At 35.6% G+C, this 67399-nt stretch overlaps 4 protein-coding genes and 2 non-coding genes across 7 annotated transcripts; 3 read left to right on the top strand and 3 right to left on the bottom strand.

Moving 5' to 3' along the window:
* Positions 1-25155: 25155 nt before the first annotated feature.
* On the top strand, positions 25156-28447 carry LOC132029312 (uncharacterized). The gene is made up of 2 exons (XM_059418617.1): positions 25156-25409; positions 26315-28447. Exons 1-2 carry the CDS (start codon positions 25203-25205, stop codon positions 28250-28252), a joined length of 2145 nt encoding a protein of 714 aa, XP_059274600.1. The 5' UTR covers positions 25156-25202; the 3' UTR covers positions 28253-28447.
* A 559-nt stretch (positions 28448-29006) lies between these two features.
* On the bottom strand, positions 29007-33685 carry LOC132031145 (uncharacterized). Its single transcript, XM_059421011.1, has 4 exons — positions 33553-33685; positions 32763-32833; positions 31310-31396; positions 29007-29273 (listed from the first exon to the last, which is right to left on the bottom strand). Exons 1-4 carry the CDS (start codon positions 33647-33649, stop codon positions 29250-29252), a joined length of 279 nt encoding a protein of 92 aa, XP_059276994.1. The 5' UTR covers positions 33650-33685; the 3' UTR covers positions 29007-29249.
* Positions 33686-45015: 11330 nt separating this feature from the next.
* LOC132029311 (syntaxin-124-like) lies at positions 45016-47135 on the bottom strand. Its single transcript, XM_059418616.1, has 2 exons — positions 46247-47135; positions 45016-45599 (listed from the first exon to the last, which is right to left on the bottom strand). Exons 1-2 carry the CDS (start codon positions 46845-46847, stop codon positions 45268-45270), a joined length of 933 nt encoding a protein of 310 aa, XP_059274599.1. The 5' UTR covers positions 46848-47135; the 3' UTR covers positions 45016-45267.
* Positions 47136-49156: 2021 nt separating this feature from the next.
* On the top strand, positions 49157-49243 carry TRNAY-GUA (transfer RNA tyrosine (anticodon GUA)). Its single transcript is given in 2 exon segments — positions 49157-49193; positions 49208-49243. It is a non-coding gene; the product is annotated as a tRNA-Tyr (tRNA).
* Positions 49244-53040: 3797 nt separating this feature from the next.
* Positions 53041-53128, top strand: TRNAY-GUA (transfer RNA tyrosine (anticodon GUA)). Its single transcript is given in 2 exon segments — positions 53041-53077; positions 53093-53128. It is a non-coding gene; the product is annotated as a tRNA-Tyr (tRNA).
* Positions 53129-54287: 1159 nt separating this feature from the next.
* LOC132031144 (protein LAZ1-like) lies at positions 54288-61676 on the bottom strand. 2 transcript variants are annotated; one of them, XM_059421009.1, is made up of 8 exons: positions 61266-61665; positions 60357-60413; positions 59283-59391; positions 58271-58455; positions 58088-58176; positions 57203-57464; positions 56315-56566; positions 54288-55035 (listed from the first exon to the last, which is right to left on the bottom strand). In XM_059421009.1, the coding sequence occupies exons 1-8, from the start codon at positions 61440-61442 to the stop codon at positions 54694-54696; spliced, it is 1473 nt and encodes a 490-aa protein (XP_059276992.1). In that variant the 5' UTR covers positions 61443-61665; the 3' UTR covers positions 54288-54693. The 2 variants fall into 2 exon arrangements, with proteins under 2 accessions (XP_059276992.1, XP_059276993.1); XM_059421010.1 differs by lacking the exon at positions 54288-55035 and having other exon boundaries at positions 56375-56571; positions 61266-61676.
* Positions 61677-67399: the final 5723 nt, after the last annotated feature.

The raw sequence follows: 67399 nt of genomic DNA, 5'->3' as shown, positions 1-67399 counted from the left end.
CTTATTAATTTGATGTAAACAACGGGTGTGGGTAAGTTGTTACCAAGAAAATGGAAAACTCCTGACAAGTTATTATGATTTCCTAATTTTCTCCGACTTGAATGCAATTGAAAGCTTCTTATTTCACTTAAAACGTGTTTTTAGAACAGCAACACCCCAAAAGAACCTCTTTGGGTTGGGTAAAAGTCACAATTTACATCTATTGGATTTGAGGTAATAATTTTATAGTACTTATAAATTACTATGACTCAATTCCCATGTACTAATCATAAAATTGACAAAGGAAGTTCAATTAAGTAGAACAATTGTCGTACACATTGCATTTGACTCTATAATCTTTTTGTATAATTTTTAATTAAGACAATTAATTCCCTTAAAAGTCCAAAATCTCATCCGTCAGTAGGTGTTGATGATATACAGAAAAACTTAAAGATGTATAATTTCAATAAAATGGAATATGAACTTCACATTTTAGTACCAAAAAGTAAGTTGATTACATATAGATAGCCATGGCATATAAACAATTTGTGTCTGAAACATGTATAAAGCTCAACAAAATGGAGGCATATTCAGGATTTTGAGTTTATAAGTTCTGGATTCTAGAAAAAGTTGCTTACTAGGTTTTGAATAAATTATTTGTACATAGTAAATCAATTTTTAACATAAATACAGGATTTGAGTCAAAGTTAATGAATTCTGCTAAACCTGTCCGCCTCTGTCAACAACACCTTTTAATAAACTAATGTTAGAATGTCTGTCTTGCGAATGTGTAAAGGACAAGAAGAAAACTGTAATACAATCAATATATAATGTTACTATGTAGCAAGGTCTACATCTGAATCACGCGACAAACAATCTCTCGAATCCATTGAATGTGCTGCCAAAATCAGAGGTGAGTACTTTTGGTCTGTGTCAGATAATTTTCAATTTTTTATTATTAAATTTAACTGGAGTGAAAATAGAACATATTTAATAGGAACTCCCATTTGAAAACAACTAAAGTTAGTATTTCATATTATTGTAAGATATACGGCTTACAATTGTTTTCAAAGCTGAGGGGTACAGTTTAATTTTTAAAGCAAAATTGGATAATGTAAATGATTTTTACCGAAAGAATAACTATATGTAGTTTCTTAAAATGGGGAATTTAAAATCTTCAAAATAAACTGCATTAATCGTAAAGATGACTGGTCTAAAAATTGTTTACAGACAATACTTCCTGCGTAGATTAACGTTAGACAGTCCTAGCGTGTTGGGAAAAGCAAACGTGGAGAGTAAGCCACAAAAAAAAAAAAAAAAAAAAATCCAAAAATAAACCCCAAACCCAGTCCCAATCAAACACGGAAGTAATTCTTTTTCTATCCTATAAATAAGTTGGATTAACGTAGTGAAGTATCATTGAACTCCCAATTTTTCTGAACTTCATTCTGTATTAATTACTTTCTCAAAACCTACTAACCCCTCCAGAGAATATCTTTTTTCTTCAAGAAAATAACACACTGTCTCAAGACCAAGAATGTCCAACGATAATATTACCGCATCAAACAAGTGAAAGAATTAATAATGAAGTGCCTCCTAGACGAGTAACTGCTCGAATGAGTATGCGTTATAGCCCTCCTCGTTACGATACTTCCCAGAGGATTCGTGATGCAAATTTAAATAATACTACTTATGGCTACTATGGAGTTGACGAAGAAGAAGAAATAGACGACGAAGAATATAATGATATGTATGGTGAAGAAATAAACGAAGAAGATAATAGCAATGAGTTTGTGGACTATGACGTATCGGAGTATTTGGAAACAATAACATATCATGCTTCAGCGACTATGGATATAGATAATGGTGATGAAGATGATGCTGTTGATGAACAAGAAGCATGTGCTATACGCTTTTTTGAATATAAAGATGAAGATGGCATAGGCAATCTTCAATGTGGCCATGAGTTTCATGTAGACTGCGTCAACAAGTGGCCGTTGAGGAAGAAAACGTGTCCTTTTTGTAGAGCTTCGGTTTTGCCTTTTTTTTTTTTTTTTTTTAATAAAGTTCCCAGCTTGAACTGGGTAGCGTTGTATTAGCAAAAAGTTACAGAGGGGGGCTGTGCCTGACCTCAGTTACAACACTCCTTGGTGATATAATCACCTTCAAAAAACCAGAAGAGGCCAAAACAGCCAAGCCAACTTCTGGTAACCTATGCCTTTAACTAACAAAAAAATTAGCTTTGTCAAATTTGGATCTAATACTAGGCATTTGCCACTTATCAAGTTGAAAGGGGCCTTTCGAATTCTTGTGAAGTTCAGCAAAGGAGTATAGAACCTGGCTCTGGTCCTTTGGCCGATGCAAGTTTGGCCAAACTGTCCGCAACCTGGTTGCCTTCTCTGAAGCAATGCTTTACTTGAAAGTTGGTTTGTCTCTGGAGTCGTAGCAGGTTGTTTACGGTCTGTTTGAGCTTCGCGTTACTTGAGTCTTGCTTGTTGATCATGTTGGCTATCACCATGGAGTCAAGTTCCAGGGTGAAATTAGTGTATCCCTGGTGGTAGCACCATTTCACACCAAACTCGGCTGCCAATGCTTCAGCACTATTGTTGCTGCTGCTTTGAACCGACTTGGAGAAGGCCATTGTCATGCCCTATTTTTAACGGATTAAAACTAGTTCACAACTTATGACTATGTTTCCTCTGGTGTTGTAAATTTCAGAGTCGCCACCTAATTTTAGGGAATATTAGGAAACCATTTGTGAAAATGTAAACTCCATTTTTTAGTCTTCGAAACCTGTGAGATTCTAGGTAAGGGTTTTATTTACCCCGAGGGGAAGGTATTAGGCATCCCTCAGAGCCTATCCGAGGATAGTCTTTAAACTTAGCTTAATTAGTACTAGAGCGGGATTATTATTATTTATTATTACCTATTTTTTTTTAAAAAAACCTTGTGAAAAGAAACTATTCCTCTAAATGACTTGTAAAAGAAAAGCGGATTTTAAGATGATTATGTTATGTGAATAAATGCACATTTGAAAAAGTAGATAATGATGATGCCTGCGTGAGAAAAATATATATAACGTTTAGAATAGTATGTTTAATGTAGAATAAGCAGGTGCATATTTTTTATAAAATACTAATGTATATATGTGATATGTTTATTGTAAAGGAAGTAGTTAATGCGAGTTGTAAAATTATGTGTGATAGGCATATATATTATTTAAAAAGTAAATGTGTATTTTTTTAAGAATAGGTATAGATATGGTAATTGTATATAAAGACAGTATATATAATGTAGAGTATGAAAATACATATTTTTTATGAGAAAATAATATATACATGGAGTATGTTTGTCATATGTAAAAATAGTATAGAGAGGCATCCTTTTAGGAATAGCCACGGAAAATATAACAATATGTATAAGTACTTTGATATAGAAAAGTATACACATAATGAAAAGATGATTTAAAAAATAAGATAGTATATGTGTATTAAAATAAATGGCGTACCTTGTAGTTCTTGTACAATAACTTGGCCACTATACATAAGCCTAGTATGACGTTTTTAATTAAACTCAAAGAATTTGACCTGCCCCATATGTTAGCATCAAATAAAGAATGATTGCCCATGAAATATACATCTTACCCTTTCGAAACCCCGATTTAGATCGCTCATTTTTGTTAAAATGGATATTAAAAAAAAAAAAAAAGGGAACGTTAATTAACTTTAAAGAAGAGAAGAAGAAAAGAAAAAAGAAAAAAAAGAAAAAAAAATGAAAAATTCCGCCTTATCTATTAGTAAAAAAAAAGTGTTTATAACCTGTGAAATACGCAAAGTTAAAGGGAAACCAAGATTTACATCTAAAGGAAAATGACCAACGACAAACTTCGGCCATTTACGAATTCACAAACAAGCAAGAAATAAAATCTTATCAATACAAACCCATAAAAAAAAAATGTTAGTCAAAGGGTGCAAATAACATATAGTAATACAAAAGATATAAAAAGGATTTAAGAGAGGAAGAAGGACGGAGACGCTTGACAAGAACGAAGGCTGCTAGACACGAGCACGCGAATGCAGCTACTGTTTCCCTAATGTGGGCAGAACCCAGAGTTGCCATAACTCCAAATGCTCCCAAGTATTTCATGAAAAAGAAAGAAAAAAAAAAAAGGGATTAGGGACAATTCTAGACAGTCAATAATGAAGGCTAAACATCATATGATATCTAAAGAAACATACAGTAGTAGTACTTGGAAACACAAAAAAAAAAAAAAAAAAAGACTTTTCAAAGGAAACCGGCAGATCAAGTTAATTTCGAAGAAACTCAACAAACTCGTGAGCTTCCTTTAACATTTGAGACCCGGAACTGCAACATTGCATTCATTACTCACATTGTGCACCAAACAAATTAAAATCTCCCATAGTACCTAAGTTAGAGTAAATCCTATTTCTTTATGTGATTTAATAAGATATGACAGAATAATCAACTTACATTAGTTCTAAAGGGAAAGGAATACAAATGCTAACAGGGAATTTAAAGATGTTCATTATATTCTGCAAAAATTCTTAACAGCCTTAGGAACCTTAACAAATCTCAATAAAGTTTTAACATACTTTATAGGCTCATGTTATTAGCAACTTCCAAACACACAAGAGAAATAAGAAATAGTCGTTGGATTTAAACACGCCTTCAGGTACTCGGAGTAAGAAAACAGTCTCATGTTTCACAAATTGTCATGTTCATTCGAAATCCTAAACCTTATGGCTATAATTCCAAATAGTAAGATTTAAAATTCATGGTGAGCTCACCCAAACCTGAAACTTTAAAACTTGTTATCGACACATAGAAAAGAAAACTTGGTGGTATATAGATTACTTAATGACAAGTGTAACAGCCCATTGTCCTATCATTCATTTCTATTTTTATGTCATAAAATCCCAAACTGGATTATTTGAACCTTAATGGAAGCAAGTTTTCTATTACGACCTAAAGCTCAAGGACATCATACAAGCAATCATGAGGTGTAAAATCCAAACTATGCCCTGACTACTCAATAGATACTAATCAGCTTCAAACCAAGTTAATGTACATTTGTTCTCTGATCGCTATGGCTAAACAATCCCTTCAGAGTGCTACTAAGAGTCTTTCATAGAAATATCCGGGTTAATCATGATGATTTTCGTCCAAAAGTTCATTGTAATAAAACAATCACCCTTTCAAATACTCATATACTTTGATGATGCACAGCGACCAATAAAACATGCATATAACAGGAGGCTAAACAAGCAAGAAGCCGTTCATATATTTAGATATTCGTTTGTGAAACAACGATGCGGAAAAGAAGGTTGACGACTTAGTTACATGCAAAATAAGAACAACTTGCGGAAACAGAAAAGTTAGCCAAGCGATGAAGTTATTCACATGATCGATAGATTTAATTTCACGGATCATTAACTTTTCCTTTAATCAAGATAAGTAGCTTTGTTGTCTAACCAAAACAGCAACTCTTTTTTTTAATCAAAAGAGTATCCTTTTTCTTTAACAAAATAGTAACCTTTTTCTCCAACCAAAAATAGTAATTTTTTTAAACCAGAAAACAGTAGCTTTTTTAATTTAAAAAGAGTAGCTTTCTTTTTATATCAAAACAATTAACTTTTTTCCTTAAAAATGATAACTTTTCCTCTCGAACAAAACATCACCCTTTTATTCGATCGAACTTAGTAGCCTTAGATAGACTAATCCAAAAACCAACTCCTACTACAAACAAGATCAACCCGGAACAAGTGTATCAAGTGTTCCCAGAAGTAGTCCCAGCCAAACAGGAATATCAACATAGCAGTTTAGACTTAAACAACCAACAAAATGAAACTGAAACCAACAAAGTGAAAACTGAAACAGATGGGTTAACAGCAGGCACTAACTCAACTAATTTTGGAGACGACGTTACTCAAAGAAATAACAATTCAAGATAAGAATGCAGTCCCCATAAACATGATTTCTACTGCAACAAGTCTCACTCTTCAACTAAACCTATTGGAAAACAGCTTATTCCATTTCATATTACCTTCATAGTATAACTTTTACCCGCTAGTGGAAATACAAAAAAAAAACCTACAAATAAGATCATAATATCCTACACTTTGAACCATGGTTAAACATGCGCTTATAAGAATAATTACAGAGTCTAACAGACTTTAGCATTCTTTGGCCATCATCTTTAATGCCTTTCTAGTTAAACAAAAAAGTACCCCTCTTTTTTTTTTTTTTTCACCTAAACTTCTGCAAATTAGCCTAGCGAATTGGCATGTTAAGCTCAAATCACCACATGTTTACACATAGACAAGTTCAGACCAATCCCCTCCCCCCTCAAGATAAATACTAATCATACAAAATGCAGGTCAAGGTCACTTGAAAGTATAAACATGCTTCTGTAAAGAAGTAGGTTAAATAGGATGGATGTCATATAATTTTCTACACACTGATATCACAAACAACTTCATTTTTTATGTCAAGCTTAGGTTATGGACTCTAAAAGACTCCTCCATACATGAGCTAACACTTATCACAGTTAAAACCAGCCCTCTTGAAGCTCAAACAATCACTTGAACCATATGAATCATGCATATGGGTTAACATACTAGTCGGACACAAACTTGGGCATGCTAGTTAAGATTCAACTTAGAAACAAACACTTAATTAGGAAACATCCAAATATATTTTAAAGAATATTTCAGAATTGTTGAAGCCTAAGAGAAACCTATATCACGTTGAAGTAAGTTTAACTTGCTTAACTTGTATTGTAACTTGAATATGGACACACATGGAAAAAGCTATCATAAAAATAATAAACCAACCCATGAGATCTCATTACTTCACTCTCAAACTGATTTCAAAATTGAAAATGCGCATAAAACTATGTCTAAATAAACATTTTTTGTTAAATATGGAGAGCAGCTAAAACAATGAACTTAATTGTCTCAGGATTAAACAAAGTTGAGAAGTTAAATTGTCAAGCAAAACACTTTGCTCAGGTGAATAAGTTACTGGATATTTGAGTTTAAACACAAAGGTTCAGGAAGGATACAACTTTAGGGATCTCTGTAAATAAGACAATGAGTTATAAGTATGGAGAAAACCCCTCAAAATTCAAGAGCCAAAAAGTTTATGGGAATGTATTACAAGCTAAGCAGGACCTCTGTTAAAATGAAACAACACTTTTACAAGAGAATCAAGACAAATGATAATTTCCAAATTTAAGAACATGTTCAAGATCATCCAAGTGTTTGTAAGATAAACCCCTAGAAAATGTTCTGAGCCAGTTTCAAGACTCAACTAATACCCTACTGGTTTTGAGGATATATAATCTCAAACAACCAAACAAACATAATTAACCATCTCCTTATTTTTGAGGTTCTCAGAATAGCAGTTTCAGCTCTTAATGCATCAATTGAATGTATCAGTAAGCAACATGAACTTAAGGTAGTTAATGAGTTTCACATTGAAGATTTTAACCTTATGATTCACTTAGTCTAGGCAGATTTAAGAGAACTTAAACACGTCTCAAAACAGCCCCTTTTATCTAACCTCAAAACAGTATTAGAACTAAACTTAATCTACATGAGAAAATTAAAACATACTAAGACAGAAAAGGAAATACTTACCTAATTTAAAATACATCAAAATTAAATCATCCTGCTCTAAACTGGAACAGAATTGAAAATATACAAGTTTAAAAGAGGATCTAAGCTAAGGATAGAGTACTACATTTTTTGCGAGCAGCGCGGGGTTAAACACATATTCGACGAAATTAGTCGTTTCACGTTAATTTACAACAAATGAGGAGAACACATATTCCAGCCAACCAAACGACGAGAAAACTTGAACGACTACATTTCTACTTCTTATAAAATTAAAGACGAAGATAGGGCGAATGTGATTACCTGCTTCGTGACAGCGAACTAAGGCTATTGTCGTCGTCGAGTCTCCGAATCCACTCGAAAGCTTGTTGTTTCAGTCAAGAACTTGAAAGGCGATTTTGACAGCCAAAAGAAACTCAAAGTTAAAAGAAGATTTTCTCTGAGTATGGAAGCTTTGAAAGAGATATTCTCTCAATGAAAGCTTTGTTCAAAGGGGAGTTTTCAGCCTAATAAAAAACCTTGTCTAGAGCAGCCCAAGAAGGCCGTATTTATAGGCAAACACTGAGGGGGTTTCAACAACTCCTCAAAGAAGCAAGAATTCGAAATTTAAAAATAAGGGAAAAGGGGGAAATTTTGGGAAACGTTTTTCAAGAGATAAGATGATGCAAAATGGGTATGGGACTTACCCTAAAATCGGCTGAAATGGCACATGGAGCCTGCAAGTTTCAGAGAAGAGGGGTGTAGGTAGCGGATTTTGTGGTGGTGGTGAAGTGATGGAAGTGACGGGGAGTGGGGTGGTGGCGGCGTCGTGGTGGGTGGATGGTGACGTTGAAAGGTTGAAGAGGATTAGGGATTAAGGCTGATTTTTGGTTGAAGAGGGAATAGATTTAGGGGCTGTTTGGTTTGGCTGATTTGGAGGCTTAGATTGGGCCGGGTCGGGTCATCGGGGCGCTGGGCTGGGGCGTTTTGGGTGTTGGGCCACTGATTTTATTTTAGTGGGTAGAAGAGAATTGGCCCAATATTATGGGTAGGTGAATTAATTTCTAATCCCCTCTATTTCAATCAATATGCTTCTTCGTCTTGATTAATTCCCACAAAATGTATACCTATATAAATTATGACACAAGTAATTTAATTATACGCGTTTGGTTTTTAAAAATAGTGTAAAAGATGATTAATACGGTAATAAGTAAGATTAAAGGAAAAATGCCAATGCTAATACGAATATCAACATTACTATTATTGTTATTTTTTCCGAATTATTTTATATATAAAAGAAATTCTTAGTCCTTTTTAATTATAAAATATGATGTTTGGTCATTTTTAAGAGACAATAAGAATGTTCTTAATTTTAGCGAAATATATCTCGAAAAATAGTGTAATAAATGGCGAAAATATCCCAAACTCATTTGCGGGGAATTTTCACGACTGAGAAGCATAGTGAAATTAATTAAATAAAAAGGAGGGCCAAAATTGGGTGTCAACAGCCATAATCAACTCGCCTTGACTATTTCTCACTATGCCGCCTATACCTGCTTTGCCGCTGTCTATTAGGTAGCTCCCATCCGTGTTTACTTTTATATTTCCCGGCATAGGATTTTCCCACATGACCTACCACCATTTTCTGATAGGCTTCAACCTTTCTACTATACTGCATATAGTAGGCCAGTGATTAATATCTTTGATGGGGGGATATAGGTTGCTCAGAGCCGCTTTGATAGTCCAGATCCCTTGATATTGCATCCTGCCCATCAAGATTTGCCTTTGATTGCCATATTTACAGAGCTCCTCTCGCTTCCATAGTTCCCAATGAGATGATAGCAGTGTTATCGCAAAAGAAGTTTGTGCACAATGTTAGAATTGTTAGTATTCCACCATATCCGTTGAAAATTCCCACCATAGGTTGGATTGTGTGCTGAATTCCTAAAGGATTGCCAAAGAAATTCCAAAGATGTCGGCCAGCTTCACTTTCAGCAAAAAAATGTTGGATGGTCTCATATGTTGGTATCCTGCAACAAATACACACAGATCTTCTATTATTGTCAAATCTGCTAATGATATCATCAAATGGGACTCTTTTTTTAAAAATTCTCCAATTCAAGAATGAGACTTTAAAAGGAATTCTGTTATGCCAAAGATTTTTATAAAAAATGTTTTTGGGGCCCCTGGCTCGTATCAACTGCCAGGCGCTTTTGTTGGAAAATATTCCATCCTCTGTTGGTTACCAAACAGGGAAGTCTGGCTCCTCCCGGTCACCAATGTCGACCTGTGCTATATCCTGAGCTACCTGTAAGGGAAAAAAGGTGAGAAGTTTAGTCATATTCCAAAGGAAAGCATGTCGCTCTGCCAACCATTCAGTCTCTTTACGATATTAGCAAGCATACCATTAAAAAGACTATAAGTTTTCCTTCCACAGTAAATGGGGGACCCCAAGTAAGTGAAAGGGAACGATTTATCCATGTAACCTGACATCCTTCTCATCCTATTGATTCTGAAAGCCGAAGTATTAGGCGCCGTGAGGAAGAAGCTTTTGTTGTCGTTGATTTTCTGGCCTGATGCTTTCTCATACCTCTGGATCTGGTGCTTGATTAGTTTAATGGATTTATTGTTACCCCCGCAGAAAATAACAATATCGTCCGCGTATGCGAGATGATTGATAATGGGGCCTCTCGTGTCCATGGTAAATGGACTAAAGTTGCTATTTTGATTTAGCCTGTTGAGGCATCTGGAGATAACTTCTGCACCTATAATGAAAAGAGAGGGAGAAAGAGGGTCACCTTTTTTGAGACCTTGGGTTGAAGTGAAGAAGCCATTCCTGTTGCCATTAATAATAATAGAATACCATACTCCAGCTAGCAAGTTCCCAACAAACATTAGCCATTTATCAGAGAACCCAATTTTCTTTTTTTTTTTTTTTTTTTTTTTTTTTTTTTTTCATAACCGCGATAAGGAAGTCCCATGACATCCTATCGTAAGCTTTAGCCATGTCTAGTTTGATAACCATGTTCCCACCCTTGTTGTACTTCTTAATGCCGTGAACAATCTCTTGAGCAAGTAAAATGTTCTCTGTGATAAGCACCCTGACAAATCCACTCTGATTCTCAGAGATTAGTTTATCCAGCATGGGGCTGAGCCTATTCGAGAGAATCTTAGAAATTATTTTGCAAGAAAAGTTAGTGAGGCTGATGGGTCGAAGATCAGAAAAACAGGAGGGGGGGTGTGATTTTTGGGATGAGCACCAGGCAAGTATGAGAATAGAATTTGGTAAGCTTTTTGCCCTGAAAGAAGCTTTGAACAAAGTCCTTGACATCATTGCTAATGATATTCCAACACTTCTGATAAAAGGTACCATTGTAACCATCAGGTCCCGGCGAGCTTGAAGCACTTAGGCTAAAGACGGCAGTCTTAATCTCCTCCATATCAGGGATAGAGGTAAGGATTTTGTTATCCTCAGCAGTGACTATCTTCGGTATACAATCAGTAATGTTGGTGTCCTTATACTGGTGAGGAATGTTGAAAAGATGCTTAAAATGACGGACCGCAGCATTTGCAATGTTGTCGTCTCCCTGAGTCCAATTGTCGTGATGATCTTTGATAGTGTGAATATGAAGTTTCCTTCTCCTCTCTCTAATGACACTATGAAAGTATCTAGTATTGCACTCACCTTCCTCGAACCAGTCAACTTGAGATTTCTGCTTAAGTAGGGACTCTTGGAGACCCATCCATCTAGTGTATTCAGCCTGCCCTTTGCAACATGACTTTTGATGTGATGTAAATAAAGATGATCGACTTTCTTGTTAAAAAGAATTTTATTGCTTATTAATTTTTAATAGTTGATTGATTATTTGAGTAATTCTGCAATTTTTTTTAGCAAAGCCCAAATTACAGAGCTAATATGTTCAAGGGTAATTTTTTGTGATACACCAAACAAATGTGTGCTCAGAAGTGTAGACTAAAACAAGGCACGTGTGCTAAGTTTAGGTATTGTGTACGTTCATAGGAACAAACAGAATTAGGGCTCTTTTTTTTCTTTTTTCTTTTTTTCCTATCAACAAAATAAATTTTGTGAGCTAAAAATACACAAAGAAGAGTTCTATTGAAACAAGGATAAATGTAGGATTTAAACTTTAAAGTGGGGAGGAAGGTTTATCTTACGCGGAAACATATTCAATATTTTTCTTTAATTAGATTTTCCCTATGCATAATTTAAACTCCTACTTAGAAATTAAACAATATATAGATGCATGTGTACCAATGGAAAGAAAATGGAAAACTCCTGACAAGTTATTATGATTTCCTAATCTCTTCGACCTGAATGCAATTTTCCTCTTTCCAACTAAAGTAGAAACATTAATTTTGGCTGTATTTTTTGTCTACTTGCAGTTTGATAGTACTATAATCCAAATTGCGATTTCTTTAACAATTATTTAAACCTTTCTGTTTAAAATACGTACGTTTCTACTTCACTTGAGTAGAGGCTTGTAGGTAAAGGTTATGTATTTTAAGTCTACATACCTATGTTTGCTACACATCAGATAGATATATATATTTTTTTTTGTTTTGAAAGGGACTGGAAAGTGGAAGGGTAACTAAGGAGACGGAGAAAAAAAAAAGGTTGGGTAAGACTCAAAATTTACACCTATTGCCTATTGGATGTGAGCTAATAACTTTATATAGTAGTTGTAATAAATTACCACTCTATTCCGATCCCGTAGCGTAAATCATAAATTGACAAAGGAAGTTAAAAAAAGTTAGTAAAGTGTTGATGATTTAAAAAAGAAAAAACCTAATATGTATACCTTACAATAAAATGGAATATTAACTTCACATTTTGGTACAAAAAAAATAACTTAGTATTACATATAAATTACCATGGCATATAGAAAAGTTGTATCTGACAGATGTATAAAGCTCATCACCTTGAATTGATGTTAGGATGTCTGTCTTGCGAATGTGCAAGGGCAAGAAAAAACTATAAAACAATCGATACAATGTTACCAACCCCAATGTTGAAACCTGTAGGGATGTCACACAAGCAACTATTGGGCTGAGAAATAAGCCCATAAGATCTTCACAAAGATTGATTTGGAATTCAGGCTTAATTAGCAACTGATTTAAAAAGATGAGCAGTTAGAAAGAATAGGTTATGCGTATTATGAAGAAACTATCGGTTCTTCTTATTTCCTTTCTTAGAGTCTAAGTTCTCATCTCCGTTCTCAGAGTATAACTTCTCATTTCCATTCTTATCTCTATCCTTAGTTACTTATTATTTCTAATTCAGTAGTTTAAGTATTGTCATTGTAATTACATAATACTTGAGTATTTGTGTTGAGAATTCCAGTTTGTTACATTGGTGCTTTCATCATCGTACTCCAATGGTTGCGGTGGTACTAGATAGATTTAGCGGCGGTAACCCGGAAGGGTGGATTTTTAGGGCGGAACAGTATTTCACCTACCTTGGCTTCTCCCAGAAGGATTGGCTCTCTCTTCCTTCCTTTTACTTTGATGGTGAAGCTCTTATTTGGTTCGATTGGTTGTTTCGCAACAAACAATTTTATGATTGGCACCATTTCAAGGTGAAATTGCTTTTGCGATTTCAACAACGGCTTTGCTAGTTCGGTGGATAGTCTAGCCTGTTTTGACACCATTAGTGTCGGACCTATAGCCCTGCCAAAAGTCCTTCTCACTGCAATGGAATCTGATTTAAACAACAGAAAACAAGAGGAGGTCGCAGAATCGAAGAATGTTTCTGATTTGGATGATAGCAACTCAAGACCAGCAGACAATTCTGAGTTCCCTCCTGAGATGTTAGACGCTCCGATCGGTAATTTTTTGAACTCCACTGATTTTACTTCCTCATTGGTAGCAATTGTGATGTGGATACACCACTGGAAATTACAACTGAGGAGGAGGAATATTCTAGGAACTTTGCCTGCAAGGTGTTCGCTGAAACAGCCTATAGAGAAATCGACATAGACTTGGAACATTCAATACAAACTGCCACCCAGGTGTTCGAGGAAATGTCGCATAACTGCTACTCCAAGGTATTCGCTGATGAATCTGATTTGGATGATGACGACTCAAAGGAAGACAAGGTGCGTGCTAAGAATTCCCAAAAAGAGAGATACGACTTGTCTAGTCAAAATGTCGAAGTGCCTTCATTTCGGGTTTCTTTTGCTGCACCTGAGTATATGGTTACAAATATGATCGCGTTTATTACTGGAATCAATTTCCCGTTAGTAGACGCCTTGAGGTTTTCCAGTAAAGAACTGTCACTGGTACAACACTTTGATACTTGGGCTACAGATGCAAGGGATATTAGACTATGAAATTCTAGTTTTGCGGACAAAGGGTTTGATATAGTGCAGGAATTTGTCGTTGCTTTAGGTTGTGCATCTCTTCCTCATATTCCTTTAAGTTCTACATCACATGCACATATACTGTTTGAAGCAATTATAAAAGGATTGAGTTGTTTATTTGAAAAGTTGTATGATTGGGAGCAGTTAGGCATAGTAGAATTGGATGTTGAGTCCTTTGATAACATTTATCTTGATAAATGTTTTCGAGTACCCTATAATATTGAGGATCGACATCTTGATAATTTTTTGATTGAGTACGAGCATGGCGTTATAGTAAAAGAACTTCATTCTGATGATGACAATGTGAAAATCTCCAAATTTAATGTGTCACCAAAGTTTGTGTGTGAGGTTTTGGAGCAGAAAGTAGGTAACCGTGTGATGGATGTGCGAAGACAAAACCAATGGACAACACTAATCTCTCCTGCTTATTTGATATGTAATATTCTCATGAAAACTCTAGCGAGGCTTTCGCCAACCAACTATTCTAGTTGGAGTGTGAATTTGCAAGCTTATTCTTATTTCTCAACAGGTTTGGTTGTTTATCTCACCTTTTTGAATCTTCCATTTGATCCTGGTACATAGAATATTCATCTACTCTGTGGCGCTGTCGAGACTATGGTTACAAATAGTAGTTTTCCTTTTACTTATATTTTAATAGTTGCATTGTGGGTTGAGCAAGTTCATGGCCTTGGGCTGAATCATGTAAGCACTGCAGCGTCGCCATCTGAAAATTTTAGTTCCCTGGAGGTTCTCTTAGCACCCAATCTAGTTATCCTAGTGCGACATATGTGGATAAAGCAGTGGAATCCGCTACTTGAAGACATTGATCCAGATAGTGCTGATATTATTGAGCTTGAGAAAGCTAGGCAATGGAAAGGCCATAAGCTTATCGCTTCAGCGAATTTTAAATCATTGTCAATGATGCTAGTGGTTAGATCAATATTGACAATCATATTTAGTGAAGGGTATAGCGTCACAAAATACTATGGAGACAGGTACAGTGTCATGGCAGTGATACTATGTCAAGAACATGCTTTAGAAGTTTTTATATCTAATCCTGCCATATGGGGACTCAATTTTCAGTTATTAACTAGATCCCCTACAAACTTTCAAGTGGCTATTGCTCTATTAAAGCCTCATGAGAAATGTGCAGCATTTTTCGACCCAAAATAACTGTTGCTAGTGCAAGTGCTTACGCTTGCTTATTTGATTATGCGTGTATTCGCAGGATATGTAACAAGAAATTAGAAGGTGTTATCTTGGTAGACATGGCACATATCAATGGCTTGGTTGTTGTGGAGGTTATATGTTCTCTTTTTGAGTATGCAACTGTTGATACATGTGCTACACAATTTATGGGTGCTCAAGTTTACGTTTTAGTTGTGTTGGAAAAGAGATTCTTTGCCTTCGTGGATTTTGATAATGAGCAGCACATGTTTGTTGATGATCCCATGTGGGTTGTTGTGAAAAGTATACTGGATCATACACTATTCTGTGGCACCACAACAATATTTGGCTTGGCTACAATTGGCAGGGATTGTGCTACTAACAGTATTCTTGACTCGAACCTTGAGGACAAGGTTCTTATTGAGGATGGGAGTATTGTTATGAATCAACCCAAGCCCAATGTCGAAACATGTAGGAATGTCACACAAGCAACTATTGGGCTGAGAAATAAGACCAGAAGATCCTCACAAAGGTTGATTTGGGATCCAGGCCCAATTAGCAACTGATTTAAAATGACTAGAAGTTAGAAAGAATAGGTTATGCATATTATGAAGAAACTATATATTCTTCTTATCCCCTTCTAATTCCCTTTCTCAGAGTATAACTTTACATCCCTATTCTTATCTCTATCCTTAGCTACTTGTTATTTCTAATTCAGTAGTTTAAGTATTGTCATTATAATTTGACCGTCAGTGATTATATAATACTTGTATATTTGTGTTGAGAATTCCGGTTTGTTACAGAATCACACGACAAACAAGCTCTGGCATTCATTGAACGTGCTGCAAAATTCAATCCAAGAACTATCATCGTGAACATTTCAAGATTGTGATTACAATAGAGCTAATTACACCTTTGTTTTGTATCATATGTTGCTCACATGAAACTGTGCTAGCCACGGCTGCTGCTGCCTGTGAAACCATAGGCCTCGATTAGCATGATGGTGCTCATCCGTGCCTTGGTGTTGTGGACACGTTGTTATTCATTCACCAGCACAGGCTTAAAATTGATGAAGCTGCTTATTAGCTAAGAAAGTTGCAGCACAAATTGGAAAACGGTTTCAAAGTTACCAAAAATGGTCTACTTGAAATGGCCTTGACGTTTAACAAATGATGAGAACTACTTACATCAACAATGCAAATGAAAACAGTACCTTTTTATCTATATGGTGCTGCTCACCCAATGGGGCAAGCTCTAGACACTATCAGGCGGGAGCTAAGCTTGACCAGAGCAAGCTCCAGAAATAGTGTCTCGAGCCAGAAGTATAGTGATGATTGTAGCTCGTCCATGGTTAACTAGTACAACATTCCAATCATATATACGGATCTCTCAGCTGTACGATGGATTGCACAGAAGGTGAGTGCCCCAGGAGGAGACCTACCAATATGCAAACTCTAGGCCTGTTTCAAACCAAATTGGAGCTGGTAGCGTCAAGAACCACGTTGAGACACTGGCATCTAAAGAAGATATGGACTTATAGAAAGGGTATTTTACTGATTTTTCTCCTGAAATGATAATTGAAAGATACATGAGAATAATCCAAGCCAATTTGACCAATTCATAATCTAAAACTAGGCATACAGCAAATAAATCTTGGTTTCTGTGTCAGTTATTTAGAAAAAACTCAACTAACCCCCTCCTAATTTTCATTGAATGGGATTCGAAAGAGCATTTCAGCATGTTCATTTGTTTTCATGGGAGGCGTTTCTAATGTTTGAGACGTCACATGGAACGTCGCAGCTCTTTTTAGTTGTTTATTAATATGTCAAACTTCTATAGTGATTTCATCAATCTGGTTGTATGACGGTTTCACTTAGCATTTCCCAGCAAGAATCTTTGCTGTTAGTTTAGCACTCCAACACTAGAACTTGGTTAGTACGTCATGTCCTTATTTGCGAAGCAAAAATTATACAGCAAAGACAAATGGAATGCAGGATTTCAACACATGACTTCTTCTTTTTTCTAGTAAACATCTCAAGTGCCCAGATGGGATCTTGAGTATATTCTCATAACACAAACGATGTTACACAGAGGAGGACTAGACTAAGCCTCTTGCAGATGCACATTTGGCGGGCATATTGCCTCTAATAAGCTGAGTAAACATACCTCCACGGAGGGGTGTTAACTAGCAAAAGAAAACCTAAACAATTGATCCTTAACTAATGAAGTCCTTAACAGAGAAGAAACCATTCCTAGGTCTAATTCTAAAGTTACATCTACCTTCTTGATCATTCTTCATTGCAGCTATCACCTGTCTCGGAAGGGAGAGAGCGTCAGTGAAGAATGTATTCCTCTTGGTTCTTACCCCCCAGTTGGCCAACAAATCTGCCACTGTAATTCCTTCCCTCCAAGTATGTTTGAGCTCTACCTCGTAGTTCCTCACCTATCCCCTTATCTTTTGGATCGAATACAAAATCTGCCAATTTTGTTTTGATTCATCAGTAACCAGGGATCTAACGATCTCGGAATCTGTCTCAATAATAAGGCTCCTTATGTTGTTGGCTTTGCACCATTTAATCCTCATCAACATAGCCTTTGCCTCAGCTACATTATTTGAGCATCTTCCAAAGAAAGCCGAGAAAGCCATTATGAAATTACCATTATGGTCCCTCACTATACCTCCTCCTCCTGCACTTCCCGGATTCCCTTTGCTACAACCATCCACATTTAATTTGAAGCTTTCTGAAGCAGGTTTCACCCAGATCACTGTTTTGATGGTTAGACATTGTTGCAATCTTTCTATCAGACACATGTTGCTCGTCCAGTTACTATGAAACTTGAGAGAAGGGAAGGTCGCTTGTAATAACATGTTCATAAGATAACAAGTATTATGGATGACCTGCCCAGCATAATACTTGGTACTTTCAAACTTGTAAGAACACCTTGCCTTCCATATTTGCCAGCATATCACAGTAGGGAGACATTGCAAAACCACTTCTTGCACTTTATTCTTTGGTTTAGTAAGCCACCATCTCATAACCATAGCTCTCACTGTTCCCTGTTGAATGATGATTCCACACGAATTGCTAAAAAAGGACCATACCTCTCCAGCTATTTGGCTTGTGGAGAATAAATGATCAATTGATTCACAAGAAGCATGGATACAACAAGTGCACTTAGAAGTACAATGTATCTTAAACTTTTTAGTGACAATCTCATCTGTTGGCAACCTCTTTTCTAGTTATCTCAGCATGAAGAATGAGACTTTAAATGGCAGTTTGGGTTGCCATGTTTTAATACCTGTTAAAGTATGATTTTTGGAGCTTCTAAATGCATTCCAGGCTGACTTGCATGAGAATTTCCCTGATTGCTCAAGAGTCCAAACTGGCCTGTCTTCATCCATCGTATGGATCTTGATTCTTCTGATAATTCTTACCAAATGATAAGGAACTAAAGCTTGTAATCTATCAACATCCCAATTTTTCTCCCTGATGAACTGATGAACTTTGGTACTCTTAGGAGTAGGACATTCGACCCCTAGATTAGCCAAAGCTCCTTGTCCTGTCCAGTTGTCCCACCAAAAGGATAGATCACCTTTACCTATCTTCCAGAGTATGTACTTCTCAGCTTCTTCCTTGATCTCCATATGTCTCTTCCAAATTTGTGAAAGACCAGGTCTCAGCTTATATGAAACTGGATGACCTCTCTTACAGTATTTAGCCTCTATGAACGTCCTGAACAAATTGTTACTGGTCCTGAATGTCCACCAAGCCTTAGCAGCAAAGGCTAGTGATATATCATGCACACTTCTGAACCCAATTCCACCCTCTTTAGTAGGACAACATAAGTCTTCCCAAGATTTTCAATGATACTTATTGCTACCATCACCAGACCCCCAGAAAATCTAGCAATGATTTTTTCGACTTGATTTAAGACTGTTTTAGGAGGGCTAACAGCTGCCAGTAGGTAAAGAGGGATTGATTGCAAAACAGATTTAATCAACACTGCCTTGCCACCATAGGAGAGGAATTTTCCTTGCCACCCTTGAATCCTATTAGAAACTTTAACCACCATCTCATTAAAAAACACTATCTTCTTCCTACCCAAGTATATTGGGCATCCCAAATAATGAAATGGGAATTCTGATGCCCTGTAACCAGTGATAGAGCAGACTTCTTCCATCTTCTCCATAGTTGTATCAGGGCTCATCAAGAAGCATGACTTAGCCTTGTTCACCAGTTGTCCCGATACTGCCTCATACATCTTTACCTTGTCCATCATCCTTTGCAATGAGAGTTGATCACCAGATGAGAACAATATGGTATCATCAGCATAACAGAGATGTGTAACTATGGGTCCATTCCTATCAACCGAGTATGGAATAAACTCTGAATCAGTGAGTTGCTCCATGAATCTAGAAAATACTTCAGCCCCAATTACAAACAGTGAAGGTGAAAGTGGGTCACCCTGCCTCAAACCTCTTGAAGACTTAAAGAAACCATGTCTCTTTCCATTTATAATGATGGAATACCAAACATTAGATATCAATCTCCATACTCTATCAACCCATCTTTCTCATGACTTGGCATGTATATTTCCAATCCACTCTGTCGTAAGCTTTGGTCATATCCAGTTTCAACACATGACTCACAGCCTACTATAGCGCTTCCTGTTCCACAGAACCCCATGATCCCTCCACCTAAAGAAAAACAAAACACAATTGGCTCCATTATGAGAATCCGTACTTTAAGCCTGTTAAACAAGACGATGACGATGACACAATGAACAACTACTACATCTCAATTGCAAATTGTAAACGAAACTGTAATCGAAACAGGGCATAAGTCTTTCCATTACAATCCAATTCTTTGGTTTTCATGTTTCTTGCCAGAAATAGTAATTATCCATAATTCATGTAACACATTTTTTAGATATTTTGGCTACTCAATTTGTGCTCTATATCTATTCATTAAGTGTTGAAGAAAGAAATATGATCCGAAAAATGTGATTTCAAATCAGTGGTGATTAACTAACAATTTAAAATCCGTCAAAGTCTTAAAGAGAGTGCAAGCTTGTTACTTACAATAAGAATGTTATCGTGGTCCGAAAGAAGAATTTCCAGACTAGCTACCACTGTGACTATGTATGGTGTTAAAGTCAACCCTAACATCCTCATTAGCAGCAGAATAATGCTGCTCCCTTTCAGGTCTAACTAGGGGAGCAAAAAGGGACGTCGCAATAGTATGATTCCACTCTAGTGTCCGCCGCCACCTTCTACTTCCTTTATTTGTTTGAGAGAGTCAACAAGTTGCTGCATTATTTCAAGAAAGAAGGGAAGTATTTCCAGCTCTGGACAATCTATGACTTCGATAGTTGTTAAGGAATCACAATTCGTTGGACCTCAGGAATATGCTTCTCAGTCTCGGTATAGAAACTAATCTTAATTTTTTGCAAACTTGGGAGTTATAATCCATTCCACCTCATCAATGTACTTTAATTTGCAACGTCTTAGGTCGGAAGAGGTGTTCATAATAAACATTGGTAAGTGCTAGAACATTCATGAATGACCAACTCAAGTATCCCGGGCAACCATAAATGGGCTTGCCTTTCAAGAATGTGAATACCAAAGATTCCTACACTATTTTTTCCGGGCAGTTTAGAGGATTGGGGATAACATATGCAAAATTTGAAACTGTCGTGCATGCTCCAGTGACCTGACAAGACTTCATAATTGAAGTCCCCCAAAATGCTGAAATTGGCTTCAAGCTTTTTCAAATTGGTGCAGCGTTTCACATCATTAACAAAAGCCAAACCGAGCAATAGAGTTTGCAATTGAGATTCTCCAAAAATTTGTATGTTCCTAAAATTTGGATATCAAATCCATAAACTGTAGTATAGGAGACATAATGGATCTAGTATTTATTATCACCTTGCATAACACACCTGGGAATGGGATTCCTATAACCTCCAAATTGGAAATGCTTCCCACAAATCATCTATAATTAAAACAAAACTACTTCGCATCAAGGCTTCAAGTAATCAAGTTGTTCTTGTCATTTCATCACATTCATCATGAAAAGATAAACCTACTGCTCTAGCAATATCCTTTTACAATTTTTGGACATTTGAATCCTTAGATGTCGTGACCCAAATGACATGATCAAAAGTTGTGCTCTCCCTCAAAAGTCGATTATTGATTTCTACCAGGATGAATGTTTTACCCACACACCCCGTTCCATAAATACCAATTATCCCGTTGTACCCATTACTCAAATACTCCCATACTACCTCCAAACTTCTTTGAGCAGTTTCTCCCACTAATGAGGCTATTGGCAATATATTTCCCCTCTGAGGCTGAGGCATCATATCAACCAACGAAGCATCAGGAAATATGCTCTGCCCCAGGAGCCTGTCAACTTCTTTAATCTTCTTATTTATGTGTTTACCCTGCTTAAATTGAGACATAAATTCGGCAAACAACCGTTCAGACTCTAACACCCCATCCCCCCCCCCCCCCCCAAAAAAAAACCCCCACCTTCCCGGAACGCACAAGATTAGATATTTGAAGTATGCATAGCATAACACTAAGGTCATTTTTTTAACCCTTCTGTACGAGCTCCCAAGTTTTTGCTCGTTGATGACTCGAACCCGCAACCGTAGTTGAAGGTGGAGGGTATTTACCATTTGAGCAACCCCCTTTTGTCATAACTCAAGGCCCCATATTGGTTGAGGGTATAAGTTCTCTTTATATAGTTTTGAACAATCCTCAGCCCCAAAAGTTAGCTCATGGGGCGAGAATCATTCAAAAAGCTTTAAAGATATTACAATCCAAATCCTAAACTAACTGGAGACTCTGACACTGATAAATCACAACTAATAAGGTTTAAGCTGCTAAACAGAAAGTAACTGTCTATACTGAAACCACCAAATTGACTGACAAGTTTAGAATTTCCTGTTTAGTTTAACTTCATCCATTGGAAATGAAAATACTGTTACATAATAAGTTTACTTAAAAGTCAACTACAGATAGGTAACTGTCTTTATACTTGGGGGCAAAGCCACAGTGGTCGTTACAGGTTCGGTAGAACCCACTAACTTCGGCTCAAATCATGTATTTGTGTTAAAAAATTCATTTAATGTATCCAAGAACCCATAAGAAAAAATAATTATGCTCTACAACCCGTAATCAAAAAATCCTGGCCCCGCCTCTGTTTATTATAGTTAGTAACACGTAAAAAATGAGGAGTAGGTATAAACATTCCTCACACTATCAATGTATACAAAAGTAAATTCTTTCAATGTCCTGGTTGTGTGAAGAACTCATTAATCATTAATTCATGATACAACATCAGTTAAGAATTCATCATAGCAAAATTAACAGATATTCATATTTAAATACAGACATCAAAAAATTCATCAACTTAACATGCAAAAGATGAACAGAATTTGAAGTAAGAGCTAACCACTTTAATTGCTTTAGTATTCTTGAGGGGAGAGGCTCCTTATATTCTTCTGCGAAAAATATTATCAGAAGGAAATTATCAAAGTTAAATATGCTTACTCATTTCAAATATTAGGCTGACTAACATTTTTATCCTTCAACTGTTGATAAATTAGATATATATCCTTCTGTAATATTTCAGTATGCATATTTAACTTTGAATTACATAAGAAATGGTAGTATTATCTTTGGAATTATATTTCCCTGAGTAACATAACAAATTTAACATATTACATGTGCAATTAATTGGTTTAATAGTTAATAATGCATTTAATTTGTGGGCTTCACAAACAAAATGATAAAAACGCACATTCCAATTATAAGAAGGTCAAATATTTTTAACCATATATCATAATGACCGAAATCAGAATTTGGCAAAGAAAACATTTTCTTCTTTGATATTGTCCCTGGTAATTAAAATCATATGATTAGAATAGGTACTATTGATACATAGACTTGAGCGTTAACTTATTAGTACCTGTCTGTTTTCCTTTTACTAGTCAACTTATGTTCATTTTAGCAAATCAAGAAAAAGTTATTATTTTTTCCCTATATCACTCTTATCATTAAATACGAGCATAGAGTTCTAATGCTTAAATTAGATTTTTAAATCATAATTAATTTCGATAAGAGTACTCTTTAAGATTTCAAATTTCATATTTTAAGAAGGCTTGTATATAAAAAAATTTATAACATGGTGCAATTATTTACGCTGACAATATGTAAATTTAAAGTCCTCCTAATTTTCTCCCTAATTACAATTTCTAAAAGGAAGCTTCTTATTTCACACCAAGGCGTGTTTTAGGAGGCAAATACCGCATAGCTTCTCACAAAGTCATTTGATCGAATTTTGTTGATTATACTCTCAGTCAGTTACTGATATAAGATTTTTAACTTTTTACCATTCGGCAAGAGATGGTGTGGGGTGGGGGAGCGTGGGTGGGTGAAGGGGATATAGAGGGTGTTTGACTAAGCTTATAAGCTAGTCAAACAGATTTATAAGCTTTTTTTTAACTTATTTGCGCGTTTGATAAACAATGAAAGTACTTATAAGTTAAAATCAGTTCCTAACTTATGACTTTCCAGCTTATAAGCGTTTTTTATTTTGATCAAAACTTTTAGTATTTTAATCTTAATATCTTTTTGAATTTTCAAAATAAAACATCTAACTTCATCTTCATTTTATATCCGTCGTTTCTCCTTTTCTTTACAAAGACACTACAAATCTGTCCTAATTTTTGTAAAAAATTTAAGAATGTTTCAGACATTTTAAATAATAAGTAGGTTATCAACATTTTTTTCTTCAAACGTGACAACTGCTTTTTATCGATTTCAATACTTCTATGCAAACACGACAGCTTTCGGCACTTAGAAATATTTCTACAACCAACTATTTATAATCAGCTACTCCAAATGAGCTTTTAATAGAATTTTGAAGACATTGTAAGTTATAACGGATGAAAAAAGAAAAAGCAACTAATGCGACTTTTTAAATTTTTAGTACATTAACTAAAGCCACTGTTGCACGCAAGTAAAGTATGCAAGACGAATGTAGAGCATTGGTTGATCACAAAAAACGGTGTTACAGTTTTTGCCAGCCTCATCAGTTTACTTTAAAGTTGAAAAGCCAACTCTCTTGCAATGAATAAGACGAGAATTTAGAGGATAATCAAGCCAATTAGGTAAGAGAACGTATTATTAACTAAAAAGAAATGCACTTTGTACAATTCCCATGCCATGCACATTTATCCATCAAACCTTGTTATTTCCGCTACTCTTTTCCTCAGGGTGTGTTTGGTATGACCGAAAATATTTTTTATACTTTTTTCTGGGAAATAAATAAATTTTTTATTTATTTTTTGGTATTTAATAAGTAAGTAGAAAATATTATCTTAAGATCATTTACATACTTCCTCCATCTCAATTTATGTGACACTTATTCACTTTTTGAAATTCAAACTATATAAAGTTCGATCAATAATTAAAGTATATTTTTTCAAACATGAGAAGAACTGTATCTTATAGTACTTTTTGTTTTGTTTTTTAATATCTAATTACTAATTTTAAAATGTTGAGTTAATCTAATTCATTTTACTTTAAAAATTAGTCAAATTGACTCTCGATGAGCGAAAAGTATAGCATAAATTGAAACTGAACGAGTACAATTTAGGCAAACGTCATAAAAGGGGTGGAGGTGGAGGCAATAGAGGTGGGATAGGGCGCCTTGAAGGATTGAAAGGAGTGTAATGTCACTTGTAAAACTTGATTTACCTACTTTTATTTTCCTCACTGTTAAAAATCTTGTTTTTTAACTGTGCCTCCATGTGTGTGCGCATAGAAACAGAAAAAATAGAGAGAGGTAGAAGGGCAGTTTGAAAACCACTTTGAGATGACAAGAAACATGCAATGTGACACTGTGTTTGACATATAGGAAGAGCTGAGAGAGAGAGAGAGAGAGAGAGAGAGAGAGAGAGAGAGAGAGAGAGAGAGAGAGAGAGATTCAGGCCATTCTTGTTTTCTCCATTTTCTATATATTTCTAGAGAGAGAGAGAGAGAGAGATGGCAAAGGGGGGTAGCATGAAGGGACACATGCAGAGTCACAACAATGGAAGTAGAGGAAGAACATATGCAGTGTTGGTGCTTCTTGCTTTTGGGGTTGCAATATTTGGAGTGTTGATTCTTCACAAGCTTAGAGAAAGGCGCATCTTCAACCTCCTTGTCAAAGACAGAGAAACTGAACTCATCGACCTTAAACTCCTCTTGCAGGTGCTCTCTCTAGATCTGTTGTGTGTGTGTGTTTCTTTTTTTGCTTTTTTCTTGTGGGGATTGGGGGTGGAGGGTAGGTCAACACAGTTCTTGAGCAAGATCCAGTTCCATACATGTATGTTTTGTTTGGTTTTCCACCCGATATTCGATACTCGTATTGGGGCTGTCTAAATTTGAATTCAAGAAGTCCCATATTGAGGTAAAGCTCCCCAATAGAGGCGACTTCATACACAGAGCTTGAACCTAAGATTTAATCAGGCCACCACAACCCTATTGATCATTGCATGTATGTCACATTATTGTGGGGAGGGGAGAAGAGGGAGGGGGAGGGGTTAGATTAACACAGTTCTTGAGCCAAATCCAGTTCCGTGTGTGTATTGTTTTAGTTTTCCGCCACGTATTAGGTACCAGTATTGGGATCTGATTAAATCCGGATTCGTGCCAAAAATTGCCACACTGGGAGTAAAGATCTCCCTAACAAGGCGACTTCATACCCAAAGCTCAGACGCAATCCTTGAACAAACCCTGTGGTCATGCATGTATGTCACATCACTGTGGGTGGCTCTAGTTTAGACTTCAAACCATTTATTGCAGTTAAACAGTAAGTTTTAACAGGTTGGTTTTAAGAGTTTATATTGCTTCAAGAGGATTTAAGAGAAAACATTAAGCTTTTAGATTTAGTTTTGAGCCTTAGTTTTGAGCCTATGATTCTGAAGCGACAGATACAGACTTATATGCTAAAATCTAAATCACATAAAAAAAGATGTGAAAAGTATTTTATTCTTCCTATTCATGAGATGAAAAGGAACAAAAAAGAAGATTTTTCATTACTGTATTTTTGCTAATTTCATGCAAATTTATTATGCTACTACCTAATAAAATAGTGACTGTGACCTGTGGAACAGAAAGAAAGAGAACATTCGAAAGAAGCTAAAAGGAAAGCGGTAGAAATCAAATCCAAGATGCAGTGGCTTCGTACGCAGAAAAGGGATCTTGAGAGCAGGATCATGGAAATGAAGTCGACAATCTCTTCCCTTAAAGATGAACAAAGAATAATCGAAGTGGCTCTCGAGGAAAGGCAGGATGAAATCAAGATGCTCAGAGAAAAACTTACAGAAACGAACCCAGAGGATTCCCAGGTTAAGGTTATTTCTGAATCATCGCAACAGAAGGAAGCCGAAAATGACTTACCTGTAAAAGTCTGGTCAGTGAGTGCAGACGATCCATCAAATCCACGTATAAACTTCACGACCAAGGCTGTTGGAAGGATAGAAGCAACTGAAGGAGAAACAGAAGAATTGCATGAATCCATCAAAACAGATGACCAGAAGAATTCAACAGAAAATATACACAGAAATGCCGATGAATCTGCCCCCAAGCTAGATCAAGCCACGAGGCAAAATGAAGACAGCAACACTGGAGAACAGGAGTCTCAAGAGTTGAGAACTGTTGAAGAAGAAGTTCCAGGCAACGGAAGCACCATTGTTCAGACTTTGGATGGCAAAAGAGAGACCGCTGACAGTTCTAAAGCCGGGAAAAATTTCCTAGAAGAGAAAAGGTATGATAGTGGGCATGCATCCGCGGAAACTATCAATCATAGTGGTCAAGTACAAAATCAGAGCAAGGAAGATGGTGTAGTAGATGCCACAGATTGGAAAGAACATGGAACAGAAATCGAAGGTGATCAAGGAAGTTTTGCCGATTCTCAAAGTAATAGACAGGAGTCTGGACGGCGTTATAAAAGTTGGGTGAAGTTAGAAATGAAGGATGATCACAAGAGTACAGATGCATCAAGAGTGAAGCAGGAGCACATAAGAAAGACAAAAGGGAAGAGTCGGAGAGTAATTGCAGAGAGCAAGGTCACTGAAAGTGATGGGAATACTGCTAAAAGAAGCATCCTAAGCATGAGAAACAGAAAGTTCTTTAAAGAAATACAGAAAAGTGAAACAAATGACACAGTTGGAGGCAGTAAACTGGAGAAAGAGGAACATAAGCAAGAGAAAAGTGTGGACCCGGACAGCATGAATGAATCAGGTTCACAAGATCACAGGATTGACATGACACATAAAACCCAACAATTTAAAGATCTGGAAGAAAAATTTGGAAACCAAATCAGGTTTCAACCAGAACAGAAACCAGATATGAGGAGACAGAGAATGCAAGATGATAGCTCAAACCTCGATGATGCTTCACCATGTAAGACATTACCTAACCCTAAGAAATCTGCAGGAAGTGAAGAAGGTATCCGAGAAGGAAGGCAATCTGACACAAATGAGATGAACGGGAAAGGGCAAGAAAGAGAAGCCAACAACTCGGAATCTGAGATGGCGCAGAGTTCTCAGGAAGTGCCTACAAAGACAGCTGCTTCTATGATCAACAGAGTTTCAAAAGAAGCCAGAAACAAAATATCCGATGAAACTACACAATTACAAGTAACAGGCATCAGTAGAGAACGTCAAGAACAAAAACAGGCTGACAATCTTCACAATTCTTCGGAGCATGAAATTATTGCTGAACGAGATGTAAAAGCAGATGATCTTCAGGTTGAGAATCATCAAGAAACAGAAGAAGAGGTAGACCAGTCAAGCAGAATTTCACAAGAGGCCAGATATCAAAAACTCAATAGCACTGCACGAGCAGAAAATGAAAACAACACCATTTTTACAGATACAGAAGAAAGGCTGGATGGCAATATTCACAGTTCTTCCACACGTGTAAAAAATGCTGAAATGACTTCAGAAGATAACAACCTTGACGCTGAGAATGATAAGGAAACAGAAGACGAAGACCATTCTAAAAGCTCTGCTGCCAACTTGGAAGAGGAGGGAAAAGACATGGACTGAAACAGATGTGTCTGAATTGTAGTATATCCAGTAGTTGCCTGAGAGAATGCTAAATGTTTGCTTCATTTCGATGTAAGATTATTATGTTTCTATGTTTAGTTTAATATGTAAGACATATACTTGCGTCTTTGTTAGTTTCCTGCAGGAGTTGTAATTTGCTGCTTCCACTTACTAATCACTTCCATCCCCCACCCACACACCCGGCCCCCAACCCCCCCCCCCCCCCCCACAAAACAAAACAAAAAAAAAAAAAAAAAAACAAACAAACAAACAAACACTTTCCCCCATGAAACTCCTCATGCCCTACGATATAAGAATATTGCAAAAGGAACACCGGAACGAATGATGAGAGGGAGAAGGGCAAGGAAGAGGAAGCAGTCTCATCTTAACAGTAGGTAAATGCATAAAATGGAAACCACCAACTTTAAGCTCGACATTTTGGATGATGAAGGATGATTTTGGGAAATTTTCATGAAATCACCGAACATATTATGTTTTCTATCCAGACTCATAATGAGACTAATGGAGGAACTGAGTATCACATATGAATGTTTAATAACTGTGATTAGGTTAAAACACACAGTTATTTGAGGACATCCTCATTAACTCGATTCTCAGGGGCGTCAAGATTTACTGCCTCAGTCTGCAAGTGCAAAGCTTCTACAAATTATGGTACATGGATCTTCAAATTAATGTGTACACAATTTCCATACTACTACATGATCAAGATGACAATGAAGCTTAGAAAGGCAAATGAACAAAAACCAATTTCATTTACCATCATAGCATACAAAAGAAAGAAGTGTGTTGCAGTATTGATGCAACCAACTTTTGTCCACCATTTAGGAGCTCACAGGCTCTCTGGTAATTTTTATAATGATAAGAAAATTCATAAAATGAGAATTGAATGTCCAAAAAGCTGGATTATTAGAGAGAACTTCTCAGTTTCGGACTTGAAATATCCCAACCTCAGTATGATGCGACGGAAATTCCCACCTTATTGTGATGCTGGCACCAAATTCTGCACAAATAAAGGATAAAATAGGATGTCATTCCTCTCAAACAGAGAAAAACTCAGCCCCATTCGCATGGCAGGTAAAGGACATTAAAAAAAAAGCGATTATTGTATCAGCAAATAATCCCTATAATCTACTATAATTTCGACTGACAGAACTTTAATATCCCAAAATATAAAGTCCTTATAAAATCAAAGTCCATCTGGCATACATAGCTGGAAATTCTAGCTCTACTCATGTATCAACAATTGAGTTTTAAAAAATTCTTTGCTTATATGATCTATCATTATGAGAATTCACTGAAATGTAAACCTTGTTCAAAACCCAGCATTTCTCCAATTTAAATTGAAAGTAGCTTTTCCCTCCTCCTCCTTTGAAGGCTGGTTATATCCAATGTCTCCCAGCGGCTGTCTTAGTCCTCTTTGTCTTGGGTATACACATACCTTTTTTTTAACACATTTGACTTGGTTCTCAAAATCTTTCGAGGTTTGGGTACACACATAAAAGTAGAGACGTTATTTGTTTTCTCATGAAAGCTTTTATCAACCGCATACCCCACTTTCTTTCTTCTAACCAAAGAAATCCCTTTCCAACTAACTTGGCTCCTATTTCCATTTCTCATATTTCCTATGACCATAAAGAATCTGTAGCAATGTTATTCAACAACAAAAAGGCTCTTTAAACATCCTAGGGAAGTACAACAACATACCCAGTGTAATCCCAGAAGTGAGGTCCGGGGAGGGTAGAGTGTACCTTTGGCAGTAGCTTGTTTACCCGATAGACCCTCAGCTCAGGTGTAAATCCTAGGGGAGTATGTTGGATATTTTCAACAAAGAAAATGCATTTGAATTAGGTAGCCTACTGCAGAGTTTTGTGCAAATGAAACAGCAAATACATGTATCAACCATTATTTGGAATAGGTGAATCCATGGAACTGCATAAGGAAAAGAAGCTGGGGATACCTTTGCAACTTTAAAATATTGAATGGCTACAAAACTCCAAAACAGATATAACTAACTGCTTGAATGGAAAAAAAAAAAAAAAAAGTTTTTTAACTTTGTCGCTTTGACACCTATATAAATTCCCCAAAATGCAACCTCAGTCTTTCCTCACTTCTCCCTCCCTGCACTCAAAACTGATAAAGTTTACCAAAGAAATGGAGGCTTACAAATTTTACTTGTTCTCACTATGTCTAGCCCTTCTAATCATATATCTCAAGGTGACACACTCCCTATCTCCCCTCACTGATAGGTAAACTTAACTTTTCAATCATTCAACTGTGCCTCAATCTCAAATTAATTGAGGCTGACTAATTGACTTTATTCATGTCATTCAATATTCAAATTTAAAACTATTTTAGCAGGCTATCAAGCTACGGTGATCCTCCTAATATATCTAAGCTTGGAACCGGCAAACTTAGGTAAACCTATTCTCTGTTGAAAATTGTGTGCCAAGAAAATTGCATGAAAACTGATATAGTACACTGATAGCAATGACCACTCATATACCCTACTACATAATTAATTAGTTGGCCAGGAAAATGTTGACTGACAACTGTATCAGGGCATAATGTTGTGATAGTGTTCTTTCTCTTTGCACCAGTGGCCATCAGAGAGAGGGCAGTGATAGGAGCGAAATATAATTTACCCTTTTTTCAAGTTTCACGTTCATATTTCTAAATTAAGAACACCAGAGCATCTTTTTAGGGATTAACAGAGACACGGACTGCTATTATTTGGTTTATAAGAAAGAATACATATACACCATGCTAAAGTTTCCTGATTCTTAACTTGATTCCCAAACAGCCATTTAATGTTTTTTTAGTTGTTCCCGGTAACCTTTTAGTGTTTTAAACATGCCATTGAATTTACAAGACACTCTCTTCTCAGTCTCATCGTAGGTTGATTGAGATTCTAACTAGATTGGGCAATCTACTGAAAAACATTGCTTATAGCAGATATGATTATCTCTATTTCCTGAAACAGTTCGTCAAAAGTAAATAGAAAGCATTACTTGCACTTTCAGCAGAACAGACAAGTACCTCTTCTTTGTTCTTCTTGCCTCCAGTGAAGAGCTTGTATCCACCATAGAAAAGCAAGCCCCAACCGGACAAAGATACAATCACAAACTGCAAAGAGAAACATCATTTGCAACCATAAATGTCTGCATTTTAAATTCCAAAAGGCGCCAAAAGACAAGTTTACTTAGGTTGAGATTGTGAACTTCATTAATACAGGTACAGTAGGAATTAGGTTGATCCTGTTTTAAGATTCTAGTGTAGCCAAATATGATCAAATTGGGTCCAAAATCGGCCAAATCTAAATTAGTCTTACACCAAAAAGGACTCGAATAAAATTGATCCAGGTGTAGTTTGGTCGAGAAAAAACAAGCACCAGCAACACAATTCTCTGGTTTGTTTCTTTTTAATTTAGTCAAACGATCCTTTACTTATTTTGGAAAAAAACACACTTTCTCTTATCATATATATAAGATATGCAATACAAGTTCTTTATATAATAAATGCACTAGATCGTCAAAGTAGGATCGGACAAGATCATCACCAATAATACTGATGAATTGGATATGTACAGTTGCACTAAGATATCATTCTTGAACAAAATCCATTTTTCGTTTTATTTGTTTCGGTAAAACTATACCTATATCACCAAACAGAGCCTCAGCTTTGCTGAAACTCCAATAGTGACCTATAGGTATTTCTCTTATTCTCTTTATCTTAATGACTATTGTAAGTGAGATTAAGGGTTCTGAACAACTTTCCAAGTAGCAAGTAGGTCTGTTCCCATAGGCTTTTTTAAAACCTACTCTTCATCCTTGACATGGATGGGTCTAGGAACTATTCAAGTAGATCTTCTGATTTTTTTTTTTTTGGGTCAAGCTCTCCTGATAGTGTCTTAATGAAGGTCTTTGATATAAAGCCACTTTAAATGCATAATATACCAATTCTCCAAATCTAAATTACCTTACTACACATACTACCTTACCTTACCTCACAGTTAGTACTCCATACTAGTTCATGTAACACATTGTTATTCCGGATATCCCGTAATATCCATACAATTCCACTAAAACTCTCTCCTTATCAAATCAGAAGTTTGAATTTGTATAATTATTTTACTATATGAAGAAGTGTAACATATAAAATTATTTAGCGTTTGTTTATTACAAGACGAAGTGAACATATAATATTGTCATAGCGTTTGTTGAGAGAAAATGACGCATCACATGACGACTTCTGTTTTTGGCAGAATAAGTTTGAATCCGATGATATTCCGAGTTGCAATTGTCAAAACTGTACAAGTATTAATTCGTTAAAGCCCCAAAAAAAGTTTGCTCCTTTTGAACAGACAATTGCGAAAAAACTTAAGCTGTTACATTTAACAAATCAAAAAGGGAGTAACAAGTATACTGTCATAGAACGTAATCTAAAAACAAAGCTTCGTCGATAACGTGGATGTTATAGTAAGAGAACTAACATGTTCTTCCTTCCATTGGCCAGGATTCAACGGCTCCTTCCAGCAATTGACCTTAGGAGGCCCGTGATGCTCTGGAAATATTCACATTTCAATACCATCAATAAATTAAAAACAAAGAACTACTCCCTCTGTGCCAATTTATGTGACACTTTTCGTTTTCTAAGATTCAAACTATATAAACTTTTGACCAACATTTTCAAATGTATTGTTTCAGCATATTGACATGAGAAGAATTACAACTTATAAGTATAAGGGGTCGTTTGGTTGGAAACAAGTTATCCCAGAATTAGTTATTCCACCCTCCCACAGGGATAAAATAACACTACAATCCCGGGATCAGTTATACCACCATTTTATCCCAACCAAACGTGGAATAAATTCATCTCAAATATAATCCCGGGATTATTTATCCTTATCCTTGTACCAAACGAGGCCTAAGTGTATAACAATAAATGAAATGATTGTATATTCACTGTTGATCCATGAATATATAATCATTTCCATTTCATTAACGGAAATGATTATACCGTGCAAAAATGTATTTTTTTCATCATTTTTTTATATTTAATTTTATAACACTGAGTTGATCTAATCCAATTTAACTTCAAAAAATTAGTCAAATTAATCTAGGGAAGCGAAAAGTGCCACGTAAATTAACAATAAATGAAATGATTGTATATTCATGGATCAAACATTAATAGAAATAAGATTAATCAAATCGAGTCACAGGAAGCACAAAGTGCCACATAAATTAGTATGGAATGAGTATAACAATAAATGAAAAGATTACCAGCTGAGCCGGCAAGGCCACGGCGCTGAATAAGAGAAGTGGCTTGAGTGAAGTTGGTTGCAGCTCGACGAGCCGCCATTGTCAATGATGTAGCCATGGCTTTTTTCTTCTGTTTGTTTTGAGATCCAAGAGAGAGAAGTGAAATTTACTTTGGGATGTAGGTAGGCTTCAATTGGACAAGGGCTAACTTAAAGTCTTCAAAACGACGTAGCTCGTGTCTTTAAATTGTTTTTGTCTATTCCATTTTACTACTCCCTCCTTTTATACTTGTTTGGTTAGCCATGTTCTGCTTTCGGTTCTGATTTTATCAACTTCGCCTATTATGGGTTTTTTTTGAAGGTGGGACACAAACACCGAACCAAACTAATGTCTTGATTCTTTCAGTTTCGATTTTTTAAAGTTCGGTTTTCGGTTTTTTTTCAATTCGATTTTTTTTAATATAATATTAAGTCATTCCTATTGACACTAATTCATATTCTCAAAAGCAATAAAACATAAACCGATAAATTGAAATCAAAATCAAACAAACAGATACACAAGAGAGAGAAAACTATATAATCATGACATAGGATTACTCGATGTTATATACATACCGTAAGAATAATTAAGAAAACACATAAAGGACATATATTAATCCTAAAGAGACATCTTAGTTACCTTTCTTTGTTAAGGATATTTGATTTTTTCAATTGCAGTGGAAAATTAGGGGTATAAATGCAAAAGAGGACTTATTACAATTGGGTTTTTTTTGCTTTAAACTTAATGGGACTGGACTATTTTAATTTTTTTGGGTAATGTATTAAATTTCGGTGCGCGTTCGGTTTTTCGGTTCGGTTTTATCAAACTTCGGTTCGGCTATTTCGGTTTCGGTTTTTTGATCGATGGACACAAACAAAACCAAACTAGTTCGGTTCTAGTTCGGTTTGAAGTTTCGGTTGAAGTTTCGGTTTTCGGTTTTCGGTATTTATGCTCAGCCCTATGTTTGGCTATAAGAATTATTCACTTTTTTCCAGAAATTTTTTTCACTTTTTTAAAAATTAATATTTAGCCATGAAAATTTTAAGTTGTATTTGAAATTTAAAAAATAAGAACAATAGCTTTTTTCACCACCAAAACAAGTATATTTTAACAAAAAAATACTATTTGCAAAAGCTATGATTGTAACTTCAAAATTCCAAAAAAAATGAAAAAGTTTTTTATTTCTATGGCCAAACGTCTACTTAGTTTATTTCATTTATGGGATTTGGGATAATAAAATCTCGGAATAAAATGTGGTACTCCTCTATCCCAATTCACATTTTTCGCTTCCCAAGATTTAAATTGTATCAACTTTGGCCAACATTTTAATATGTATTTTTCACCAAATTAATATGAGAAAATTTATAACTTAAGTACTTTTCATGTAGTTTTTAAATATATAAACTTTAATCTTAAAATATTGATTTAATCTAATTAATTTAATTTAGCTTCGATTTAGTCAAATAAATTCTCGAAAAGAGAAAATTATCACATCAAATGAAAAGGAAGGAGTATTATTTTATTCTATGTTTGGTTAAACTTTCAATTTCTGAATCAATAACTCTAAGTTGTTTATATTGTAATTGTGGTATTATCTTTATACCATCCTCAATGTGGATTACAATCTCAAAGAAAATACCAAAATGATAAAATATGTTTTTCTCCGAAACTTTTTTTCCCGAAATCCTTTACAAGTCCAATATTTAATTAGAAATAAAAGTTTATCCAAGTTTATCTAGTGTAAAACTAAATACATGTTTCATGTTATATCCCGCACATATTTCATTTTTAATCCAATCAACCAAACATCTGTCAAAGTATGTCCACTAAATAATTCCACCACTATTTAATAATCATATTATAATCCCGTCATTATAATTAGTTATAACTTGTTCACCAACCAAACGACCCCTTAACTCAGTATAAAGTTTAAACAAAAAAATTGAAAGAGCACGTACTCAACCCCCTCACCTTCGCTAATTTCCGCTTTAACATGTCAATTAAGATTCATACCTATTGTATACTAGTACTCAAGTCAAATTGTATTTTTTAGACACATACTCCCTCCGTCTCAATTTATGTGATATGGTTTGATTAGGCACGGAGTTTAAGGGGAAAAAAAGACTTTTGAAATTTGTGGTCTGAAATGCACTATGTATATTGTGGTACCGTAAATTATTTCATTAAGGGTAAAAGGTGAAGTTTTAAGTTAAATTATTTCTAAAGATAGAAATGTATCATTCATTTTGAAACAAATTAAAAATGAAAGTGTATTACATAAATTGAGACGGAGGGAGTAACCAACAGTGCCTCGCAAAAATAAATACATAATTTTCAAATGCGATGACATGGCAAATATAGTAAATCAGCAATATCAATTGTCTCCGCTCTTGTTTACCCAAAATTACTTTCGATTGTGGATAAAATGATTGTGCTCCCACTTACTTAAGAATGGAATGGAAGTGGTTTGTCGATAAGTTCACTGATCTTAGACTAAATACATTGGAATCCTGAACACCACCACAAACCCTACCGTGTATCTGCCTACGGTGCGGTAAGACACCATCCTATTGTGCCAACAACCAACTCCCGCGTGTATGGCCATATGAGCCTTTTGACTTCCAAATATGCGTTATGCTACTCCCCCGAAGAGAATGAAGGGAACTTAGCTTCTGGTGTAAGCAAACTTACTTTTTTATTTAATAAATCCTTCCCCTCTAATTTTGTGGTTTCTTACCTCGAGAAAAGAGAGTAAAAAGCATTTTTTAAGATAGATGTCATGACTTGTATCAACTATTCTTCTAATGATTTAAATTATAGCATCACCCTATTGTGGCAACAGCCAACTCCAACGTGTGTGGCCACATAGGTCTTCTGACTAACAGTTGTGTAGTGCGGCTCCCGCGAAGCGAACGAAGGGAAATTAGCTTCCAGTGTAAATGACTACTTTTGTATTTTATAAATTCTTCCCCTCTAATTTTGTGGTTTCTTACCTCGAGAAAAGCGACTAAAGAGCAACTTTTAAGTTAGATATCAGGACTTGTATTTGCTATTCTTATAAGGATTTAAATTATAGCGTCACCTTATTGTAGCAACAGCCCACCCCAACGTGGACTATATGGGCCTTTTGACTTTCAGCTATGTGTTGTATGGCTCCCGCGAAGCAAATGAAGGAAACTTGGCTTCTAGTGTAAATTGGCTTACTTTTATATTTAATAAATTTGTCCCCTCTATTTTATGGTTTCTTACCTCGAGAAAATAGAGTAAATAGAACTTTTTAAGTTAGATTTCATACTAATATATGCTACTCAATTAAGGATTTAAATTATAGCACCGCCATATTGTGTCAATAGCCTACTCCAAGGTGTAGGACCATATGGGCCTTCTGACTTCCAACTATGTGTTGTGCGGCCGCGTAAAGTGCATGAAGGGAACTTAGTTTCCGGCATAAACTGGGTTAATTTTGTATCCAATAAAATCTTCCCCTCTAACTTTTTGGTTTCTTACCTCGAGAAAAGAGAGTAAAGAGCAATTTTTAAGCTAGATGTCATGACTTTTATCTACTGTTCTTCTAAAGCTTTAAATTATAGCATCACCCGATTGTGGCAGCAGCCAACTCCAACGTGTATGGGCCATATGGGCCTTCTGACTTCCAGCTACATGTTGTGTGGCTCCCCAGAAGCGAATGAAGGGAACTTAGCCTCCATTGTAAATCATTTTTTTGTGCGGAATGCCTTTCAAAGGCACTGATCTTTAATATTTTCCCCTCAAATTGGTGGTCTTTAACTTTTTCCCTTCGCTAAAAATTCCTTAGTTCCGGATTTGAACCCCTGCTTAGTCAAAAAACTTTAAAAAAAAATTAAAAAAAAATCACAAAGAGTTGGATTCGTTAGCGCACGTTTGAAACTCGCCTCGATCAAAGTTTGAAACTCGCCCGGCAAAGTTTGAAACTCGCTTGACGATCGGAGTTTGACCGCAAACTCTATCACCGCGAGTTTGAGGCAAACTCCCTCCTTCTTAAGGTAGAGTTTGCAGCAGGCAAAACTCTCTACCTTAAGTCAGAGTTTTGCCTTATACCTGAAGGCAAATCTCTACCTTAAGGTAGAAGTTTGCATTAAGGCAAATTTTATTTTATTTTTTTCTATTAAGTTGAAATTTTGTAAAACTCTGCCATGCGAGATTCTTTTTTTTTTTTTTATTGAGTCGGGATTTAAACCCAGGACCTCGGGGTATTAGGCGAAGGGAAAAAATAAAAGACCACCAATTTGAGGGGCAAAAATTGAAGACCAGTACCTTTGAAGGTAATTCGTGCAAATGACCCACTGTAAATTGGCTTACTTTTATATTTATACCCTCTAAATTTGTGATTTCTTACCTCGAGAAAAGAAAGTAAAAGCAATTTCTAAGTTAGATGCCTTGACTTGGAGTCCGGAGCCAAAAGGGTATAAAAGTACACGGTATAAACTAAAAGGGGGCGGCCAAAAATTTATATACCAAAAGGGGTATAACGTGGGCTAATCCACGTTATACCCCAACTTTTTTTTTTTTTTTTATTTGTCAGATTCATTGAAACCGAAAAAAAAAATTTAAGTAAAACGTGGATCCCTCCACATTATACAAATATATATTTGTAAAACGTGGATCCCTCCCCGACTCTCATTCACTTGTTGCCCTAAAATTTTCATCTTCTCCTCCGCCTCTTCCTCCATCTTCAACTTACAGAATTTTGATCTCCTTCTCCTTTTCCTTATCCTCCATTTATTTTCTTTTAAAACTTTACAGTTACAGTCTAATTTTTGGAGCAACTTGTTCATTCTTATCTTTTGTTGCTATCTAAATTAAGGTATTTTTTCTAGCTCATATAATTGTATATTTCTAGTAGATGTAGAATATTTGTTTGTCTTATATATCTTAATTGTTATTTTTTATTTGTGTTATTTTAATACGTATAAGATATATGTTTGTCTTATTTGTGTTATTTTAATTTGAACTTAAGATATGATTGTTAGAAGCATTATTATATAAAGGTCCGATTTGTTTAGTAGCACTTTTGAAGAAATTTGTTGTTATGTTACCGTTATTTTTGTGGATTGTTATATAAAATTTGGCCGATTTGGTGACACTCTTATCCGATAATACATGTGTTTCCTTTTCAATGCTCAACTGAATACTTGTTTTCTCCAATTAAAAATTAGTGCGCTTAGATATTTACATAAGAGCTTTAGGAAGATCTACTCCTAAGTGGCTAACATTATCAACGGTCTAACATTATTTTTGTGATATTTATATAATCAGAAAAGTGAAATTTAATTGATGCCTCAGTAGCCCAAAATAAAGATACTTAAAATGTCATGATAATGCTTTATTATATGGGACCTAAGTCTAAGTGGGTGGATAATTATTTTGTCTATACCTTATAGGCATTAATGTGGTCCACTATCAGTGATTTCTAAATAAGGCGAATGAAAGTCGACTTTATCTAGCCAGTGCATATTTGTTCTGCTAAAATTGGAATAATAATTTTTTTTTAATAGTAAGTTACTCCAAATAGCTTGCTCTGGACTTTAATATTTTTTTTTTTTTTTATCTAAGGTATGGAGCTTCCACGGGTATGCATACATCTGAGGCCAGAAGTGTATGATGTGTTAACACTCCAGGAGAAGCATCGATCACAGGCTGTGTGGGATGGTGCCTTGACAGGACCGACCGGATGCCTATTTCCACGCCGCGCGGATATCGAATTTTGAAAGCACGTGAAGCGTCATCCTTTGCATCCTCGCATCCTTGACTACTTTGGCCTGTATGGATTTAGGGGAGTAGTAGAGGTAGGATGTGTATCATATGATTCGCATCACCGCACTTATAGAGAGATGGCGTCTCGAGACGCACATATTTCATCTGCGTACGGGTGAGGCGACCATCATATTACAAGATATTGAGATCATGTTTGGCATGGTTGTTGATGGTAATCCCTTGAATGATGTTAATGCTAGAAATATAGATATTGTTGGGTGGCAACAATTAATCCTTGAGCTTATTGGTTGGGCACCCAGTCTGGATTGTTTTAATGGTGTTAGTAGGTTAGAACTAAATAAATTAATTGAATATGTTAGAGGCTTAGATGACATTACGGATCGTACCCTTTAAAATTGTTGACAACGGCGGGTTAGGTTGTACTTGCTATGGCTTTGTGGCGGCACGATATTTCCTGGGATAAGTCCGGTGACTTACTTAATTTAGACTATTTGCTTCGACATGCGTGACCTTAGAGCAATGAGTAGACAAGCTTGGGGAGCACCGTATTGTCATATTTGTATATTTGTTTATGCCACGCTTCGTTGAAGAAAGCCAAGGATGTGTGTGGATTCATTTCCTTATTGCGTGTGTACGTGACCTTTAAAATTATATAATTTTATTTGGTTGTCCTATTTGGTAGTTATAAGGTTTTTATGTATTTATTTTAAATTTTTAATATAGGTTTGGGCTTGGGAGCGAATTATACCGACGCGGCCACCACCCTTTGAGGGCCCTTCGACCCACACACGGCTCTTGCACGAAAGTGGACTCGTCGTAAAGCTCGCGAAAATGAGGCACGTGTTGTGCTACCCATATGTAGGGATGTATTGAACAACCTAACGTACGGTCGGTATTTTATCATAGTTATGGTTGTTAATGGCGTTTTGATATAATTGTTACGCTTATGTGTAATTTATTTATTTTATTATCATGTAATTTTATGTTCTTTCTATCGTAGTTTGTGTGGACCTTATTCGAGAGGCCATCATTAATGGACTCCCCGAGCGCTATCGGCGTGGCCAAGATATTTGGATGGCGCAGTTCCCCTTATTTGTGGGATATCGAGAGTGGCACATGCGGACCGCGTTCTCAGACAGTTCGGTAGGAAGCAACATATTCCTGGATCATGTGCTGAGATTGATCCTTCTCATTACAAACGTGACAAACGGTATGCTATAACAGTGGAGGTTTAACAAAATTTTGCACAGACGGAGCTTTTGTGGAAAAATCGTCGACAAAGGGTAATTCTGGCCGAGTATGAAACTGAAGACCCAGAGTCATTATCAGAGTATTTTTATTGGTATCGACGTCACTCGCGCACTTTTATAGGAAATCCTGCGCATAATGTGCCTAGAGGATACCAACACATGGCAGGTAGGCATAAGGCACTGGTACGTACATTACATTCCATTAGATGTTTGATGTCTTTATAGGTGTCTTAGACCACTATCAAATCTTGTTATTTAATATTTTTTTTTTAGGCTTTAGGACATCAAGAATCGTACAGGTTGGCTCAGCAGACTATCCAAGATCCAACCAAGTCTAATGAAGTGAAGGAAGTAGCACAGATGTTTAGCCGTATTAGTACAGGGTCCATGACTATGCAGAGCTGTGATATTCCTGGACCGAGTAGTGCTACAGATACAAGTGAATTAGGCGGCGGGAGTATAGTTCGATATCGCGCTACTCAAGTAGAGTCATTTACAGAAAGGTAAATATAACGATGTTTTTTTTCGCTTAAACTACGAGACTTCTAACTAATTGTTTCCGAGATTTGAACCTTGAATTTTCCTATGTTTGTAGGTGTAACGATTTTGAAGAAAATCCCGTATTAACTCAGCTCACACAAATTGTTAGCAATAATGATGTAGCTAATGATCACTCCGGTGAGTCAGATAGTGATATCCCATTAGATCACACAGAAACGTACAATGATTACTCATCCAGCGATGACGATGGTCATTCTTGCGAAGACATTATCGTCGAAGTGATGGTAACGTTAGCTACCATTCTAATGCGATTCCGTATTTGGATAACACAGAAGAAGGCCCGGATGATTTTGCTTTCATGAGAGATGACGGTCCAGTTCGATCTGCACTTTGGGATTGTAAAAAACCTGAATTTATTAGATCAGGTTAGTACGGTGGCAATGAATATTCTTTTTATTTGTTGGCCCATTTTTAGGGGGTTGATAATTTTCCTTGTATTATGCAATTAGGTATGTTATTTCAAAACAAGCAGGAAATGAAAGGCGCAGTGAGACAATATGGTCTTAAAGAAAAGAAAGAGTTCATTTGTGATCAGTCCAAAGGTAAATTTTGGAGGGTTATTTGCAAGCGTCATATGTTGGGATGTGAGTGGATGATCCGTTTTAGAGAAATTTCAAGTGGTATGTGGAAGGCGAGGCAAAGCGGATCTCCACCACGCTTGTCTCACGGATGATTACAAAAGGATCATTTCAATTTGAACGATACCTAATTGCTACTACGTTGATACCATATATTATGGTCGATCCATACATCGGTATTAAGTCGGTTCAGAAAAATAAAAGGATTGCATTTGTTTACTCCTAGTTATAGAAAAGCACAAAAGGGCGTAAGAAAGCTATTGAAATGGTATTTGGTGATTTTGAAATCTCTTTCAAGACATTGCCCCGATACATGATCGCTTTAAAATATTTCAATCCGGGACCGTTGTTGAGCGGGAGCACGAATCAACTACAATGCAAGGTGAACACATCTTCAAGTTTCTTTTCCGGGCTTATAAACCAAGCATCGATGGATTCAAAAGTTGCGGCCTGTCATCTCATTGACGGCACAAATCCGTACGGTAAGTATGAGATGAAACCGCTAATTCTTTGTTGGAATTGATGCGAACAATAACATTTTTCCACTTGCATATGCTATTGTTGCACGTGAGAGCTTTGAGTCTTGGACGTGGTTCCTCGTGTTGTTGTGGAGACATATTGTTCGTGAGAGACAAGGAATTGGACTTATTTCGACCGTCATCGTGGCATCTTGCAATGTGTCCAAACACATGATTGGTTACAACCACCATCCACACACCATAGATTTTGCGTTCGGCATTTGAAAAGCAACTTCAATAAAAAGTTCCTCAACAGTGACCTTGAGAACCTAATGTGGTTGGCGGCTACAGAGCACCAGAAGAAGAAATATAAAATGAGGATGGAACAAATCAAAACAATGTCACCTCCGTATCTTTGGTTAAAATCTCTTCCGCGGGCAGAGAAATGGACATTGCATAACGACAACGGTCATAGGTGGGGGGCTATGACAACGAATGTCTCCGAGTCTTACAACGGTTTATTGAAGAAAGCTCGTGGAATGCCCATTACTGTCATGGTCCGTTATACGTTTAAAAATCTTGTTGATCGGTTTGTTGAGAGAAGCACCCTTGCTGATTTGTTGATTGCGGATAAAAAGTTTTGGCCGCGCGCTGTTAAAAAGAAGTTTGATGAATACCGGGGAGAGGTCCCTAAAGCATACCCGACACGCAAAGAATACAATGCAAGCGGGTCTTTGATTTCACATTTGCACACGAAGGTAAGGGCGGAAATATCCATAAAGTCTCCGCCGAAGGGAAAAAGTGTTCGTGTGGGAAATGGAGAAACTACCATATGCCATGTTCACATGCAATTAAATTTTGTGATATCCGCGGAATTCAACCAAAGGACTATGTTTGCAAGTACTACGGTTGCGAGTGTTTTACAAGCAAACGTACGTTGAAATTTTTTACCGTGGAGTGATACGAGGCATATTGGCCACCTTCTCCCTTCGCTTAATTGCAAACACCGAATGCGAGCGAACTTCAGAACGCGGACTACAACTAGAAGGAGGAATGAAATGGATATAGCTCCTGCTCGTATGGCTAGAAAGTGTAGTACGTGCAAGCAAACAAGTCATAACAAGAATCGCTGCCCCAACAAAAATCAGTAGTTATTGTTGCTTGTTGGTTTTTATGTTTTTTCTTAACTTGTACGATTTGTTGTTTCCTTATGTAATCTTCCAAGAATATATAACATGTCTTGTGCCGTTTAATAGTTATCATGTAATTTAACATTTATTACTTAGTTAATGTGTGACGTTTATTTAACTTATATTTTATTTTTTATTTCGTTCGCATATATAACACATATTTAATTATTGCATGTGTTAAAATATTTATTTGAGTTATTCACTAAAATTAACTATATGCTTTAAAAAATTAAAAAAATCAATAAATTTTTTTTATTAAAAACATAGCCGAATATGATTTAAATAGAGGCAACGTCTTACAAACTATTTGTAAAACGGAGGGGAAAAAATTAATGAAACGTATAACGTGGATCCCTCCGCGTTTTACTTAAATTTTTTTTTTTTCGGTTTCAATGAATCTGACAAATTAAAAAAAAAAAGTTGGGTTATAACGTGGGCTGATCCACGTTATACCCCTTTTGGTATATAAATTTTTGGCCGTTCCCTTTTAGTTTATATCGTATATTTTTATACCCTTTTGGCTCCGGACTCCCTTGACTTGTATCTGCTATTCTTCTAAGGATTTAAATTATAGCACTACTCTATTGTGCCAACAGCCAACTCCAACGTGTATGACCATATGGGCCTTCTGACTTCCAGCTATGTGTGTGCGGCTCCCACAAAGCGAATGAAAGGAACTTAGCTTCTGGCATAAATTGCGTTACTTTTGTATTTAATAAGTTCTTCCTCTCCAATTATGTTGTTCCTTACCTCGAGAAAAGAGAGTAAAGAGCAATTTTTAGGTTAGATATCATGACTTGTATCTGTTATTCTTCTAAGGATTTGAATTATACCAACTGATGATACGATTTTTGCACTATATGTTATTAAGATTATGATTACGTGCTAATTAGTTACTCCTATCATTTTATCAGATTATCCATCAATGTTGATCATACTACATGTAAAACTTATAAATGATCTAATTATTCCTATTTTAATGCTCTGTAAAACATATATTTGAGCTTGATCAATAGGTAACTAACAACAAATGACCAAAAAAAAAAAAAAAGGATAACTAACAATTAACATTGTCATTTGTTTATATGTTCTTTGAAGAATTACCCAAGAGTGAAACCAAAAGAAAAACTTGCAGGACATGATCTTATGAGGATAAGGAGAGGCTGTGAAATGAGTAAAAATTTATCTTCACTAAATATTTACACCAAATTAAATTATTAATTTACTTTAATTGAGTGATTTAATGAGGTAAAAATATGCAATATTAAACCATGGTTTTAGTAAAAAGAAAGTGTTGCTCAAACATATGTCATGCATTTATTGGGCTGATGTAAACAATTTTCAAACCTACAAGTCTACAACTAAAAACAGTATGAAACTCAATCCAACTGCTTTTCACCCCTAAAAGTTGTGGATGAGTGGTAAATAATCCTAAATATTTAACCAGAAGTATTAGGTTCAACTCTGGGAATGGAATAGTCTTCGGTAGAGCGACTCACAAAGTGGGACTTTCATCGCGAATCAAGTTACTTGGACTCCAAAGCATATACCAAAACCAAAAGAAATATCAATTTCTACATATAATGAACAGAGAAAAAATTGAACAAATTTTCAAGAAAAAAATAGAACATCTAATACACATAGATTTCACAGATCCTGCAAGATGTTTATATGTACCATTGATGTGACAAAAATTGCTTCTATAAATACAGTGTCAAAGAAAAGAAAGTGCTGACAATGAATACAAGAATAAATTTCTTACAAACAATAGTCAATTGCCAAAAAATAGGTGATCCTAAAATTCACAACAACCTGATAAAACTTTTATTGGTTTCTTCTTCAATAAACAACCAAAAAGTCTAGTCCAAAATTTCAGGTGGGTTGTTCTCTCTCTTTTTTTCTTCTCTTATAATAGTTTGCTAGCAATTAATGGCCACCATAGAGGGAAAGTAAGGAGAATGACCAGCAAAATGATAAGGAAAATGGCAATGCAAGTACACTTTCTTGAGCTTTTTTGAATCTCCCTAGCCTCTGTTAATTGCTCTGTGCCTCTCCTAACAAAGGAACTTGCATGTGCCACATGACTTTCAATATCATTCAATTGTTGACCTTGTGCTTCCACCAATGCAGCCATGTCTAGAAATATTTGGTGTAGCTCAATCAAATTCTTCTCAATTTCCTTCACAGCATCATGTCTTTCTTGTATTTCTGATATAGTGTCCATAATCTGGCCCCTACCTAGTAAGATCCAAATAACCAGACGTCATGCAAAAGCTAACAGAGCAAACTTGAATGACGATAAATTAGATAACAAAGGAGAAATATACCAAAGAAAACAAGAAAATTTAATGTGGTTCAGTCGATTGGCCAACATTCATGCACATGGATGAGCAATCCACTATTCTAAATGGCTGCGGGAACCAGGATTTCTTGTAAGGGGATTAAAAAGAATACAAGTACGACACACTTGACATACAAATATATGACGTAAAGTAATTTTTGTCTCTCTTTACCACTACAATAGATGTTTTTGTTATGTCAAGGGGATTCAATGGTCTCTATATATAAACACATTATTTTACTTTTACTATATTAGTACAATATAATTTTTCAATGAAGAGTCAAATCCATTCTTAATTGGTGGATCTGCCCCTACCGAAGATAAAATATAAGAAAATACAATAATATCGATAGAATAACGTTACAAAATTCTCTCTTAAAGAGGTTCACACAAGTGACAACTAAAATTTATGCCTCACAAATTTTCTAATAAATTGAACGATCTAACTCTAAAAGTCTACAATGGAAGTATTGCTATTTCTTTCAAAAAAGGAAGGAGAAAACCAGGCACGTTAAGATAATCAGGGCAACAACTAACAATATACCTTGTTCCTGGATTGCCTTTTGGAGGAAAGATTCACTCTCCCCACTTGATATCAAATTCTCGATCAATTCATCGTTAGCCTTCTCTCCCGTCACAGTAAAGTATCTTCGTGCAACCGTCTCCTTATATTCATCATTCATTCTTGCCCTCAATGCCTGGAAATCATCCATGAGAACTTTTAATTTCTTCCCTAACCCACTAACTACAGAAGTCCTCGTTCGATCTGCAGAAGATCCCGGGCCACAACCAGGGATTTTCCTATGAGCTGCATTGGATCGTTCGAGTGCTTCCAATTTTCCTTTGATCATCTTGACACGTTTTAAGACTTGTGACACGTCCGAGTCCATCCTAGACCTTATTTCTTTAACAGTCTTCGCATTGTGCACAAGTTTGCTCTCTTCATTTGATTCTTGTAATTTTTTGTAGAGCTTTTCTACATTGTTCATGTCCTCTTTCACATTCTCTACATCTTCAAAAAATTTAGCAAGATCAATGCTTTCATTTCCTGACTGGCCAACTTGACCACCCTCCAAATCATCCAATTGGACCTGTTTTTTTAGGTCCTGGTATTTTTTAAACGAATTAGAGAATAAGTCATTCATTTTTGGCTGATTTCAATTTCCTCTTTCTTCCCTATGGACAAATTAGCCTTGGCCAACTCTGTAAAAGGAGGAGGAATGCGGTAGGTCGACAGCCAGCGGAAAAACGAGTCAATTTATAACGGATTCCAAATTACTTGGGATTGAGGCGTTATTATTGTTGTTGTTATTATTGAAGGGGAAACGTCGCGCCCTTGTCTAAACCTTCTCTCTTCATTAATGGCGTGGTGAATTGGAGGAAGAAGAAGAGAAGGCGACAAGAGCAAAGCCTTCATTAAGAGAAAACTAACTAAAATCATTATTTGTTTTAAGATTTGAGAGTAATATTATTAGAGGCTATGCAGCCATTATTAAATTAAAGTTCCACCAGAGCAAACTTGAGGAAGGTCGTTAAAACAGGGAAAATTGTTTTGCCACTTGGAGTGTGATTTCTCCTTTATAATAACATACCCGAAGATTTTGTATTGACCTCGACTAGTCAATTTATTTCAAATATTTTGATAAAAGCTAAAGTCAATTTTTCGACGTTCGTGAAGGGGTAAGTACCTCTTCATTATTAACCAGATGTCTCGGGTTCGAATTCTAGAATGGAGCCTTATGTAGGGTGCGCTTTACCCCACAAAGTAAGACTTACATGTGTGAATCTGAATTAATCGAGTCCCAAAGTGAGTATTGAACACCGGATAAGAATATTTTTTTAAAAAAGACAATTTTCACCGTATGTATGTAAAAGTACACACTTGAATTTTTAGAATATATTTTTTTTTCCTTTCTTCAATTGATATGCCAATTATTGCTATGTCCTTTGTGAGCCACAAATACACAGTGGTGAAAGACTATATATTCTTAAAAAAATTAAGAATGTGAAGAGTAGAGAAAGAAAAACATGCTTCATCGAAAGAAAATTTATTTCTTGAATGTCTTACGATGTACCAAGTTCTATTATTTTCTTGCCTCAAATCCTTATGTGTTAAGATATTTTACATCTCCAATGAGGGTGCTATCATGGTTGATATTAGCAAGGGCCGATGTACAATATGAGCAACAAGTTCAGTCAACTCAATAGCTGTGACTCAGACCGTGTATGTGTATGTACATGTGTTAAGAATTCTATTAAATATGTACAAATATTATATTTCAAAACAAATAATTCAAATGGCCAATGAATTCTATCACATCCCAGACCGATTTATTTTTTAAAATTATGTATCAACCTCTTCCTACCAATTAGTCATGACCGGAGGTCCGTCACAATTCACAACTTGACAGCGGTGTCTTGTTGAAGAAACAAGCATGGTCGATGCTGAATTGACATGTTTGGACACCACCGCATATCGAGATTCGATTGGTGGAAATTCAAATTTATTATGTCAGTAAATTTCGAATAAGGAATGATTAACCTAGAAAAAGACTAGACTCGAATGTTTGTCGAGTGATTGGTACACAAAGACTCCACCCACTCTCGAAATTTGTTTTTAAAGAGTGTTGAGAAACTTTTTAAAAAATACTCTTGGAGTAGTTTTTCAAAATTTTAAATGATTTTTTTCTAACGGCATTTGATTGAAAAAAAATCCTAACTTTTTTTTTCCAAACTCTTGTCAAAGCTGAAAGATTTTCTGAATAAATGTCACATATTATTTGAAATAAATGTCACCTTTTAAGTTGGACTGTCTGAGCCTATGCAATATTCCTATCACGTCACCTTAATATGGATACGTAACGTAAAAAGGGTTATTCTCAATGATCCAAATGAGAAAAATAGAGTAAAATTCACCGGACGCCCTCAATCTTTAAAGGTTGTGAAACTATACCCCTTCCACCTTCCAAATTGAAATGATAACCTCCTTGAAATTACAGAATGAAGTTCCATGATGTTTTTCTAAATATTAAAATGAAATGAAATTATGAAAAAGTGTAATGGCAATTAAAAGGAAAGTAATAGCATAGTCAAAAGGGCCTATTAGAAAAAAAGTTGCCGAAAAAGAGCATAAACTCTAGAAAGAAAAAGAAGACTCAAGTGGAACAAATGAGCTCATTCTTCTTATTCCCGAAAAGGAAAAATAAAGTCACAAAAATATTTATAAATTCAGTCTCTCTTTATTTATACATATATACAATGCTAATTATAAATATATTATATATCTGTTAGCTGTTTTTTCGTGCGGACGGCTATTTTAAGTTAATTTCCTAAAATGAAAGACCTAGTCCATTCCTTTATATGGTTCATAAATCTCTTTTTCATTTTTGGGAGAACCAAATTGTGTTTCATACACAACAATATCTTTAAGATCTTTGTCAAACAAGCCGCATGTCCGACCTTAGCTCAGTTGGTAGAGCGGAAGACTGTAGTTTGGAAACAGCTAATCTTTAGGTCGCTGGTTCGAATCCGGCAGGTCGGATTTCTTTTTTGTTTTTCTATGTTTTTTTCTTAGGAGTAGTAAATAATAAGACCTCTCTCTTTTGTTCTCATTTGAATCTTCAGTTTGACGATAGCAACCGTATACGGGGCAAAAATCAAGGATGCTCCATGGAACATCTATGGTATGGATATGCTCTTTTGTTTTAATTTATGTGTCTTAATTTTTTCCGTATATTTTAAAAAATGTCAATTTTTATTGGCGTAATATATAGATAGGTTTCTGAATTTGTCCAGAAATTCCACTTGGACACCCCAACTGAGCTTCATACACCTAAACCCTCCCGAAGACGTTTATTGTGCCATTGGACATGATTCGTTGAGGTAGCACAATACGTACATTACGCTTGCTTCAAAGGGCGTGAGATGCCAATTTTTATGTTATTGATGTAGGCCCACGGATTTTAAATACAGCAAAAAAATCAATTTTTCCTCTCTCCTATTCATTTTCTCTCTTGCGTCATTGCCTTCCCCACGACCCAACCTCCATCATCTTACTAACTAACTGCCGCCACCACCATATTTAATACAGAAAAAGTATATTCATGTACTATTGGAAAAAGGCCAAATAAACTCCTCGTTACTTTAGGTTCAAATACACTCCTGTCATTATACTACTAGTTAAAATATAACCCTCCTTCATTAAAGTTGTTCAAGGTGGATATCCAATCCTACGTGGCACTAACATTTGACGAGGTGGATGTCATGTCAGCACCCTAACTCATTTTACCCCTATCCTCTATTTATTCTTCCACCACTAAAATTACCTTTCCCTCCACCATCATTGCTACCATTACCACCACCATGACAGAACATGACAAGCTGGCCTCTTACCGTGTATTTTTACTCCTTGTCTTCATACTCCATACCCCAGGTGACCATAAGTTCATTAATTGGATTTTAATTTTAAATACTCACTTTTAAAGAAATTTTTATCTATCTATTATTTAGTTGTCTGAGTCTTTTCTAATTTACAGGAAGTTTTAGTTTTTTGCAATAAAAGAATTACTAGCATATTATTATTATTTTTGCAAAAACAACTCAAAAATTGTTTGCAAAAACTCAATAACTGAGTTTGCAGACTCTGTTTTTGCAAAATTTCAAAAAAAAAAAAAAGGGGGGGGGGGGGATTAACAAAATTTATCCATCCTGTGGAAAATGGACATGGTGGCGGTAATGGTGGCAATGGCGGTGGAGGGGAAGGAAATTTTAGTAGTGGAAGAATAAATAGAGGGGAGGGGTAAAATGGATTAAGGGTGCTAACGTGGCATGTCACGTGGCATCCACCCCATCAAATGTTAGTGTCACGTAGGATTGGATGTCCACCTTGAACAACTTTAATGGAGGAGGTGTTTATTTGAACCAATAGTATAATGACCAGGGTATATTTGGACCCAAAGTATAACGAGGGATATATTTGGCCCTTTTTCAATATTACAGGCAGAGGCGAATTTAGGTATAAATTTTGGATCACGTGAATACATGATCACTCAACTAAACTCGATATATTATGTGTATAATTCTGAAAATATATCTAATATTAACCAAAGGAACACATGGTCAAACCAGGCCGACTGGAGCACCAATTAGGGGTTGTGTTTATTTCCTCAAGGTCTTGGGATCCAACCCGAGCTTCTGCACGTTTTATGCTTTTTTTTCCTCCTAAAGCAGCCTTTTAACTTCCCTTTTTATATTATTCTAAATCCTTTTTCTTCTATAATTCTAATTACCCAAAAATAAAAAATGTGTTTCTTTTTTAGAATTACATTGACTTTTTTTCCCTTTATTTCTAATTATCCAAGTCTCAAAAGGCAAAAGAAATTAAAAAAAAAAATCATAGGCGCTAAGCTGCAACGAACTAAAGGCAAAAGAAATAAATAAAAAAACCCGTAGCTAATGATGAACCCATTCTCCTGAAATAGGGGTATATTTAGCTCATTTCCGTATTTAATATAAATTAGGGACATGAAGCTGGTGATGTGGCAGTCCTTAAAGCTAGAAAACATATTTATGTTTTTTCATCTACTTTTAATTTTTCCTATTGTTTTTTCTTCTATTTGTTTTGTTTTAAGAAGCCCAAAAGTCATGTTTTTTAGAATTTCACACGTTATTTCCTTTTCAAAGGTCACTTCTTTTAAATTAAAACTCTTGACTATGCTATGCAGAATGTGTTAGTAAATTTGCAGAATAGATTTGAAGAAGAAGAAAATCTTGAGGCGTGAAAATTCACTGTTCTTACGGAAATATTACCCGTATATTCTTTACAAACAATTTTCTTTAGTATTCCTCAAAGCCAAAATGTTACTGCAGAATAATTAACTACTTTCGAAGTAACATAATTTATAGAAGAAGAAGACCATTCCGAAAAGGTATCTATTTCTGAACAAGTATTTCAGTTAAAAGTTAAATTTAAATTCAAAACTTTAAGTTTTAAATAAACTAAACCTGTAACAAAAAAATAAATAATAAAACGAAAAATAATCTTCATACACAAGGACACATGGCGGGCTCACTTATTCAAGTACACATAATGAGCCGAAGCACTTAAACCTTTTCATTTCCCATCGATGTGAGAAAGTTTTCTTTACAAGTACAAAATATGCAACAGAACGTGGCTCCAAGTAACTACTATGAGGACAAAGGCAAACGAAGTGGGACTACGGGTGCCACACGGGCTATTAATATGTTGTTGATGCTAAATAGATAGTTGGCCCGAGTGATATTGGTATCAGAGCTTAGAGTATAGTGATCATCAGTGCATTTTGAAATTTAGTGTAGTGATTATATCAAAGCAGATATTGATGGTCTTAATGTCAATCAAGTCGGTCAACGCGATACATCTGGTTACAAGGGATTGATTACATGCATTTTGCCATTTTATATCTCCAGTAGGGTAATATTATAAAATAATTAAAAGAGAAAACTTTTACCAGTTTACAACATTCTGTTGTGGTACTCCTAATATATTATCCCTAACAAAAAATAGACAAAAATGTAAGAGCAAGAGTTTGACTTATTTTGAGAAAGTTTGTTCTTTTATATTTTTATTTGAGACTTTGATAAATTATCTACAGAACGGACATAGTTGTATTTCCTTCTTAATTAATTTATACAATAAGTGAGTTCTTAAAAATTAAACCATGCTAAGAAGCAAGTCGTTACATATTCACATTTTTTTAAAAAGTGTTCAACAAACATTTCAGCCAAAAAAAACAATTTGTATTTTGATGAGCATTTTTTTCAGAATGTCATCTTTAGAAGACAAGACTGCTCATACTAGATGTATTTGAAAACTGAACAATTGAAGAGCTTACTATTTTGTTCTACTTTCGACTAACCTTGATCACATATCAATACTTTTGCCACTAGTATAAGTAAATACTAAATCAATTTGATAAATAAATAAAAATCTTCAACAAGAAAATGAAAAAAAATTACCGAATGAGAAATATAATTCTTTTTAAAATATAATAACAATAACAAGAAAAATAGTAACATAAGAGAAAAGGAGTTATTGGAAAAAAAAATTGAAGAAAAAGAAAAGGGAAAAAAAAGAGAGATTAAAATCTAGAAAGAAAAAGGGGGTCAAAGTGGAATAAGAATAACCGAATAAGTGAGCTTTATTCTTGGTTTTTGAAACAAAAGAAAGACCATTTCCACTCTTTTTATGGTTTTTCAGTTTTGTTTTTCTTTGGGAGAACTAGACGTTTCACATAGTGTCTATTTGATTAATTTTCGTTCTTCTAGAAGACTGCAATCGTTAGAGATCAACAAACACTTCCGACCTTAGCTCAGTTGGTAGAGCGGAGGACTGTAGTTTGGCAAACAGCTAATCCTTAGGTCACTGGTTCGAATCCGGTAGGTCGGATTTTGATTTTGCTATTTTTCCTCTTTTCTAATACTCCCTCTGTCTCAATTTAAGTATTTTAGTTTGACTGGGCACGGAGATTAAGAAATAAAGGGAGATTTTTGAACCATGCGATTTTAAATTAAAGATGTGTCTGGACTTTTATATCTTGTGGTCTTAAAATTGTCATGTAGATTGTTGAAATTGAAAACTTACTAAATATAGAAAGAGACATTCTTTTTGGACAGATCAAAAAGGAAAGAAAGACACTTAAGTTGAGATGGATGGACAGACCAAAAAGGGAAAAAAAGACACTTAAATTGAGACGGATGGAGTAACCTGTTTTGTTTTCATTTGATTTTGACCTTAACAATAAAACAAAATTCTGCACTGACAAAACTGTATACAAGAGAATAAATATGCTTATGTATAGATAATCTCTTCATGTTGTTGGTTGTGCTCTTTCTGCAGCAATCTTAGTTGTGTGATGCTTCATTTTGAACTCATATTTGGTTTCCGGAGTTAGATTGCCCTGAATAGTTATTTAATTTGTTATTGACCATTAAAGTTATCTATAGTTTGATTGTCTCCCAGCGGTCATCTTACTTTAACAGCTAATTAGCCTTCATGATCATCTTGTTGGATTTTATATTTTCCTGTGAGAATTGTTGACGTTGCATGCTAAATTTGAGGAAACAACACCATATTTTTGACGATGAAATTCGACAAAAGACACTAAACCGATAAAAGGTGAAAAAAGATAATAAAAAGAAAACATTTCACGTATGTTGATGTTATAAAGATAATTATTAATGTCAATATGAATGAGGAGAGGATTTTTCGTCAAATGGTTATGTTGCTCCTTCATTGGTAAGAGAACCTTTTCAAAAAATTTAATTTGAAAACTAAATTAGCAAGGTTTGCTCCTCAAAGGGTGATGAGGCACTTTTACAAGTGAACCAGTGGATCCTTTGTTACAAGTCGTGTCAATTTTTATATCTAAACCAAAGCTTATCATTTGCTTCTGATCTATGTATACATATTTAGTGAAAAAAAATGATGAAGCAGTGTCCCGTAACACCACTTGAGGCAAAGTAAATCCGTCCCCTGGTTAGGCCTTCATCTCCAATATGTTAAAGAGTAAGCAAAACATACATCAGATCAAAAAGAAAACTGCCTGTCTTAAAAGCAACTTCCCACCATATCATCGGGAAAAAATCAACATTTACTGTATGCTGTCATTCTGTAAATCTCGATTAAAAAAACAAAAAAGACAAGACAGATGAATGAAGCTAACTGATCCTGTTACAGAGAGGGATCATACACCCAGGAGGATACATAAATCTATACAACATTCTGAGACCCATTATGTGCAACAACAATGACAAAATATAATCAATCAAGAAGTGCTTTCATAATATCTAGCACTTCCATTTCTAAAAAGACTAAGAAACTGAAATATGAAGGCCCATGGGAAGTTCCCTGAACCAAAATTCTACTTCCTTAGAGCAGAAGAACAATGTAGTGCAGAATTAAACGCATATGCACAAACCTTTAGTATTTTGCTTCGTAGCCTTCTTTCTTGACTAATCCTTGGTAACCCACCTTTGACCACGAACTTGAATAGCACCAAAGTTCTGATCACTGCTACTCTCTCCACCACTTTCTGCACTGGTATATTCAGATTTTTTACGGTGCTTCTTCCTTCTAGAAGTTCCACTATCACTTACGCTTCCATTCAAAAGGGGATCATCTATCCCACGTATGACTCTTCGCGCTGGAGGTGAGGTGGCAACACCACTATCGCCCTTGTTTTTTCTCCCTTTCTCGTGTTTCTTTATGTTCTGAGAGATTTTATGTAATTTTTGAATTCCTTTCTCTACAGGTTCTACTGCTTGGGTTACTGTGAATTTCAAGTCATTTACTATCTGCATGCAGGACCAAAAAGTATTGTTAGCAAGGCGGAGAGTGAAATATGGGGACAGTAGGCTCGACGGAATAAATTTAACAAAATTCAAGCTTAGCTCAAGAGTAAACAGGGGCAAGATCGATTTCGAGCTCCAACTCAAGCTTAAGTATACACTCTTTTGTTTTGGTCAAATACTCTTATATTATATGTTCTTTCATCTCAAATTACAGAACACACTTTCCATTTAAGAATGTCCCAACATGTTTTGCACCATTCAACTAATAATATAATCTTTCACAACTTTCAAGAATCGTATAGCTTTCAGAAGACTTTGATGTGATCATTTTTCTATTCAACTAATCTTACAACTATTACTTTAGTATTTTAGTAAACCATGATGATTGATGTTTTAGCAGTGACAAAAAAAATCAGTATGTCACAGTGCTTCACTTCAGTAAGGGGCAACTTCAGTGATACCACAAAGACAGGTAACACGGATTCTGTCGAATCACAGGAGAGATGACAGAACATCTGCAATCATTAGTAATTGAAATAGGTTGACTTTATTAGGAGCGGTGAGGACATAATTGGGAAGTCGAGGAAACTTGGCATGCTAGGAAATTTTCTTTCAAGGTTAACAAATACATATAAACAAAAAATTGATTTCAACGACGACTTCAGCTGGTCAAATATTGCATGATAATGAATTCCTAGCACTAGAGAAATAGCAAAGTAGGAAGTCTGTGTGAAAGGAGAATACGATCTGAATCCTTGGAATATGATGAACTCCTAGTATAAGAGAAATCAAAAAGTAGGAACTGTGACTAGGAGGAGAAAACCCTCCGATTCATTGGGATGATCATTTCATCTATCCTTGAACTCTGCCTCATGAAAATTAATACTCCCTCCGTTCCAATTTATCTGTCTTAGTTTGATTAGGTACGAAGTTTAAGAAAGTACAAAAGACTTTTGAATCTTGTGATATTAAACTAAAGATATGTATAATGTATCAAAATGCCCTTTAATCTTGTGGTCTTAAACATGCCATGTGGGATGTTGGAATCAAAGAATTGACAAATTAGGAAAGAGCTATTCTTTCAAAAACAGATTAAAAAGGAAGAGAAAAACTGAAACAGAGGGAGTATCAGGAATTGGATGACACTTGAATGGGCTAAAAAGCACACTTGAGATGTCAGGATTTGCAACGGGAAGTTATTAGGTTTAGACACACAAATAGGCAGTAGCTTCAAAAACAACATGGCTCAAAGCATAAATAGTAAAAAGAAAGAGATGCTTACATATTCACCACCTCCAACAAAGATATCTTTAACACTTTCTCTAATGGTTGTTCCGCCCCTATCATCAATGTCTGGTTGAGGAAGACGTGATTTGGGACGACGTTCACTATCTCTAACCTCGTCAGGATCTACTGGCAAGTCAGCAGATACATAATCTCCAAGAACTGCAACATCTCCAGTAAAACACTCTCCCATCAACTCGTATGGCTTGGCAGGGAAGACATAGAGGTGAACCACAGAGGCAATGCCCATCTGTACTGGATGAATAACAAGAGCTGTTAAACTTCAAAATTTTGGAGGAATATCAAGCATCAATAAATCATAAATAGAATCTTTAGTGTCTATATTCATCAGTGACATTTCCCTGTCCTCAACCCTCATACCCCGAACAAATCTTCAGAAACATTAAAAACAAGGGCAGGGTTTGTGCTTGTTTTTCCTTCTTATTTTGGGGTAGGACCGTAGGGTAGGGAAAGAAACATGCCTTTGACCCCACAATAAAGAACAAAGCAGTCCTGAAATATTTTCAAGTCAACCATATGAAACCTCACACCTGGATAAGCTAGAGTATTATGCAGGCAGTTAAATGTCTACAAAGAAAATTTATTGAAAGCAGCTTTCAACATTAATATGCATCAGTTTGAGTAGCACATCAATATGCATCATAAGCAAATGGCACATGGATGCATCAGTCGTAAAACATAAGATGTTGAGCAAATGCAGGATCCTATGCTAAAAGCTTATCTTTCAAGTTTCTAGCCCACACTTTAATAGCATAACAATTTGTGTGTGCAATTCTCTAGGAGCAAAAAGCAAAATTCCTGATAGCCCAAACAAAATGTTTGGTATTAGAAGTAATAAAAACATGCCCAATTCCAGAACAATTACCTCAATGCATATGATGAAATCTTGAATGCTGGACTTAAACTGCAAAGCTTGAGCTATTGGACTTCTAAAGAAACCAAGTGTAGAAAGCAGGGCTATTGCCAGGCCTTGCCACCAAGTTAAGAAAACAATTGACTTGAAAGTTAGAAACTTGTACAGCGGCTTGATGTGAGATAACTCATCCTTTGTAATAGTATAAAATTGAACTAAGCAATACAATGCCCATGATTGACTGAAATTTAAAACCACAGCCATATATGGATACCTACAGAGACAAGGCAGATAATGTAAGAGATATCTTGGACCGTTATTTCATTAATTACATGGTCAAATCAGCATGATAACATGGTATTGAATGTCAAAAGACTTCCAGGATAATAATTCTTTTTAGGAGTATCTGCCACATAGATGCAGCTTTATACCCATAAGTTGAATATCAATGCAGGAACTAATTCTGCAAACTATAGGAAGATAATAATAAGCTGCTAAGAAACCATATGCTGAACAGATTTGCAACTTTTGAAGTCTATGCAGTCACTATTCATAGTTATTGCGGGATAGCCTTCCACTCGAACTTAAGAGCCTTCCCCTGGCTGGCTGGCTGTTTTAAATAAAACGCATGCACATAAAGACAAGACAACTTAACCTTCACCAAAGGCATATAAAGACTCATGCTGGATGGTGCCAGGCAGGGTAAAATGAAGGAATTTTTTTCCATTAGCCGAGGAAAGTAGCAAAAGACCATCACTATCATGAGAAGAAAAGAAAAATGTAGGATTAAAGATTTCTATTTGATCAAAGGGATGGCCAAAGGACAAATCCAGCTGAAAACAAGAAGGAGAAATCAAGGAGAGGGAGCTATTCAAATGATAACAAGGCATTTCTTACCCACAATTCCATTTGAAGTCTCCTTCACAATATACATCAAAAACTTCAAGAATCACTGCTAAAGTAGCAGTAAATGCTTTGATTATCATCTGCAGAGTTTGTGTTGTAAATATTCAAGTCAAGAACTGAGTAAAGCTTGTCGATCCAAAGGAATATAGCCTCTAAGTTAGGTAGCACACTTACATATTGGACAATTCCAAACTTGATAACTTGGTAAACCCACTGACCAAGTTTCCATGGCTTGAAAATATAATTCATCGGAAAATGATGCTTAACAATCCCCTTTTCCGAGCCATGCTCTAGTAGTGGCATCTTTGAACCTGCACGTCCTTCCCTTTTCATAAATGCTATGGTCCTCTTTTCTCCACCTATATCCAAAAAAAAAAAAAAGTTACAACAACAACTTACCTAGTGTAATCCCGCAAATGGGGTCTGGGGAGGGTAGAGTATATACAGACCTTACCCCTACCTTGGGAGGTAGAGAGGTTGTTTACGATAGACCCTCGGCTCAAAATAAAGCAATAACAAAGCAGGTCAAATAGAAAAAGGAGCCGTAACTACAACAAAATAGTATGCAAAGCGAAGAACAAGAGAGAGTAAAGAAGGACGAGAAACTACAAGAGAAATGCTATGACTACCAGTAAGGTAGGATAAGTGAGAAAATGCTCTACTACCTACTAACCTTCTACCCTAATCCGTGTCCTCCACAACCTCCTATCTAAGGTCATGTCCAAAAAAAAAGGATAAAAAGAAAATGAACAGAAAGGAAGAAAGACATAAATAATTGACGAGTTCATACAAGAGATTTTGGAGACATTTTTCTGGTGACCAGTGGCGTAAGCGACTAGTAAAATCAAACCGGGACCAATTTAAGCTTTGCAAACTTTAGTTAGCATTTTTACAGTGCAGGGCACTTTGGAATACCACTTAACAAACAAGCAGACCAGCTCTTTATATTAGGCAGTCAAACTTCAGTTGTCATACCAACAAGAAACACATGAGCATGTGTGTGTATAAGAAGAAATCTACTGATGAATAGGAGAAGTACAATTCAGAGCTATCAGATCTCCTCAAGTTGCAAAACAAGGACAAAAATTCTTTCTTTAGGCAGGACGGCTAGTTGGATTACTTTCCTGAATCTAACATTAGATGGAAGTGACCAAGTAATCAAACTTAACACAGAAAATATCCATACCTAAACACGCAACAAGATACCTCCCAAAGCAGTACATGGCAAAGGATTCATAGCAATCACGCAGTATCCCGATTTCAACAGTAATCGCTGGATTTACCAATGACACAAACTGAAAAATAAGCCATATCAGAGAATCAACCAGGTAAACTCCTCAAAACGGACTGAGATCCTCAATAAAAATGGTTGCCTATGCTCTGTGTTTAACTTAGTGTAGTAAGATTATAACAAATTTGTGAAACAAATATCATAAATATCAACTTTGAATATCCATAACTAAACCGTCTCTCCTTTTTTCATTTCAGTTTGATGGAGCTAGAAAGTGAAGGCCCTTACCGTGGAATGTCAATGTCTGATATACACAGAGATAAAAACCTCGAAAATTGACAAATGTTACTTCTTACGAAATTGAGGAAAGTATGCTCTATTCACTTTCAAATTTGTATTCTCTCTACTGTGATATGATATGTACCTCTATAAATGTTAGACATTTTGTATGTTCATATTACATTCACTTTTTTCTAACGGTGTTATCACCTTCAACTAGCTACCAACCTGAAGTCTACTAACATATCTCTTCCTCGTGTTCTCCGAAGTTCTATTGTTTATTAAATGAACCTGAGCAATAAGGTCAATAAGGTTATTCTTCCTCTTTTTTTCCTTTCATTACTTTTTGTTTATAAACCTCAATCAGGGGTGGAGCCACACCTCTAGCTACGAGTTCGGCAAAATCCAGTAACTTTGTCTCAAACTTTGTATTTGTGTTAAAAAATCATATGATACGTATAAATAATACATCCAAAACCCAATAAACAAAAAAATTATGATCCAGCATGCATAAACTAAAAATCCTGGCTCCACTCCTGACCTCTATAGTTCGTTTTGCCTCCTCAAAGGAACGAGGACAGACCGAGCTTTGTCACTATCATTGGTATTGATATTAATAAGTGATCGTGACAACTCGTTAATTTTTCAATTTAGTACTTGGAGAAAGATTTTGCCTTTCTGCTCATCCCAACTCATATATATTAAAAAAAAAAAAAAAAAAAAAAAAAAAAAAAAAAAAAAAAAACTCACTGATTCAATAGCATAACAAGGCACCATCAATATCACTCCAATCAAGAACTTTTGTTCCTGCCATTCAAAGAAAAAAGTTAATCCCTCTGTCTATTTTTATTTGTCAACACCACAACCTTAAGAAGCAATAAATAAAAAGATAATTTTACTATACTACCCCTAATTATTATAAATCATCTAAATAATTGAAATCAATCAAACATATGTTACAAGTTATACAACCACTAACAATTCAAGTTTCCTACCCAATAATTAATAATAGGGGTAAAATAGGTATGAAATGATAAATTATCTCTTGATTTTCCAAAACTTGACAAGTAAACGTGGACATATATTTTTTGTATATTGGACAAGTAAAAATGGACGTAAGTAGTAAAATACATACTCCTTCCGTTCACTTTTACTTGTCCACTATTCCAAAAATAAATTTTTACTTTTCGTCCACTTTCCTAAAGAGAAAAAATATTCTTTTTTCTATTTTATTCTTAACATTAATTACTCATTCCAAATCTTTTCCCAAATTCACTAAGAAGTCCTACACCGACTAATCAGTGGCGGAGCTAGTAAGAGCCAAGGGGGTTCATCCCTTCGTCGAAAAATTACACTGTATATACAAGGTGAAACTTATTTTTTATGTATATATAGTAGACATTGAACCCCCTTGGCTTCTTCGTTTGTCTATTTTTTTTATATTTTTGAACCCCCTTTGTTAAAATCCTGGCTCCGCCACTGCGACTAATATGGATATTATGGTAAAATATGCACTTCATTTATTATTTCTTTAAGGTGCGTGCAAAGTATATAGTGGACAAGTAAAAGTAAACGGAATGAGTACAAACAAATATAGAAAACCAGCATTGCAATAAACAGAAAATGAAAGAAAATGGTAAAAAAGGGAGAGATAATAACCTCGGGATTTTTGTAAACAGAAAGGTGTTCGAAGAGGAGATACATAGAGAGTGTAAGAGTAAGGATTACGAATAATCCAGCTACTATACTTGCCCATATTGGTGTTGAATAACTGCTAAGATAATTGTGTGTTATATGATTCAAATAATCCCATGTAATTGATATTATCCTCTGCATCAGCAAGTCTTGGGGATCCAAATTTGAGGGATCTATTGAGGAAATTATTGAAATCTTTGATCCTTTTGAAATTTGATTTTTTGTAAACTGACGTTGTTTAGTGTACCATTAGCTTTTACAGTTTTTTTCCTAATTTTGAATCGGTACACTATTGAATGTTGAAAAAGAATAAAGAAACCCGCCTTTTATTCGGATATTCCGTGGGGACAAAAGTTTATATTAACTTATTATTTGAAACAATAAAGATGACGAGGACAAGAGTAGAATGTTAGATTTTGCTTGTTAAAATAACGGAAAAGGGCAATGTATACCCGTTTACTATGGGGTATTGTTTAAATCCACCCTCCGTTATACTTTTTAGCCATTCGTGCCCCTGCAGTCTGGATAACTTTTAAATATACCCCTTGTTTGACGGAGGGGACACGTGGAGGGCTTTGGGAGGCTGACCCATGTTATTTAATTTTATACCCGGTAAAACGGGTTTGACCCACTACCCGAATTAAAACCCACCCCCGTACACTCTCTCCATAGCTCAACCTCCATAGCTCCACCTCCATAGTTGCTCCATAGCTTCTTCTCCATCTAAAAAAACGTGACTGGTAAGCATAAAAAAGGTAATTTTGTTCACTAAATTCAATTTCTTTAACTCAGTTGTGCCCTCTTAAATTCTAATGTCTTTCTTCAATTTTAAGGGTTTAGGAAATGTCGGAGGTTAGTGTTTCATCTACGAGGACTTGCCATTGCGGGCTGGCTCCTCGACAATTCACTTTAAAAACTCCTGCAAATGCAGGAAGGAAATTTCATAAGTGTGCTAATCGTGATGTAAGTTATTTTTTTTTTTTTGGTGGATAGATGTTGAAATGTATGTTTAAACATTAATTAATTTCATTTATTATTGGTAGAAATCATGCGGTTATTGGAAATGGGATGATGAAGATTTTCCCGATGGTGCGGTTATTGCAATTAACCAACTACGGTTAGAATTGGAAGCGGCAAAAGGATCGATCAATGTTTTGAATATGACGTTGGATCAAGTGAAGATCGAAAAGGATGGTTTGAAGGATAAAGTGGAAGCTTGAGAGGCCATGAAAAACTTTGAAGTTAATAAAGCTATGAAGTTGGAAGAGAAGGTGTTGAAGATGAAGATGTGTATTATAATGTTATGTGCATTAATTGTTGGATTTGCATTTGCGGTGATGACAAAATGAAGCTTATTATTGTGTTTGTATTTTAGTTTGACGGTATATTAAGAATGTTTAGTGTGACTAAACTGAAGTTTAGTTTTGAATGTGTAATGTGCATCTTGGATAGTGTTGAATGAAATTCATTGATCTTTAATGTCAAGTTACTTGTGCATATTAACTTGGACTATATTGTTGTGCAATTCGTTTAACTAGATGAGCTTGTGTAGTTGTTGGAGTATATTGGTGCATATTGTTGGAGTATATTGGTGCATATTATTGGAGTATATTAGTGGCAAACTGCCCAGAAATACAGTCCAAACTGCTCAGATTTTTGCGTGCAAACTGGACATTTTTTGCCCAGAAATTTGACTCTGTAGCTAACAGTTTTGAGAAGAAATTAGGCTACTTTTGTGTACTAAAATGGATACTAAGATAGAATACATACAATAGTAATAATGCACAATAATTGATCAAAAATAAAGGCAATTCAACTACTAAAACACCTTCAATAGATTAAGCAAACCAAACCATACATCAATTTCTTAAAAAGAAAAAGGCACAAGTAGACCTAATCTATGTCTATGATCTCCTCCTTTATATGAACAATGAAGGTTAGGCGATCCTCAACATCACAGACTTGAAAACACAACTCATTTCCTTCCTTTAGCCCTTTAGCATCGACAAAGGCTTTCCATCCTTTATTGAGGCGCGCTTCTGCGCCAAATTTGTATTTCATAAAGAATGCGCCATTGTCAAATATAACAACGTTCTTCTTTATCATATTTCGGAAGAACATCCAAAATGTTAGTAGGAACTATCTGCACAAATACAGTAGGAAGTATCTGCACAAATACATGTTATTAGATGCAATTAAAAAAAAAACAATTGAATACAAAAACTAAATTTGATGCTAAAATTTAACACTTACAAAATCATTGTTTTCAATATATGATTTTGTCAATTTTTTCTCAAAGAAAGCGATTGTATAATCTTGAACCTTTGGCATCTTGTTTGTGATATAATTTCGTTTGTGATGGAACTTTGTTTGTGATGGAATGAATGAGATGAATAAGGGGAGTTATATAGGCTTTCAACCATCCAATGCATTAAACTAGTCAACTACACCATTCATTGCATTCAACTACACCATTCAATACCATTCAACTATTCAACTACACAATTCAATGCATTCAACAATTCAACTACCACAACTATTCAAAGACCATTCTAAGTACCATTCAATAAAAATGCCCAAATTGTGACATTAAAAACTGCCCAAAATGCAGATTCTCGATAGAAACAAAGGCAATTTAACTAATAAAACTCATTCACTAGATTAAGCAAACCAAACCATAATGGTACCAACGAGGTTCAACATTCACACACCTAGTTACGTTAAGCATGTCAACAGTTAGACATGTACACAAACTTAAGAGTTTTGGATGCTACGCTGTAACTGCAAAAACTTATACAACCTAAGTCACAACATGGCATCCAAATCATAGCCAAAAGAACATTAAACTACACATAATGTACTGTCATTGAGCAGTAATTACACCCAAAAATAACAACAAAGCAATACCAAGCTAAAGGATAGATATTCCTTTCCCCTGTTTGTGCTCTTAATTTCTCAAGTATTTGCTGCCTGTTTTGCTTCTCAAGCTGATTATCAGTCACTACAGCCTTTCCCTTCTATGTGAGCTTTGATGGTGAGCAAGAAAGATCTATGGGTTCACTAACACCTGTGTCATCCCCTATAAAGCTGATTCTTCTTATCCCAGAAGACACTTGAACATTCTACCTAGGCTGAAACCTAGTTTCTGCCTCTGATGTAATACAAGGCCTTAGTAATGGGTCAGGATCGTGTTCAAAGGATGGATATTCAAATTCTGGAAAAGCATTGAGCACAAAGTCTTGACTAGACTTGGACACTTGAGGTGCAGATGATTGAACATCTTCTTGGGTCTGCATGACTTCATCTTCACTATTTTCATCAAGTAGAGTTCTCTTTCTCTTAGGTGCAGACTACCTATTTTTTGATGACTGCCCCACCTCAAAACAATTCTTGGATTTAGATGGAGCTGCAGAACTTTGCTTAGTTTTCCTTGCTTTTATTGGCTGAAAATAGAAGTAATTGTAGTTAGAATCTGGAAAACGTAAATTAAATGTACTTAAAAGTAAATATTACCTTTTTGCATCCCCTTGCATTGTGGCCAGGTTCTCCACAAGTCCCACAATTTATAATTCTTCCTTTCTTGGACAAACTCCACTCACCTTGCCTCTTACTAGCTTCATTTTTTTGGCTAATTCTCTTGATTCTAGGTCTACCTGCTAAAGTCACCATATCAGGTGGATCCATTGCATTAGCTGGACCAACTGTCCAGAATTTCTCACCAGGAACCGGTTATATCTTATGGTGATAAGTCTGTAGGTATGCTTCTTTGATGTACCACCAGTGTATCTCCCTTACAAGGTCTTTCTTCAAATACTGCATTGCCTTTATTGCATGAGGACATGGGATCCCAAAGATGTCCCACATCCTACATGTGCATCTTCTCATCTCCAACTTCACAATGTGCTTGTCTTGCCCCTCTAAAACTTCAAAACCATCATCACCATTTTCTTCCATCACACAGACTTGAGCAATTTTGAGGAAGTCATAATACAGTTCTAAGAAGTTAGGAGTGTACTCTTGTCTCCATGAACTCACTTTCTCTTCATGTTTTCTTAAATGATTCATTATCTTGTGTACTCTTGTCTCCATGAACTCACTTTCTCTTCATGTTTTCTTAAATGATTCATTACCTTCACCCTTATAGTTTCAAGCATCTTAATTATTGGCTTGTATCTAGCATCCAAAATCCATTTGTTGAAGGACTCAGTGATATTGTTGGTCACTGATGGATTCTTGCAAACAGTGTCAAAATAGGCCCTACACCAACTATAGGAAGGACACTTCAACAATGACTTAACAGCGGCTTCACTCAACTGACCCATACATATCAATTGGTCTTTAAACTCTTCTAGATAAGTTGACCATGAAGCCCACGAAAACAGCTTCTTCATCTCCAAGGATCTTCCATTTTTTGCCCAATTTGCTTCAACATGTTTGGCACAATACCTTCTCTTTGCTTGTGGAAGCACATTTTTAATGGCATCAATTAATCCCTGCATTAGAATATGTACAGAATTAAAGTCAACTAATTACAGAATTTAGCTATCGAATTGAAGTCAACTAATCAACTTACTTAATATACTATGAGAATTTAAGTGAAATAAGTAAACTAATTACCAAATGTGATCAACCAATCAACTTAATTAATATACTATGAATAACAGTGCATAAATAACTAAACTGGTTACCTATTAAGTCAACTAATCAACTTACTTATTACACTAACTGCAGAATTTAAGTGAAATAAGTAAACTAATTACTAGGTCAACTAATCAACCAATCAACTTACTTAATATACTAATTGCAGAATAACAGTGCATAAATAAGTAAATTGATTACCTAAGTTAAGTCAACTAATCAACTTACTTAATATACTAACTGTAGAATTTAAGTGAAATAAGTACACTAATTACCAAGTCAACTAATCAACCAATCAACTTACTTAATATACTAACTGCAAAATAACAGTGCATAAATAAGTAAACTGATTACCTAAGTTAAGTCAACTAATCAACTTACTTAATATACTAACTGTAGAATTTAAGTCAAATAAGTAAACTAATTACCAAGTCAACTAATAAACTAATCAACTTACTTATCTAAGTTAAGTAGAATAAGTACAGAATTTAAGACAAGGACATAACTAAAACAAGTAAGGATAGAATTAATACAACGTAAAGACAAGAAAGGTACCTTCTGCATGTCTGAGATAAATGTAACTCCTTCTCCCATATTCAGCTCCAATGAACCCTTCAGATGCACCACAAACCAGGTCCAACTCCTCTTTGTTTCTTTATCAACAACTGCCCATGCTAGAGGATAGAAATGGTTCTGGCTGTCTTGCCCAAGTGCCACTAACAGTTGGCCTTTTGCTTTCCCTTTCAAAAAAGTGCCATTAAGTCCAATAAATGGCCTCAAACCATCTTTGTATCCCATCTTTAGGACCTGGAAACAAATGTACATTCTAAGGAATTTTCTTTTGCCTTGAAGTAGTGCCTCCTTTGATAACTTAATAACCACATCAGATCCAGGATTACTATCCCTCAAAGCTTTGACATAACCCTCCAACTTGTTGTAATCGTCATTGAAACTGCCTTCAAGCTTCTCCAAGATCATTTTCTTTGCCCTTTTACACTTACCATGAGTAGCATTAAGGTTAAAGGCAGCTTGCAAATTAGCCCTCATCTCTCTCACTTTGTACTTAGGATCATCTTCCAACTTCCTCTTGAAGTAGTGTGCAATGGTTAAATAATCAACCCTACTGTTGTCAAACTTATCACTGCAATCATGTTTTGTGTTTAATGTTTTCACTCTACAGCCCTCCCTGCCTTTGTCCATGGATATTAGACAAATAAATTGGCAGCCCTCTTCACACCTATATCTCACCTATTGTTGTCACTCTTCAAAAGCACTAACTCCTTCTTATTAACCATTACATACAATTTCAAAAAATTCCTAGCTTCAACTATATCTTTGAAAGACATACCACTATGTATCTCTTTATACTCAATAAGGTGTTCAGTAACTTCTTGTTTTCTTTGTGCTAGAAAGCCTATCCGTTCGTAGTCATAGTCCAAATCCTCAAAGATCAATTTCAT

The sequence above is a fragment of the Lycium ferocissimum genome, chromosome 9 (genome assembly GCF_029784015.1).
Source record: "Lycium ferocissimum isolate CSIRO_LF1 chromosome 9, AGI_CSIRO_Lferr_CH_V1, whole genome shotgun sequence".
NCBI lineage: Eukaryota > Viridiplantae > Streptophyta > Magnoliopsida > Solanales > Solanaceae > Lycium > Lycium ferocissimum.
Note: the sequence above shows the minus strand (reverse complement) of the source record. Positions and strands in the feature narration are given on the sequence as shown.

Excerpts from the sequence above, each read along its gene's own strand:
- LOC132031145 (XM_059421011.1), bottom strand. The coding sequence starts at position 33,649 with ATGGCTACATCATTGACAATGGCGGCTCGTCGAGCTGCAACCAACTTC. Across the intron at positions 31,397-32,762 it reads GCCAATGGAAGGAAGAACAT|TTTGTGATTGTATCTTTGTC; the intron begins GTTAGTTCTCTT and ends TTCTCTTTGCAG. Across the intron at positions 29,274-31,309 it reads GCAAGAAGAACAAAGAAGAG|AATTTGGTGCCAGCATCACA; the intron begins GTACTTGTCTGT and ends TTATTTGTGCAG.
- LOC132031144 (XM_059421009.1), bottom strand. The coding sequence starts at position 61,442 with ATGCAGAGGATAATATCAATTACATGGGATTATTTGAATCATATAACA. Across the intron at positions 59,392-60,356 it reads CTTGTTATGCTATTGAATCA|TTTGTGTCATTGGTAAATCC; the intron begins GTGAGTTTTTTT and ends CTTATTTTTCAG. Across the intron at positions 56,567-57,202 it reads ATTTCATCATATGCATTGAG|ATGGGCATTGCCTCTGTGGT; the intron begins GTAATTGTTCTG and ends CATCCAGTACAG.
- LOC132029312 (XM_059418617.1), top strand. The coding sequence starts at position 25,203 with ATGGCAAAGGGGGGTAGCATGAAGGGACACATGCAGAGTCACAACAAT. Across the intron at positions 25,410-26,314 it reads ACCTTAAACTCCTCTTGCAG|AAAGAAAGAGAACATTCGAA; the intron begins GTGCTCTCTCTA and ends CCTGTGGAACAG.
- LOC132029311 (XM_059418616.1), bottom strand. The coding sequence starts at position 46,847 with ATGAATGACTTATTCTCTAATTCGTTTAAAAAATACCAGGACCTAAAA. Across the intron at positions 45,600-46,246 it reads AAAGGCAATCCAGGAACAAG|GTAGGGGCCAGATTATGGAC; the intron begins GTATATTGTTAG and ends GGATCTTACTAG.